Here is a 70,658-nt window from a genome sequence, read left to right as displayed (position 1 = left end):
GTGCGCCGTCATTTTGAGGGGACGGAGCATCCGAAAAACGTCACCGCCCTTGATTTCGCTGATAAAACGTTTTTTTCCGGCCAATCGCCGAATGCGTTTTCCGCGTCGGCAATCGGAAGATCCCGCTCATAGTCTCCCAAAGGGAGAACCTTGCCAGTTGTTTCCACTGCTCAAGGAATCAAAAATATTGGGGTGAAGTGGAGAGGGTGGGATGGGAGTGTATGTACCTCCTGGGTTGCCTCAATGCCGAATGATCACGCGTAATGCCTGCTCGTCACTTGCTAAGACAGAGGGTCGCTTCCCCGAACTGAACAAGCGGGCTACAGTGCTCAACCATCTGCGATCAGTAGTCAGTCCTAATGAGGCCATTCGATGTCAGGAGTGCTGATGGGCGTGCAAGCTTCGATAAACGGCGGGTCAATGGTACATCCCTCGGGTCGGGGCAGTGGCAGGATCAGCAGGAGAAACATTTCAGGCTCTGAAATTCATTTAGCTAAAGACTTGTGAATCTTTGGATTTCTCTACCGAGGGGGTTGCAGCCGCTCCATCGCTGAATGCATTTCAGAGCGAGATAAGAGTGATCCACCCGGGGATGAAGGGCTGTGGGGAGTGGATGAGACTCCCCCGCCCCCCCCCCCCCCCGTCACTCTACGACTCTCTCCCTCTCCCCCATGACCCTCCATCTCCCCCTCGCCCCCACGACTCTCCATCTCCCCCCGCCCCCACTACTCTCCCCCCTTTGCCCCCACGACTGTTTCCCCCACGACTCTCCCCCCTTTGCCCCCACTACTCTCCCCCCTTCGCCCCCACTACTCTCCCCCTTTTCCCCTCCTACTCTTTCCTCCCTCACCCGCACTACTCTCTTCCCCCTCGCCCCCACTCTCTCCCCCTCACCCCCACTCTTCTCCCCTCGCCCCCACTCTTTCTCTTTCTCCCCCTTGTTCCATTTCAACTCTCTACGCTGTGACGCTGACAGCCAGCCTGTGGCCGAGCAGAAATTTCCCCCAATCCCAAATCTGAGGGAGCCCATAGAATCCCTACAGTGCAGAAGGCAGACTGACGCCGTCGTCTTCGGGGTCCACACAAACCACCTCACTCTGTTCCCTAGTTCGTGACTCCAATCCTCTTCCATGTGACCCCCTCCGAGTCCGCAGGAGACTGTTCGCGACCTTGGAACGTTACGATCTGGTTTAGCACACGGGGCTAAATTGCTGGCTTTTAAAGCAGACCAAGGAAGGCCAGCAGCATGGTTCAATTCCCGTACCAGCCTCCCCGAACAGGCGCCGGAATGTGGCGACTAGGGGCTTTTCACAGTAACTTAATTTGAAGCCTACTTGTGACAATAAGCGATTTTCATTTCATTTCATCTGGTTCGGGACCAGCAATCGTTCGTTTAATACAGACAAAGTCTGAGACTCGCTAAGAAAGCCAACAAGATTCCACAGCTTTAAACAAAACAAAATCAACTTTATTTCACAAAGTCAGAAAAGTGAAAGCAGATACAATATTTAGCTTAGACTTATGAAAAACATATGAATTAACAGGGAAAGTGTGGTTGAACCCACGATACTGTACTGCACTATGTTGCCAGGGAGGCAGTGGCATAATGTAATTGTTACTAGTCTAGTAATCCAGGGACCCTCTGGGGTTCCGGGTTCCAATCCCACCACAACAGATTATGAACATTTGAATTGAATAAAAGTCTGGAATTAAATGTCTAATGGTGACCATGTCGTAAAAAACCACCTTTAGGGAAAGAAATCTGTCGTCCTTACCCGGCCTGGCCTACAAGTGACTCTTAAATGCCCCCTCAAAGGGCAATCAATGCCGACCCACACCCAATGAAAGGATTAAAATAAAAAGATGTCATCAAAATAGATCCGACCCAGACATCAGTGCTCACGGTGAGTCACAAAAAAATCTTTAAAAACTCCCCCCATATGGGATTTTGGCTCTTCTTATTCAAAGATCTTTACAGAACTGTCAGCCAACAGAGGAGGGAAGCCCATGAAGACCTAGCCAGGGTGGTAGAGCCACTTTAAGTGGGGATTGACTGTGTGGAGCAGAGGCTGGAGTCCCAGGGCCAGGCGATCCAGAAGGTGGAGGAGACAGTGGGGGAGCAATAGGTGGCCGAGATGGTGGTGATGCGGGAGACCCAAAAGTGGCTGAAGGAGAAGTTGGAGGATCTGGCGAATTGCTCCAGAAGACAAAATCTGCAGATCGTGGGGATGCCCGAAGGCATTGAAGGAGCGGAGGCCGCCGCATATGTGGCCAATATTTTGGAAAGGTTGATTGGGGGGGGGGGGGTCTTCGACCGGCCCATGAAGGTCGACCGAGCTGACAGGGTGCTGATGAGGAGGCTGAGAGGCAAGCAGCCGAGGGTGATGGTGGTGCGGTTGCACCGTTTCCTGGACAAGAAGAAGATTCTGTGATGGGCGAGGCAGACGAGGAGGTGTACCTGGGGAAGGGAACGAGCTGCGGGTGTACCAGGACCTGGGCGCAGAACTGGCAAAGAGGGGGGCCAGGTTTAATCCGGTCAAGGCTGACCTCTTTAAGAAGGGAGTGATGTTTGGGGTGCTGTACCCAGCCTGCCTCTGGGTGAGTTTGCAGAATCGGGAATATTATTTTTGTATGCCAGTGGAGGCGGCAGAATTTTTGAGAGATTGGCAGGAGAAGGGGGACATTGAACTTCTGAGGAGGTGCGAGGTGGTGGTTTCGTTTGATGATTGTTGGAGAGCTTTTCTCCTTTGAAATGTTTCTTTGGGCGTAGTGGCAGGGTGCATCAAGGGTGAGCACACCATTTTCTGTTTCCGTGTTTCTTGAGAGAGTGCGAATGGGGAGGAGGGGTATTGGGGGGGGTGGGGGAAGGAGGGTTGGAGGCGTTGGGTTGGGGGTGCCAGGTTACTTGGCGGGCTAGTTAACCGGAGTGGGAAAGGGAGTGATGGCATTGAACATCTGAGGGTGGGGCTGGAGGGTCACGTGACATGGGCCAGGGGCTGGCTCAAAAAGGGATATGGTTGATTGGCAGGGGACGGGGGGGGGGGGGGGGGGGGCGGGGACGGGGGGGGGGGACGACACACCATCCCCACCCCTGATCAAGCGGGTCACACGGAATGTGAGGAGACTGAATGGGCCGGTCAAATGGTCACTTGAGGAGCCTGAAGACGGACGTGGCTTTTTTTTTTACAAGAGATGCATTTGAAGATCGGGAACCAGGCAAGGCTGAGGAAAGGATTGCTAGGGCAGGTATTTCACTCGGGGCTGGACATGAAGGCGAGGGGGCTGGCGGTGTTGGTGAACAAGTGGGTGGCGTTCGAGGTGAGGTACATTGTGGCAGATTAGGGGTGGGGGGAGGTTTGTGATGGTTAGTGGGAAGCTGGAAGGGTTGGTGAATGTTTATGCCCCAAACTGGGACAACGTGGAGTTTATGAGATGGGCGCTGGGGAAGATCCCTGACCTGGACTCTCACCGGTTGATCATGGGGGTCATTGAGCCTAGTTTGGACCAGTCGAGCCAGAGATCGGGGAAGGTGTTGGCGGTGGCTAAGGAGCTGAAGGAATTCGTAGAAGGGCAGTACTGGACCCAGTGGGGTGAATGGGGTGTTCGAGGATGTTTACAGGAAGCTGCCGGGGCGGATGCGGGGGGGGGGGGGGGGCGGGGGGAGATGACGCAGCAGTTTCCAGACAGGCTGAAGTTTCCCAAAGTGGATGAGGAACTGATATAGAGGGGCTGGAGGCCCCATTGGTTTGAGGGAGGTGATGGAGAGTATGGGGGCAATGTAAGCAGGGAAGGCCCTGGGACCGGATGGGTTCCCGGTAGAGTTTTCTAAAACATTTTGGGTGGGACCTGCAGCTGCTGCTGGTGAGGGCATTTCATGAGGCTAGGGAGACGGGAGAACCCCCCTCCCTCACACTCTCGCAGGCGGCCATCTCTCTGATACTGAAGAAGATAAGGATCGGAAGCAGTGTAGGTCCGACCGTCCGATATTGTTGTTAAATGTGAATGCCCAGTTGCTGGCGAAAGTGTTGGCTTCGCGAATTGAGGACTGTGTCCCAGAGGTGATGGGTGAGAATCAAACGGGGTTTGTGAAGGGGAGGCAGTTGTCGGCAAATGTGAGGAGGTTACTTAACGTGATTGTTATGCCCCCAGAGGGGCAGGAAGTGCAGTGGCAATGGATGCAGGCATAGCTTCCGACCGGGTGGAGTGGGAAAAACTGTGGGAGGTGTTGGGACGGTTTGGGTTTGGGCAGGGGTTTGTGGATTGTGTCCGGGTGCTGAATAAGGCGCCGGTATAAGTGTGTGGACCAACCGGGTGAGCTTGGGATATTTTGGTTTGCACCGTGGGACAAGGCAGGGGTGCCCGCATTCCCCGTTGCTTTTTGCCTTGGTGCTAAAGCCATTTGCAATGGAGCTTAGAGCGTTGAGGAGTTGGAAAGGGATTGTGCCGAGGTGGGGGAGGGGGGGGTGGGTTAATGGTCGAGCACAGGGTTTCGCTGTATGCGGATGGCCTGTTGCGATATATTTTGGACCCACTGGGGGCATTGGTAGAATTATGGGACTTTTGGAGGACTTTAGTCAGTTCTCCAGATACAAGCTGGACATGGGAAAGAGCGAGGTGTCCTCGATTGAGACCAGAGGGCAGGAGAGGAGGTTGGGGGAACTGCCGTTCAAGGTGGTGGGGGCAGGTTTCAGGTACCTGGGCGTCCAGATGGGGTTGGGCCCAGCGGCACAAGTTGAATTTGGCTCAGTTAGTGAAGCAGATGAAGGGGGATTTTAAGAGGTGGGATGTGCTGCCATTGTTGGCGGGACGGGTGCAGGCAGTGAAGATGATGGTGCTGACAAGGTTCCTGTTTATATTTCAGAATCTCCCGATCTTCATTCCGAAGTAATGAAAAAAAAAAGTCAATGCATTGATCTCGGGGTTTGTGTGGGCGGGAAAGGCCCCGAGGGTCAAGAGGGCGTTTTTGGAACGGGGACAAGAAGGGGGTAGGCTGGTGTTGCCGAATATATTGAATTATTACTGGGTGGCTAACATCGCCATGGTTAGGAAATGGGCAGTGGGGCAGGGGTCGTTATGGAGGGTGAATGGAGGTGGTTTCTTACAGGGGAGCGAGTTTAGGGTCATTGCTTTTTTAAAAAAATCTTTTTATTGGCATTTTCAAAATTGTATACATTGCCATTCGTTTTCATTTATGGTACAGTCACAAAGTTTTCTTCTTAGGTTTCTCTATTTACAGTCTGTCGCCGCCTGGCTCAGCATACAATCCTTCCCCCCCCCCCCTCCAGCTCCTCTCTCTTTGACCACCCCCTGACCTCCCCCCCCTCCCTTCCCCCTTTTTCACTGCTGCCCCCCATTCTTTCTTGCTGGGTTTTGCTACCTCGCCTTGCTCACCCCCCCCCCCCCCTTTCCAGGTCCTCCCTCGCTTTCCTCTTTCTGTCTTGTCCTGGCTATTTATCCCTGGCTATTGGTTATTTATTTATTGGCCACAAACAGGTCCCGGAACAGTTGGGTGAATGGCTCCCATGTTTTGTGGAAGCCCTCTTCCCACCAATGGATGGCAAATTTGATTTTCTCCATTTGGAGTGATTCCGAGAGGTCGGACAGCCAGTCTGCAGCTTTGGGTGGTGCTGCTGACTGCCAGCCGAGCAGGATTCTACGACGGGCGATCAGGGAGGCAAAGGCAAGGCCGCCCACCCTCCTCCCCATGAAGAGATCTGGCTGGTCTGATACCCCAAAGACCGCCACTTTCGGGCATGGCTCCACCCTCATCCCCACCACTTTGGACAATGCCTCGAAGAAGGCTGTCCAGTATCCAGCAAGTCTGGGGCAAGACCAGAATCTGTGGATGTGATTGGCCGGGCCTCCTTGGAACCGTTCACATCTATCCTCCACCTCCGGGAAGAACCTGCTCATTCGGGTTCTGGTCAAGTGGGCTCTATGTACCACTTTTAGTTGCGTTAGGTTAAGCCTTGCGTAAGTGGAGGTAGAATTGACCCTGTGCAGTGCTTCCCTCCAGAATCCCCACCCGATTTCGAACTCCAAGTCTTCCTCCCATTTCCTCCTTGTCGTGTCCAGTTTGGTGTCGGCCCTCTCGAGCGGTCGTTCGTGCATGTCACTGCAGTTCAGACTGCCTCGGATGTCTGCATCCAGTAGCTCTTCTAATAGTGTCTGTCGTGGCGGTCGCGGATACGTCCTTGTCTCCTTCCGTAGGATGTTTTTAAGCTGCAGGTATCTGGGTTTAGCTAGTTGGAACCTCTGCATCAGTTAACATTGCTTTTTAAAATAAATTTAAGAGTATCTAATTAATTTTTTCCAATTACGGGGCGATTTAATGTTGCCAATCCACCTACCCTGGACATCTTTGGGTTGTGGGGGTGAAACCCATGCAAACAAGGCGAGAATGTGCAAACTCCACACAGACAGTGACCCAGGGCCGGGATCGAACATGGGACCTCAGCGCCATGAGACAGCAGTGCTAACCACTGCGCCACCGTGCTGCCCGTTTAGGGACATTGCTGACGGGGCCTATACCGTTGTTGCCTGCCAAGTACTCCGTGAGCCCAGTGCCTTGAGGGCACTGGAGGCAGCACTTGAGACTGGAGGGTGCCTTGGTGTGGACACCGATTTGCGAGAACCATAGGTTTGCACCGGGGGGGGGGGGGGGGGGGGGGGTGTGCTGGATGCAAGATTCTGGGGTGGCGGCAGGCGAAGATTGAGCGATTTGGGGATCTGTTTGTAGGGGGCAGCTTTGCGAGTTTAGAGGACCTGGAGAATATGAGCTGCCGAGGGGGAATGGGTTGACATAGTTACAGGTCAATGATTCTGTGAGAAGGCAGGTGCCATCCTTTCCCGGGTTGCCGCCCTCGCGGTGTTGCAGGATAAGAAGTTGTCCAGGGAAGGGGTAGGGGAGGGGAAGGTGTCCGAGGTTTATAAGGAGCTGATGGACTGGGAGGGAGCCCTGATAGGAGATGTTAAACGGAAGTAGGAGGAGCTGGGGGAGGGAGTGGGGTGCGCGGGATATGGGAAGAGGCCCTGCAGAGGGTGAATGCATCCTTGTCGTGTGCAAGGCTCAGCCTTATCCAGTTTAAAGTAGTTCACAGGGCGCATATGACAGTGGCGAGGACGAGTAGGTTCTTTGAGGGAGTAGAAGGTGGTGTGGACGGTGCGCAGGGAGGCCTGCGAATCATGTCCACATGTTTGGGGAATGTCTGAAACTGAAGGGGTTCTGGCAGGGGTTTGCGGACCGAATGGCCAAGTTGTTGGGGGTAAAGGTGGCCCCAAGCCCACAGTTAACGATATTTGGGAAGTCGGAAGGCCCGGGAGTACAGGGGGCGAGAGAGAGGCCGTTGTCCTAGTCTTTGCCTCTCTGATAGCCCGGCGGCGGATTGTGAATGGGTGGAGGGTCACAGAGCTGCCGAAAGTGGGGGATTATGGGTGAGTGACCTGGCAGAATTCCAGAGGTTGGAAAAGATCAAGTTCGTCTTGAGAGGATTGGTTCGCCCAGAGGTGGAAGCCGTTTATTGACTCTTTTTTTTAAGGAGGATTGAGGTGTCAGTAAAGGGGGTGGGGGCGGGTGGGGAGGAGGAGGAGCGATAATGGAGTTAAAATGGGGAAAGCCGCACAGGAGGAGGGGAAGGGCAGGGGTGTGTGAGTGTTGGTTATTTATTATGTTGTACTATTTTGCTTCTGCTCTTATTTGTAAAGGTAATTAAGCAGTTTTAGACTTCAGGTTGCGGCGTGTAGGTGGAGCTCGCACATTTGGACTCTCCTGCCCGGGTTACCCTTTTTAGGCCCTTATTTGAGAAAATTCTTTTGTGAGAAGCTGTGGGAAGGTCTGAAGCATTTATAGAATGTCAAAAACTGGAAGAAAGAACCGAGGGAAAAAAGGAGCGAGCGAACGTCCGCCGCCAAGCATGGTGAGGAGTGTAGCCGGGGTAAAGATGGTGGAGAGAGTCCATCAGGGGAGGGCCGTGCCCATCACAGTGGAAAAGATGGCTGAAGTGATGGCTGGGGAATTTGAGCGATTGTTCGAAACATTTTGAAAAGCATCAGACCGAGATGATGACCTGGTCGAAGGAGTGGGTGGGCGAGACTCTTGTCTCGATAAGGCAGGAGTTGGTGAAGACTTCGGCAGCAGTGCAGGAGCAAGGAGAGAATCATGGAGGGGGTGGAGGAAGCATTGCGGTGGCATAGCGACCAGTTGACCTCGATGGGCAAGGAGCTGTGGAAGGACGCAGAGATCACCAAAGGGCTGAGAGGCAAAGCAGAGGACCTGGAGAACAGGTCACGAGGGCAGAATCTGAGCATCGTGGAAGTGCCTGAGGGGCCAGAGGCCTACAGTACTTTGCCAACATGCTGGCGAAGCTAATGGGGAGGATTCCTCCCAGTACGAATTGGACAGGCCCCACCAGTCGTTCCAACCGCAACCAATAACGAATGAACCGCCGAGAGTTGCGATTGTCTGTTTTCACAATTTTTAAGTGAAGTGGAAAGTGATCAGGTGGGCGAAGCAGAAGGTGGAGTGGGACGGTAATGGCATACGTATATACCAGGACTTGACAACGGAGCTGGCAAGGAGGCGGGTGGCCTTCGGTCAAGCTAAGGCGGTATAAACGCAGCCTGCGGTTTGATGTGGTCTACTTGGGGGAGAACGAAGATGTTGGCCGGATTCATGAAGGAGGTGAGAGGGGCGGACCCGTGGTGGTTTTTACATTCTTGGGAAAGGGAGTATTTGTTCTTTTCGCCGGTGCATAAGGTGTATTCAAAGATCAACTATTTTGTGGAGGGGACGGCGCTGTTAGCCGGGCTAAAAAAGGCAGAGCACCCGTTGATCGTGATGTTGGACCATGCTCAGCATTGGGTGGATGTGGTCTTGGAGAAGGGTCCAGCCCAGAGGCTGGCATGGAGGCTAGATGCGGGTTTGTTGGCAGACCCGAATTTTTGCATTGAGATGGGGAAGGTGATCGAGGAGCATGTGAGGTTTGACCGGAATGCGGTGGCTTTGCTGTTGGTGGTTTGGGAGGTGTTGAAGGCAGTAGTGAGGTGGGAGGTCATTTAATTCAAGGCGAAGGTGGATAGGGAGGCACGGGAGGTGTGGCAGCGGTGGATAGAGGAGATTTTGGAGGTTGATGGAAGATATGCTGAGGACCCGGAGCCGAAACCTTTGGTGAGGAGGAAGGAGTTGCAGGCGAAGGTTGATCTTCTATCCACGGAGAGGGCGGTTCAGCAGTTGTGGTGAGCGACGAGGGCTGTTGATGAGAATGGTGAGAAGGCCAGTCGATTGCTGGCGGACCAGCTCCGTCGGCAGGCAGCAGCAAGAGAGGTCATACGGATTAGGGATGGAACGGGTGGGTTGCTGGTGGCGCTGGAGCAGGTGAATAAGGTGTTTGAAGATCTTTATAGGTGCTTGTGTAAGTCGGAGCCACACGGAGTCGGAGATGAGGGAGTTTCTGGAGCGACTGGAGTGTCCAGAGGTGGGAGATGGTCATGTCAGCGAACTACGGTAGGAATATAGAGGAAAACGGGGAGTCCATGGAAAGGTTTAAGGCCCAGTGGGAAGAAGAGTTGGGGATGATCTTGGAGGAAGGATTATGGTGCGAAGTGCTGCGAAGGGTTAACGCCTCGACCTCGTGCACGAGGCTTGGGCGCACGTAACGAAGGCGAGGATGAGCCAGCTGTTTGAGGGGGTGGGGGATAGCTGCAAGCAATGTGGAAGGGACTCAGGCGATCATGTCCACACGTTTTGGCCCTGCCCAAAGTTGGGAGAGGTTCTGGGTCGTTATTCAGCACTATGTCTTAGTGTCCTACACATGGATTGGGAGCCGGATCCCCTGGAGGCCATATTTGGGGTGTCGGACCTGCCGGAGCTGCAGTTGGGAACGGGGGCAGATGTTTTAGCCTTCACCTTGTTGATTGCTCTCAGGTGGGTTCTGTTGGGGTGCAGGTCAGCTTCTCCCCCCACCCCCTCCCCGCGCCCGTGCCTCGGCATGTCTAGGGGATGTATTGGAGTCCAGTATTTGGGGGAAGTAGAAATTTGATCTTAATAACAATCTTTATTTATTGTCACAAGTAGGCTTACATTAACACTGCAATGAAGTTACTGTGAAAAGCCCCTAATCACCACACTGCGGTACCTGTTCGGGTACACGGAGGGAAAATTCAGAATGTCCAATTCACCTAACAAGCACGTCTTTCGGGACTTGTGGGAGGAAACCGGAGGAAACCCAAGCAGACACAGGGAGAATGTGTAGACTCCGCACAGACAGTGACCCAAGCGGGAATCAAACCTGGAACCCTGGTGTTGTGAAGCAACAGTGCTAACCACTGTGCTACCATGCCACCCAACTTGGAGGAGCTGATGAGGGGTTCCACCAGAGATGGGGCTTGTTCGTCTTACATTTTGGGGATCTGGGTGCCGTCAAAGGTGGGGCGGGGGTTGGAGTTGGGTTTACGTGTTGTCAAAACTTTGAAAACTTATTTTTCAAAAAATAAATGAAGCAGTTGGAAATCTCTCAACCCTGGTGAACTACGTACAAAGGGGGAGTCACATGGCTCTGGAAAGAAACAAAAAGATGCGTTTAAAAGTTGGTTTCTGTTTGGCTTTGGAGAAGAGGGAGCTTGTGAAAAGACCACGGCAGCCTTTGAGGTGGAAGTGAATCTCAGCTGCCGCCAAGTTGCTCTACCTGCTGGAATGGAGTCTTCCTGAAAAGCAGTGCAAGATTTGTTGATTTGTTTGACAGCAACAGCAGCGAGAGAGCAATTGTATAACCCGCACGCCATTTCAAGCACTCCTCAATTAAGTCATCTCTCATCCTCCTTCGCTCCAATGAGAAAAGCCCAAGCTCCCTCAACCTTTCCTCATAAGACCTACCCTCCAATCCAGGCAGCATCCTGGTAAATCTCCTTTGCACCCTTTCCAATGCTTCCACATCCTTCCTATAATGAGGTGACCAGAACTGCACACAATACGGAATACTGTGCACTTCTGGTCTCCCCACATCATAAAAGAATTGCAGAGAGAGAGGTCTGCAAGGAGGATACTAGAAGCAGGAGGTCAGGATGATCAGTGAAGGATTTGATCGAGTAGACACAGAGAGGTTGTTTCCACTGGTCAAGGAATCTAAAATATTGGGGCAGGGTTTTATAATGGTCATCACCTCTGCCTCACTCTTAATCTGATCTTCTCTCCCCTCCACAACGTGAAGCTGGGGCGGTGGTCATCGTGGTCAGACAAAGTAAAGGAAGGAGGGAAGGCTTGATGCGGGAAGATGAATGGAAAGCCACTCCCACGTCCCACATAAGAGATTAGCATTTAAAATTAACGCACATGGGATTAGGAGGAGTGTACCGAGATGGATAGAAAACTGGTTGACAGACAGGAAACAAAGAGTAGGAATTAACAGATCTTTTTCCAAATGGTAGGCAGTGTCTTGTGGAGTACTGCAGGGATCAGCGCTGGAACCTCAGCTATTCACAATATATATCAATGATTTAGATGAGGGGACTCGAAATTTGCAGATGACAGAAAGGGTGGGTGGGGTGAGTTGTAAGGAGGATGCAGAAATCCTTCAGCATGAAGTGGACAAGCTGAGTGAGTGGGCCAATCAATGGCAGATCAAGTATCATGTGGTTATCCACTTTGGCAGCAAAAACAGAAAGGTAGATTATAATCTGAATGGCTGCAGACTAAGAGAGGGGAATGTGCAACGAGACTTGGGTGTCCTCATACACCAGTCGCTCAAGGTAAGCATGCAGGTACAGCAGGCGGTAAAGAAGGTAGATGGTATGTTTGCCCTCATTGCGAGAGGATTCAAGGAGCAGGGATGTTTCGCTGCAATTATACAGGGCCTTGGTGAGGCCACACCTGGAGTATTGTGTGCAGTTTTGGTCTCTTTATCTGAGGAAGGATGTTCTTGCTATAGAAGGAGTGTAGCAAATGTTTACCAGACTGATTCCTGGGATGGTGCTGTTGGGGAGGGTTTAAACTAATGTGGCAGGGGGATGGGAACCGATGCAGGAAGTGGGAGGGAAGTAAAACAGGGCTAGAAATAAAAAGCAGTAAGGGGAATGTGTAAGGCAGAGAAGCCATAGTCAAAAATCAAAAAGGGCCACAGTACAGGGTACAGTGACTGAGGAGAGTGTGAAAAGGGAGCTGGCCAATGCGCCATTGAGGGTGTTGTACCGTTGCGCGCAGTACACGGAACAATGTAAATGATCTTGTTGCGCACATTGAAATTGGCCGGTACGATGTTGTGGGCATCACAGAGACGTGGCTGCAAGGGGATCAGGGCTAGGATCTAAACATCCAAGGATATGTGTCCTCTCGAAAGAACAAGCAGTTGGGCAAAGGGGACGGGGTTGCATTGTTAGTAAGGAATGAAGTTATATCGATAGCTGACGAATGTGATATAAAATAGTTAGTTTAAATATATTAGTTACAATAATGTAGATGTAGGCCGGTCTAATTCTAGTGAGTTCACAGACAAAGGATTTCAGAAAGCATGGCAAGGAAGGGGGAGGGGTGTCTGGTAGAGGAGGAGAAAAGGATGCTGGGTAACAAGTGGCCAGGTTTAAGGAATGAGAAGTGAGCCAATTAGGATGTATGGCCAGGTCAGGAGGAGTATAGGATGACCTATGCGAATCGTGTATGTGAAACTTGATGTCATTTGAATGTATTTGCAGAGATCCCATTGTCTCCTTCCTCATTCGTTTCCAAGGGGTGCAGGAGACTGGTGCTGTGTTCTGTGTCCCTGAGAAGCGAGTCAGACTTGCAAGTTGGTTAAAAATAAATAATACTATGCCTACAAATCCATCTCGAGTTTTATTGAGGCCAGATTGATGGGTAAAGAATTCAACATTTGTCATTTGGTGCCGGAAACCCGGGATTTCTCCAGACGGTTATCAACCAACTGCAAAATCAGATTTAGACTGATGGACAAGGAAAGTGGAAACGGGCCCACAATTTGTGTAGCTGGAAAATGACACACATTGGTTTTCCCCTCTTCTTATGGTCTGATTGGTCTAGTCACTCGCGGTTGGTACGGAAAGATTGTCTCACGAAATCAAAGGTCAGTGGGGATTAGAAAATTTAACTGATAGGATATCATAATTGATAGTTCGGTTTTGGGTTAGTTTTGGAATTGATGGGACATCGAAATTGATGGTTTAATTCCATGTGTGAGTGTTTTGATGAACTGATGGGACCTCAGAGAGGAGGGTTCAGTTCCAAGAGTGTTTTTAAATCTATAGTTGATTAATCTAAAATTGTATCCTTGGACTGTAGTGGCAAGAAACGCAGTCTTGAGGACTAGTTAGAGATTATGGGGAAATGTTTGGATAAATTTCAAAACAAAAGAACATCCATAGAACTGGATGCTGCATGTTAGTTAAAGCAGAAGTCTCTCAAAGGGTTAACAGCAGCAGCCAAAGTTAAAGACTACAGACAGTGCTTCTCACACGGGCCTTGAGATAACAGGCAGCTTGTGGTGTAATTGGATACCTTTCTTTCGAGTCAGTGAAACTCCAGCACAGTTACGTTTTGAATTAATTAAAGGAAACCAGTGGATTTCTCCACCTCTTTGATAAAAGTTAATTATTTTAGCAAGCAATTGATTGAAATTGCCATAATCTTAAATTTGAATTACTTGAAATAATGTTTATCTCATTTATTTGTGAATTAATAGAAACCTAAAGAAACTCACTGACACCATTTTAAAAAGTGTAAATCTGGAGATGACAGTTGACTTTGCTCCGGTATAAATCACCACAGCTAACTGCTCCCTCATTGATAGCAGCCAACATTTTTGTGAATGTAAGAAAAACTTGTTAAAAGAAAAATTGTTAAGATAAAGAATTAATTAAGTTGTAAAAGTTATACAAGTTTGTGTTAAGCAAATCGTAAATTCAGTTCTGTGTTGAGATGAGGGCTAAGCTTGCAAGTTGCAGTAACTCAATTTGAATTTTCAAACATTTTAAGTTTTAAAAGAACACTTTTAAAACCTTTTAAATAATTTTGCCAAGTAGCAAAAATTGCCATTGGTTATAAATACGCAAATAAAAAATAAAATAAGAAAAGAGAGCCAAAGTATGAAAGCTAAAGAGTTAATTAGATTATGGAGACAACATTGTCAATATGAGAGGGATAAGATCATGTTATTAAGTTGCCAAGAAAATGCCCTTAAAATAGGGATTCCAATTAGTGAAAGGGGGAACCAGAAAACTCTGGAGATCTTGAAAAAGGAGTGTGCATTCAAAAAAACACGCAAGTAAAGAGAGGGTGGACTCAAGTAAAAAAAAATGGGCTACGTAGTTCAATGGCTGGCCTTGCATCGACAGAAGCAGATGAGGACCTAGAAAATTGGACCATGTCGGCTAGAGTCCCGACTGCACCAGTAGCATTGTCTGCACTAATTCCGGAACCACCAGGGTATCATAATTTAGATTCAAATCATGCCAGCCTCTCCAGCCCCTTCGGTTGATAGCTTGGGTCCTATTTCAGCATCTTCACTGTCTGTTAGAGAAGGGGAGCTCTGTTCAACAAGCCCAGTTAGCTCTAGGACCCGATCTCGGACAATGAGAGAGGGGCCTGATCCTATCCAGAAACAATCACGCATACCACCTAGATCCTTTCAGACCGATATGGTAGGACAGAAAAGTATGAGAACAAAGAAAGAGGATGGGAATGGTTCTGAGGAGCTGGAGCTCCTACTAGTGGAAGGGAAGGACGTTGAAGTCTTTGAAGAGCCAGAGGAATCCGCTAGAGCGCCCCCTAGTGAGACTCTGAGACAGTTGCCGATTAGGAAAATACCAAACCCTGATGCTGTAACATCAGTTTGTGGTGACTACTGGATTGGACTGTAACTTGTTGGCCCGAGATTTACTGTGTATCTTCCAGCTACAGCTAGAGTGCGGAGACGAAGGAGTAACGGCTCAATCATGGAGGATGAGACAACACGAGCACTAGCACCAGCCTCCCTGAACAGGTGCTTGAATGTGGCGACTAGGGGCTTTTCACAGTAACTTCATTTGAAGCCTACTTGTGACAATAAGCGATTTTCATTTCATTCAACAGTGCTATATTTCTATCACTCCCCAGTGGTGGACGTTAGACATTGAATATTCACTGCATCACGTTACCCTGGCCTATGACAGAACCGGACAAAACAGGGAGTTGGAGGACAAATACCGTCCATTAATTGGGCCCGAATGGCCAGTCAAGGTTACAGCCACAGTCACGGGAAAAGAAGGTACAGCCGATTTTGTTACAATATCACCACATTTATGGCCACAGTCAGCTTCTGTAGGCCCTCATATTACACGTCAGGTCCACGACCAATACCATGCCAAGGATCTGGGGCCTATGGTAAGGAGGGCAGTGGATCATTCAGATCCAACAGAGTACGCACTTCAAGTCACGTCAGACGGCACTTCCATAAAATATTTTGAGGTCCCTGAAACTGTTGAATCCCAGGTTTCTTTACCCGTCAGTCTGGCCTCAATAAAAGTCGAGATGGATTTGCAGGTATAACATTAGTTATTTTATTTAGCTTGCAAGCTATACTTAGTTCACAGCGATACAGATAACATCCTGCTCTCTGCACCTCCGGGACCAAGTGAGTATATGAGACAAAGGGCTCTGTACTGATACATTCAAATGGCATCAAGTTTCACATACTCGACGCCCATAGGTCATCCTATATCCCTCCTGACCTGTTTGATCTATTCTGATTGGCTCACTTCCAATCCCTTCCTCCGGCCCCTATTATCCAGCATCACTCTCGTAGACACACCTCTTCCTGCTGTTTCCATGCGGTCTGAAATCCTTTGTCTATGAACTAACCAGAATCAAAGTGGCCTATTTCTACATTACATTAACTAATATCTCTAAAGTAACTATTTTATATCACATTCGTCAAAACGATTAACACTCGACTTCAGCATCACCGGGGACGTGACGTTTTGGAATATGTCAATCCACAGGTCTGGGCGGAATACCCATCACAAGTGGGAAAGACAAATGTTACACCCATTAAGGTAACGATTAAGGACCATGTAAAGCTGCCTTCCATTCGGCAATACCCCCTGAAACCCCAAGCTGCCCCGTCTATAGACAAAGTAATCCAAGAGCTGTTGCAACAGGGTATTTTGGTCCCTTGTCAATCAGAATGTAACACCCCCATACTTGCTGTGCCTAAACCAGCCAAACCAGACCAGTACCGATTAGTACAGGATTCACGTTCAATCAATGCCATCGCACAGCCGTTACATGCTCTCATCTCTAATCCTGCCCACATACTGGCTCAAAGTCCAGCTTGAGCCCAGGTCTTCACCATAATTGACCTTCAGCACGCTTTCTTTGCCCTCCCACTCGCATCTGAAAGCCAATATTTGTTTGCCTTCACTTACAATGGACAGCAGTATACCTGGACCCGACTGCCTCAGGGGTTCGTCAACTCACCTACGCTCTTCTCCAGATGTCTGCAGACCCAACTCCAGGCCTTGACATTGGAGCATGGTTCCACTCTAGTGCAGTATGTAGATTACATATTGGTAGCGATACCTTTGATATTGGTATCAAAGGTCCTGGTGGCTCAGACAAAGGTCAAGTTCTTAGGAATTTTACTTACAGCCACAGAAAGAAGTCTCGAACCCAGTAGGATTGAACCAATATGCCAATTCCCCGCCCCTACCATAGCCAAGGAGGTCCGTCATTGGCTGGGTATGGTGAATTATTGTCGGCAGTGGATACCAAACATCGCTGTCTATACAAAGCTGCTGACGCCTTACACTAGTGAAGGGGGGAATTTTACTCTCACCACCGAGGCACTCGAAGCCTTCCGTTGCCTGAAGCAGGCCTTGTTACAAGCACCAGCCCTCGGTAGGACCTTGTACGACTGACCGTTCCAGATATACTGTACTGTTCTGGAAGGATGTTCAACAGCGGTACTCACCCAGCAACATGGGGACAAGCACCGGCCCGTAGCATATATCTTTTCCAAACTTGATCCAGTGGCGTTGGGCCATCCTGTTTGGACCCAGATCTTGGCAGCGATATACAATAGTTTGCAGGCTGCTGCCAATATAACTCTCCAACAGGACATTACAGGATACCACTCGGTCATCGCACTACTGGGGCAACTGCAGACTCAGCATCTTACCGCAGCTCGTCAGAATAGGTATGAAATATACCTTTTGAACAATCCACGTCTGACATTTAAATACTGTACCACTATCAATCCAGCCTGTTTTCTTAGCCGTCCCCCTGTCCATGAAGACGCACCTGGCCACGACCATTTAGCCTTGATTCAGGAAACTACCAGAAAAAGGGACGATCTGAGTGATATTCCGTTAGAACAACCTGACATGATTATGTATGTTGATGGCAGTGCATTAATAAGCCCCACTGGCCGGAGACTGTCCGGTTACACAATCGTAGATCAGGATGGTCTGATCCTAGAAGCGGCCGCTTTTCAGACTCCTTATTCAGCCCAACAAGCCGAACTTTTTGCCCTTACCCGTGCATGTTTACTTGGTGTAGATTGTCGGGTAAATATTTACACTGACTCCCGATACGATACTTCGGACAGCTCTGGCAGAATAGGGATTCCATACCTCGGCCGGTACGGAAATATCCCACCAGGGTTTAGTTAATGAGTTACTGCAGGCCCTCCTTATGCCCGCACAGATTTCCGTCATTAAATGCGCTGCCCATACAAACGGTAAGACCCCAGTTGACGTTGGTAATGAACAAGCAGATTGTGCAGCGCGGACAGCCGCGCAAATTCAGCAAGAGATGGTGCCTAAAATGTTAAGTCAGACTAAACGATCTGCTATAAATAGGTCTGCTTCTGACAAGCCAATGCCAACCATCCAAGACGTCATAAGGTTACAGGAGGACACTCCTGAGAGTGATAATCAAATGTGGAAACGGTTAGGTTGTACATATGATTCTGTTTCCTCTTTATGGACCATGCCAGCACATCAGACTTGTATGTCTGATGTACTGGCTTTATGGGCCATCGAATGTGTACACTTTGCAACTCATTGTGGGGCTCGGGGGACTAGTGATTTGTTGCTGGACACTTGGTGGCACCCTTAAATGCAGGGTTTGGCCCAGAGTATCAGTAATCGGTGTTTGAATTGTCAGCAAAATAACACCGGCAAAGGTATCCCTTGTGGTATGAGGCAAACCCCGTTGCCCAGTGATCCCTTTGAGACGCTCCAAATGGATTACATTGAGTTGGAAAGATGTCAATGTTGTCAATGTTATAAATATGTTCTGGTCATTGTGGATGGGTTCAGCAGATGGGTTGAGGCGTATCCGACTATCGATAATAAAGCTGCTACTGTGGTTAAAGCTCTGATGCGGGAAATCATTCCCCGGTACGGTATACCAGCTCAGTTAAGTTCTGATAACGGGCCTCATTTTATTGGACAGATTAGCAAGGAGTTATGCTCCCAGTTGGGCATACGCCAGCAGTTACACTGTGCGTACAGACCGCAGGCGGCCGGGTTGGTTGAGAGACACAATCAGACCCTCAAAACTAAATTAGCTAAATTAAGAGCAGACACGGGACTGACATGGCTTACGTTGCTCCCCGTTGCCCTCTTCCAGCTGCGGGTTACACCTGCGGGACAGGCCCGGCTCTCTCCTGCCGAGATCCTTTATGGCAGGCCTCTTAGAACTCCCTGGAGCCTGCATGTTCCCAGACTGGTTCAGTTTCACCATATGACTGACAAGATGTCCACCTATGTTCTAGCCCAGTAAGAAGTTTTACAACACCAGGTTAAAGTCCAACAGGTTTGTTTCGATGTCACTAGCTTTCAGAGCGCTGCTCCTTCCTCAGGTGAATGAAGAGGAATGTTCCAGAAACATATATATCGACAAATTCAAAGATGCCAGACAATGCTTGGAATGCGAGCATCAGCAGGTGATTAAGTCTTTACAGATCCAGAGATGGGGTAACCCCAGGTTAAAGAGGTGTGAATTGTGTCAAGCTTGACACAATTGTCACAAGCATGGTCTGGCATCTTTGAATTTGTCTATGTATATGTTTCTGGAACATACCTCTTCATTCACCTGAGGAAGGAGCAGCGCTCCGAAAGCTAGTGACATCGAAACAAACCTGTTGGACTTTAACCTGGTGTTGTAAAACTTCTTACTGTGCTCACCCCAGTCCAACGCCGGCATCTCCACCTATGTTCTAGCCCTCACTAAGGTCCTCAAGGAGCTCCATGGCCAGGTCCGCGCGGCTCAGCCACCGCCCCCATTACCTAGCTCACTTTCAGTGCTGCCCGGTAGTTATGTCATGGTCAAAAAATTGGACTAGGAAAGGGTCAGAGCCGCGATGGGAGGGGCCCTTCCAAGTTCTCCTTACCACCCCCACTGCAGTTAAAGTGGAGGGGCGGAGTGCTTGGGTCCACCTCTACCACTGTAAAATGGTCGGTTACTAACCTGCCTCCCTTCCCCAGTGCTGTTTTACAGGTGTGAAGCATGATGGGGTGGCTGCGCACTGCTGTGTAATCTTCGGCCTCGCCTCGCTTGGAGTGACATCGGCGACGGACATGGAAAAGGGAAATATCATCTACATCTGTAACCCCAACCAAACTACAAGGACATTTTGTTTATGCAGAGGTGATGTTCTTCGCGGCCCCCATATACGAGGACGTGGTATCGACTCATGGAAGGTCATCAGGTTAACGGACAATGCAGGAGTCATGAAGCAATTGCACCGGTCCCGGCGATGGGAAGGGAACATTACATGGACATTGCCTTGTTTTTGCAGTACATGTAAATTTGATTTCGGATGTGTTAAGATTGGTGCCATAAAGGTAAAATCAGACAGTCAGGAGAGGGTAGGAAGAGGTTGTGAGAGAGAGAGGGGGACTAGAGAGAGGACGGGGCGTGTAAGGAGGGGAGTACAACTAGAACGTAGGTTATCAGGAGATACACTTAATTCATTTCGGGCCCAGACTGAGGAAAACCCAGGTAGTATGAATCTCTTCTACCAGATTTACCACCGCTTGTATGGCCAGGGACGGGTTGTCTGCTACCCGAACCCTGCAGCGGTGTCTAGGTTATTTTCTGTTTCACCGCTTTGGGGCACTCCTCAAACAGTGGTTCATTGTCAGCGTTCCGAGTCACCGCCCGAGCAAGTCACTCTTCCTTCCGATCCGGGTTCAGCACCACCGGCTATTTACCTTCCCCGGGATAATTCCCACTCACAGTATGATAGGCTGCAACGGTGGAGGGCGTACATACCTAGCCACTTCACTCCCAATAGGGACTCCCGGTCGTACGAGAATTGTTTCGGCAGTGACGGGTACGGCTGTTTGCTGGTAGAGGTGGAAACGAATATAACTTTTAATGGCACAGCGACCAATGTTTTGTCACCCCCATTTCCCCGCCATATTGTTTACCCAGGCCTCCAGTCCGGGGGGTTTCGCCTCCTTCCACATGAGTAGGATCCTGCGCCGGGCTACGAGGGACGCAAAGGCCACGACATCGGCCTCTTTCGCCCCCTGCACTCCCGGCTCTTCCGCAACTCCAAATAGAGCTAACCCCCAGCCTGGTTAGACCCGGGCCTTCACCACCTTCGAAATCACTCCCGTCACTCCCTTCCAATGCCGGGCACGCCCAAAACATATGTGCGTGGTTTGCCGGGCTCCCGCCACACCTCCCACATTTGTCCTCCACTCCAAAGAACCTGCTCAATCTTGCCCCCGTTATGTGTGCTCTATGTAGCACCTTAAATTGAATCAGGCTAAGCCTGGCGCATGAGGAAGAGGAATTTACCCTGCTTAGGGCATCAGCCCACATACCCTCCTCTATCTCCTCCCCTAATTCTTCTTCCCACTTTCTTTTTAGTTTGCCCACCGACTCCTCCCCCTCTTCCCTCATCTCTCTATAAATCTCTGACACCTTGCCCTCTCCGACCCACACCCCTGAAAGCACCCTGTCCTGTATCCCCTGTGTCGGGAGCCTCGGAAATTCCCTCACCTGTTGTCTAGTAAACGCCCTCACCTGCATATATCTCAAGAAATTCCCCCGGGGTAACTTATACTTTTCCTCCAGTGCTCCCAAAAGTCCCATCTATGAATAAATCTCCCACCTTCCTAATTCCCAACTGGTACCAGCTCTGAAATCCTCCATCCATTCTTCCTGGGGCGAACCTATGGTTGTTCCTGATAGGGGACCCCACCAGGGCTCCCCGCACCCCTCTCTGTCGCCTCCACTGTCCCCATATGTTCAGTGTTGCCGCCACCACCGGGTTCGTGGTGTCACCAGCGCCTCTAGACTCGTCCCTTTACAGGACCTTCTCTCCAGCCTTTTCCACGCCGCTCCCTCACCCTCCATCATCCATCTACGTATCATTGCCACATTGGCGGCCCAATAATAATCTCCCAAATTCGGTAGTGCCAGTCCTCCTCTGTCCCTACTGCGCTGCAGGAATCCCCTCCTTACTCTCGGAACTTTCCCTGCCCACACAAAGCTCGTAATGCTCCTATCTATTTTATTAAAAAAGGTCCTGGTGATTAAAATAGGGAGACATTGAAATACAAATAAGAACCTCGGGAGGACCATCATCTTAATTGCCTGCACCCTGCCCGCCAGCGATAAAGGCTGCATGTCCCACCTCTTAAAGTCCTCCTCCATTTGTTCTACCAGCCGTGTCAGATTAAGTCTGTGCAAGGTTCCCCAGCTCCTAGCGATCTGAATCCCCAAGTATCGGAAGTTTCTTTCCACTTTCCTTAGCGGTAAGCCTTCTATCTCTCTACTCTGGTCCCCTGGATGTATCACATATAATTCACTCTTCCCCATGTTTAACCTATACCCCGAAAATTCCCCGAACCTCCTCAAGATTCGCATAACCTCTATCATCCCCCCGCTGGGTCCGACACGTATAGCAATAGGTCATCCGCGTATAACGAGACTCGATGTTCTTCTCCCCCTCTAGTCACCCCTCTCCATTTACTGGAGTCTCTCAGCGCCATGGCCAGAGGTTCAATTGCCAGCGCAAACAACAATGGAGACAGCGGGCATCCCTGTCTTGTTCCCCTATATAATCGGAAATACTCCGATCTATGTCGACCTGTAACTACGCTTGCCGTTGGTGCCCCATAAAGTAGTCTAACCCAGCGAATAAATCCGTTCCCAAACCCAAACCTCCTTAACACTTCCCATAAATACTCCCACTCCACCCTGTCAAATGCCTTCTCTGCGTCCATTGCCGCCACTATCTCTGCCTCCCCCTCCACTGAGGGCATCATTATCACCCCTAATAGCCGTCGCACGTTAACATTCAATTGTCTCCCTTTTACGAACCCGGTCTGGTCTTCGTGCACCACCCCTGGGACACAGTCCTCTATCCTCGATGTCAGCACCTTTGCTAGCAGTTTGGCGTCCACGTTCAATAGTGAAATAGGTCTATAGGACCCACACTGCATCGGATCTTTGTCCCTCTTCAAAATTAGCGATATCGTCGCCTCCGACATTGTCGGGGGTAGTGTCCCCCCTTCCCTGGCCTCATTGAACGTCCTTGCCAACAACGGGGCCAACAAGTCCACATATTTTCTGTAGAATTCCACCGGGAAACCGTCTGGCCCCGGGGCCTTCCCTGCTTCCCAGTCCCTTAATAACCTCGTCCACCTCAATCGGCGCCCCCAGGCCTGCCACCGCCTGCTCCTCCACTTTCGGGAACCTCAACTGGTCCAGGAACTGCCGCATCCCCTCCTCTCCCTCTGGGGGCTGAGACCTATACAGTTCTTCATAAAAGGTCTTAAACACCTCATTTATCTTTCCTGCCCTTCGCACCGTGTCTCCCTTTTCATCCCTAATTCCTCCTATCTCCCTCGCTGCTGCCCTCTTTCGCAGTTGGTGCGCCAACAGGGATTCTGTGAGTAGGTTATCAAGAGTACATATACTCTTGATAGCCCGGTAGCAGGCGGCGATTGGATCTTATCTCAGTGGGATAGTTCTCACGAGACCTGAAGGTTTCAGATTGACCCTGGACACAAAGACAAGACTTGTTTTTTCTCCCTCTCCAGAAAGGTTGCGAGTGGTGTATTCCTGAAACTAGAGGCCTGAATGAATCTACAGTAAAAACCTTGACGGAAAGAAAAGTCTGAAAAGGATTAAAGTGCTGTAAACCCCTGAGAAACAAAGACTCTTTCTTTTACGTATTTTTCTTTACCCTAATTTCTTCCTGTATGCGTATGCGTGCATATATAGAGGATGGGGCAAGGTAAAGTGGGGAATTAGATAATAGTTAACCAGTTGTATTTGCTGAATATTTCATTATCGTTCTTGTTATTGATAAAAAGTAATTGTGTTTACATTTACAAACTTTGTGACTGTAATTATTGGACAACCAAGGGCAAAAGACTGGGATTTTTTAAATAAGATTTACTGATTAATTCACTTTTGTTGTGACTCCGGGTCTAGTGGGGTTGGAATTGACGGTGCACTTTCCCAGGGTGTCGTAACACCGTCTCCTTTTTAATCAGGTCACCCCCTCACCTCTCTTCTGAACTCCAAAGGAAACAAGCCTCGGTTATGCACTGTGATTGATATTTATTGTCACATGTACCGAAGTACAGTGAAATGTATTTTTCTGTGGCCAAGGGGAATGTACACAGTACATACATAACTAGACAAAAGAATAATTGACAGAGTACATTGACAGTGGTGCATCAACAAATAGTGATTGGTTACAGTGCGGAACAAGGCCAAACAAGAGCAGCATAGGGTGTCGTGAATAGTGTTCTTACAGGGAACAGATCAGTCCAAGGGAGAGTCATTGAGGAGTCTGATAGCTGTGGGGAAGAAGCTGTTCATATGTCTGGATATGCGGGTCTTCAGACTTCTGCCTGATGGGAGGGCCTGGAAGAGGGCAAAGCCTGGGTGGGAGGGATCTCTGACAATGCTGTCTGCCTTTCCGAGGCAGCGGGAGAAGTATACAGAATCAATGGGAGGATGGCAAGCTGGTGTGATGCGTTGGGCAGTTTAGATGGCGGGAGATCACAGAACTCCCACCTGCCGCCTTGGGCAGCACGGTTGCATAGTGCCAGGATCTCCGGTTCGATTCCCGTTTGGGTCACTATCTGTGCAGAGTCTGCTCATTCTCCCAGTGTCTGCGTGGGTTTCCTCCGGGTGCTCCGGTCTCCTCCCACAGTCCAAAAAATGTGCAGGTTAGGTGGATTGGCCATGATAAATTGCCCTTAGGTTAGGCGGGGTTGCTGGTTTACAGGTACAGGGCAAAAGTCTGGCCCTAAGTGGTGTGCTCTTTCCAAGGGTCGGTGCAGACTCAAGATGGGCCGAATGGCCTCCTTCTGCACTGTACATTCTATGATTCTATAATTTATGAACTCTTGCGGTACAGAGAAGCCATGACGCGCAGCAAAAAGTTAGTGGGCAGGTCGAAAGAGGAAGGGAAATGGAACAACGTTGTGTATTTCAAGGGGAACAGAATAGTCGGGCTGTCTTGCTGCAGCTGTGCAGAGCATGGCGGGCGGTGGGGCCGAGTGAGCCGGGACAATGGGGCCGAGTGGGCCGGGACAATGGGGACAAGTGGGCCGGGACAATGGGGCCGAGGGGGCCGGGACAATGGGGCCGAGGGGGCCGGGACAATGGGGCCGAGGGGGCCGGGACAATGGGGCCGAGACAATGGGGCCGAGTGAGCCGGGACAATGGGGCCGAGTGGGCCGGGACAATGGGGCCGAGGGGGCCGGGACAATGGGGCCGAGGGGGCCGGGACAATGGGGCCGAGGGGGCCGGGACAATGGGGCCGAGGGGGCCGGGACAATGGGGCCGGGACAATGGGGCCGAGTGGGCCGGGACAATGGGGCCGAGTGGGCCGGGACAATGGGGCCGAGTGGGCCGGGACAATGGGGCCGAGTGGGCCGGGACAATGGGGCCGAGTGGGCCGGGACAATGGGGCCGAGTGGGCCGGGACAATGGGGCCGGGACAATGGGGCCGAGGGGGCCGAGGGGGCCGGGACAATGGGGCCGGGACAATGGGGCCGAGTGGGCCGGGACAATGGGGCCGAGTGAGCCGGGACAATGGGGCCGAGTGGGCCGGGACAATGGGGCCGAGTGGGCCGGGACAATGGGGCCGAGTGGGCCGGGACAATGGGGCCGAGTGAGCCGGGACAATGGGGCCGAGTGGGCCGGGACAATGGGGCCGAGTGGGCCGGGACAATGGGGCCGAGTGGGCCGGGACAATGGGGCCGAGTGGGCCGGGACAATGGGGCCGAGTGGGCCGGGACAATGGGGCCGAGTGGGCCGGGACAATGGGGCCGAGTGGGCCGGGACAATGGGGCCGAGTGGGCCGGGACAATGGGGCCGAGTGGGCCGGGACAATGGGGCCGAGTGAGCCGGGACAATGGGGCCGAGTGGGCCGGGACAATGGGGCCGAGTGGGCCGGGACAATGGGGCCGAGTGAGCCGGGACAATGGGGCCGAGTGAGCCGGGACAATGGGGCCGAGTGAGCCGGGACAATGGGGCCGAGGGGGCCGAGTGAGCCGGGACAATGGGGCCGAGTGAGCCGGGACAATGGGGCCGAGTGGGCCGGGACAATGGGGCCGAGTGGGCCGGGACAATGGGGCCGAGTGGGCCGGGACAATGGGGCCGAGTGAGCCGGGACAATGGGGCCGGGACGAGGGGGCCGAGACAATGGGGCCGAGACAATGGGGCCGAGTGAGCCGGGACAATGGGGCCGAGTGGGCCGGGACAATGGGGCCGAGTGGGCCGGGACAATGGGGCCGGGACGAGGGGGCCGGGACAATGGGGCCGAGACAATGGGGCCGAGTGGGCCGGGACAATGGGGCCGAGTGGGCCGGGACAATGGGGCCGAGTGGGCCGGGACAATGGGGCCGAGTGGGCCGGGACAATGGGGCCGAGTGGGCCGGGACAATGGGGCCGAGACAATGGGGCCGAGTGAGCCGGGACAATGGGGCCGGGTAGGATGGGACAATGGGGCTGGGTGGGAGGGGACAATGGGGCCAAGACAATGGGGCCGAGGGGGCCGGGACAATGGGGCCGAGACAATGGGGCCGAGTGAGCCGGGACAATGGGCCTGGGTGGGAGGGGACAATGGGGCCGAGACAATGGGGCCGAGTGGGCCGGGACAATGGGGCTGGGTGGGAGGGGACAATGGGGCCGAGGGGGCCGGGACAATGGGGCCGAGACAATGGGGCTGGGTGGGAGGGGACAATGGGGCCGAGACAATGGGGCCGGGTAGGACGGGACAATGGGGCTGGGTGGGAGGGGACAATGGGGCCGGGACAATGGGGCTGGGTGGGAGGGGTTGAAGCGAGGGGAGAGTGGTCGGGTCAATGGGGCCGAGCGGCCGCCATTCTGTGGTCGGGCTCCACGAGTGCGCATGCGTGGCGCCAGTCTCAACGGCTGCCACTAAAATGGCGGCAGGTTGCCATGGTAACCCCGTGCAGAGAAAGTGGCGTCTGCCGTATTTCCTACTCCCTTCATAGGGCGCCGAGCATGAGAGTATTATGAATCCGCCGCGGACACTCCCCGGACTCCTCTACCTGCTCTCCGACCAAAGGCCCCATGCCTCCATTTTGCGGGCGGCAGCAACAATTCCCCCTCCTCCTCTTCTGAAAATGCGTCGAGGAACCTCGGGTCCCGCGCATGCGCGCTAGCTGCCCAGATCTGGACCTGCGCACTCGGACCATCCTGCTCCGTGCATGCGCCGTTAACCCTGTTGGTCACAGAAAGGACGAGGCCGCTTTCCACCCGTTGCTGGGGAGGGGGCTGGGCTGAGCCGAGCGCTACCCACCGGCTCCTCCTCCCCGCTCACCGTCGCTGCAGAGTGAGTCCTTGGGAATTCCCTGTACGGAAGGCGGGGGGGGGGGGGGAGAAATCGATCGGCCCCCGGGGGAGGAGGCAGGAGATGGGTCGGTTTCAGCCTCGCGGGGCACGCCGGGAGGGTGGCGCCGCCATTGCCCCCGGGGACCCGATTTCCGGCCGCGGCCGGAAGACTAAGCGACGTCGTGGCCCCGCCCAGCGACGTAATGTGCGTCCGTTCGAACTCGTCAAACGCCACCTGGCCCCTCCCACTCCAACCCGCGATGGGCCGTGAGCGACTGACGTTTCCGGCCATTGTCTTCTGCGGCACAATCGTAATTGCGTGCGAGGGTGCTGGTCTCTGGTTCCAGCGTGCTCGGTTATCCTGGTCAGGTCCCGAGAACAATGGGAACCCCAAACTCCTCCCCTTCCTCCGCCCGCTCAGCGGGCCAACAGGAAAGACGAGGACCCTTAACCAATGGGTAAAGGGACTTCAGCTCCGTTTCGGCCAATGGGTGGAGCAGGCCGGCTCCGAGCCCGCTCGGCGAACCAATCGGAGAAGGGCCCGGTCCCACAGAACACTGGGCGACTGTCCTCGGCAGCCAATGGGTGGAGAGGCACGGCTCCGAGCCCGCTCGGCGTGCCAGTAGGAAAGGGGATACCCGAGCGCCCGAGCACCTCCCGGCCAATGGGGAGAGGAAGCCGAAACCCGGCCATTGTCCTCGCCAGCCAATGGCGAAGGAAGGGGGCGGGGTCCTGGCGCCGCCGGAGCCGCTTGGCTTTGAGGCCAGTGTGTCTTTGTCTGGATCCCCAGCAAGGAGCTGATAGCCCCCCCTCCCCCCTCCCTATATCCAGGGCCCAGGCTGGGCCTGGCCACGCCACACAAGGGCCTCTCGCTTTGCAAGCTGCATCCACCTCCCCCTGATTTTTTTTGCATTGCAGTTTAAAAAAAAATCTTTTTGCAAAAAAAAAAGAAGGAAAGAAGAAAAGGGAGAGAGAAAGGTCGAGAAGTTTTATTTTCAATCCCTGAAGGAATCTACAGCCTGTGGTTGGTTTGTGCAGGGTCTTTTCGTTTTGTTTAAACAACGTCACATTCCTTCCTCTTAAATGTCCCTTGGGTTTCAAACGTTTGGGTTTGGGGGGAGAGATCTGAAAAAGGTGCAAGATTTTTGTTTAAGACAAAAGGCACAAACTTTTGCATTTTTGCAGATTTTGCATTTGAATGCAAAAAAAAAGAGTGGAGAAGATCTGCCATCTTTTCTCCCTTGGTGCATATTTGTGCTACTTTAAAGGTACAGTTTAGCTTGCCTGATTTTCAACCCCCACCACTCTTCCCCCCCCCCCTCCCCCCAGCTGTGGGGAGACGTTTCAAAGGACCCGCGGTGGTTCCTTATCTCGTGAAGCCGCCTCTGTTCCTCTCTGTCGTATGTGGGGGAAGAGATTGAGAAGGATCGTGCTTTACCCCCAACCGCACTGCGCTGGCTGGGACCTTCGAAGAGTGAGAGTGGCCATCATTTGTAAAGACCGACCGACGTCCCCTCCCTACGGCGTGACCCCTTCCGCGATTCCTGTCGTAACCGAGCCACATTCTTAGCAGGGCGTGCAACAGAGCGGGTGCAGGGGAGGATGTGGAAGACGGGGATTGTGGAGGAGTTTCTTCACTCTGGAATGACGGTAGCATAGTGGTTAGCACAACTGCTTCACAGCTCCAGGATCCCAGGTTCAATTCCCGGCTTGGGTCACTGTCTGTGCGGAGTCTGCACGTTCTCCCCGTGTGCGTGGGTTTCCTTCGGGTGCTCCGGTTTCCTCCCACAGTCCAAAGATGTGCAGATTAGGTGGATTGGCCATGATAAATTGCCCTTATTGTTCAAAATTGCACTTAGCGTTGGGTGGGGTTATGGGGATTGGGTGGAGGTGTGTACTTGGGTAGGGTGCTCTTTCCAAGAGCCGGTGCAGACTCGATGGGCCGAATGGCCTCCTTCTGCGCTGTAAATTCTATGATGAATCTTTGCAATTCTCTACACCCGATCAGAGGGAGCTCGGTCACTGAGCGTGTAATGGATAGAAACCGCTAAGATTTCTGGAGATGAATGTCATCGAGAAGGGGGGGGGGGGGAGGGGGTGGTATAGAGAGATTGCGGGGACATGGTGCGAAGGATCAGGATCAGCCAGGATCAAATCAAATGGCGGAGCAGGCCCGAGGTGCCAAAACCTTTCGCCTCCCCCTGCATAAGAAGACGATTGAAATCTGGAATCATCTTCTTTAGTAGGGGGGGGGGGGGGAGGTGGAGGAATTGGCATGTTTTGGGGACAGAAATCAGGTCCAGGACATGGAGCAAAGGCAGATATGGTAAACGAGAATCTAATTCCATATCCGTCGGGATCTTATTGAAGGCTAGGGGTAGGAGGTGAGGGGGGTAGTGGGCTGAATGGCCTACTTCCTCCTCAAACCGTTTTCGATATGACCTGATTCTCGGGAAACAGTTCTTGACTGGCTGGTTTTGTTACGTACTTTATAGGTCTTGTTGGGATGGGGGAAGGGCCAATGTTTTAAAGGATTTTCTCCACCTGATTAGATTCTGAGAGGTTGTTTCCCTTGTGAACAAGAGCCTTGAATTTGGGGTGGGGGGGGATGCAGTTAGAAATCGGGGCGTCTCCCATCCAAACGGAAATGAGAATTGTGTTCTCCCAGTGGCTGGCCAGTCTTCCCCTGAAGTACGCGGAGGAATATGTAGTCGAGGCCGAGATATACCGATTCTCGATTGTCAAAGGGGGGGGGTGAAAGGCGGAAATGTGGGGTGGTGGTGACAGTCGAGGTCAGCGGCGATCTTATTGCTTGGCGGAGGAGGCTCGAGGGGACGACCTATTTGGATTTCCCATGTTGGGTATTCAATCCCGTTTTCCGGGGGGGGGGGGGCTTTGTCGGTGCATGCACTTCCTCTTCAGTAAACGTGGCGGATGACCTTTGGGGGATGTGTTTCACTCAAAAGGCATTGGGTTGTTACCCGAAAAGGAAGAATGTGCAGGGTTATGGGGAGAACACCCGGGCGGTGATGCAGAATGGCATGAGGTACATTGTTCATTCGAAGAGCCAATGGGGATGCCAATGGGTTGAATGGCCTGTAAATGTGCAGCGAGTGTCGAGTAAATCTGCAGCGTTCTCAGTTCCCTGGGGTACAGAATTCTGATGGTTCCGGTGGGATTATGTGGACTTTCTTGAGAGGGATAGAAAGCTGGTTAGAAGATAGGAAGCAAAAAGTTGGAATAAACTGGTATTTTTCTGATTGGTAGGCAGTGACGAGTGGGGTACCGCAGAGATCTGTGCTTGGACCCCAACTGTTCACATTATATATTAATGATTTGGACGAGGGAACTAAATGTATTATCTCCAAATTTGCAGATGATACAAAGTTGGGTTGGAGGGTGAACTGTGCGATGCAGAGATGCTTCAGCGTGATCTGGACAGGCTGAGTGAGTGGGCATATACATGGCAGTATAATGTGGATAAATGCGAGGTTATCTGCATCAGTTGCAAGAATAGGAAGGCAGATTATTGTTTGAATGGGTGTAAATTGAGAGAGGTGGATACTCAGAGAGACCTTGGTGTCCTCGTGCATCAGTGGCTGAAAGTAAGTGACGGTACAGTAGGCAGTAAAGAAGACAAATGGTATGTTGGCCTTCATGGCAAGAGGACTTGAGTACAGGAATAGGGATGTTCTACTGCAATTGTATCGGGCGTTAGTGAGGCTACATCTGAAGTATTTTGTGCAGTTTTGGTGGCTTATCTGAGGAAGGATCTTGCTGTGGAGGGAGTGTAGCTAAGGTTTCCCAAGCTGATTCCTGGGATGGTGGGACTGTCATGTGAGGAGAGACTAAATCAGTTCGGATTATATTGATTGGCGTTTAGAACAGTGAGGGTGGATCTGATAGAAACTTACGAAATTGCAACAGGATTAGTAGGTCCCGATGGTGGGGGAGTCCAGAGCTAGGAGTCATAGTTTGAGGATAAGGGGTAAACCTTTTAGGACTGAGGTGAGGAGAAATGTCTTCACCCAGAGAGTGGTGTATCTGGAATCCGCTAGCACAGAAAGTAGCTGAGGCCAAAACATTGTGTAATTTAATAAAGGATCTAAATCTGGCTCTCGGGGCTAAAAGGATCAAGGGATTTGTGTGTGTGGGGGGGGCGGGATCAGGGCATCGAACTTGATCACAATGAATGGCGGAGCAGGCTCGAAGGGCCAAATGTCGTCTTCCTGCGTCTATTTTCTATGTTTCTAAGTCTTCGAACGAAGATGTTTCTCCTTCATTTAATTTCCGTCTGTGAACACCACCCCTCCCCCTCGTCACCTGAACCCCATCTCATTCGAGAATCCCTCCCCTCCCCCAACAACCAGCCAGCGACAGGAGTTTTTTTTTTTTAAAAAAGCATCTTAACATGTGAAGCCCCTTGATCATTTTGTATGTCTCAATGGGATCACCTCTTGTTCCTCTGAACTCCCAATGGAGTGTTGGCTCGGCCTACCCTGGATCGAGACCAGCCTGGCGAACCTGTGTTGTCATTCTTGCCCCAACCCCCCCTTGGTCTGGCAGCAAATGTCTCCTCCCTTTGCGTGGGGGGAGGGGAGGGTAAGAGATCAGGGCCACCTCCGAGTCCTCACAGGCGATGGTCTCAACCAGGCCCTCTCGGAGTTCATGTCCATAGATCTCTGAAAGTTGCCACCCAAGTGGTAGAGCCGTGAAGAAAGCCGATAGTGTATTCGCATTTATTAACAGGGCGATTGAGTTTAAGAGCTGTGGGGTTATGCTGCAACTGTACAAGACCTTGGTTAGACCACATTTGGAGTATTGTGTGCAGTTCTGGTCACCTCATTGTAGGAAGGATGAGGAAGCATTGGAAAGGGTGCAAAGGAGATTTACCAGGATGCTGCCTGGATTGGAGGGTAGGTCTTATGAGGAGAGGTTGAGGGAGCTTGGGCTTTTCTCATTGGAGCGAAGGAGGATGAGAGGTGACTTTAATTGAGGTGTATAAGATGATGAGTGGGATAGATAGAGTGGACGTTCGGTGACGTTTTCCTCGGGTGGATGTAGCTGTTACAAGGCGGCATAACTATAAGGTTCATGGTGGAAGATATAGGAGGGATGTCCGAGGTAGGTTCTTTACTCAGAGAGTGGTTGGGGCGTGGAACGCACTCCCCGCTGTGGTAGTGGAGTCGGACACTTTAGGAACTTTCAAGCGGTTATTGGATAGGCATATGGAGTGCACAAGAATGATTGGGAGTAGGTTGATTTGATCTTAGTTTCAGACTAGTTCGGCACATCGGGGGCCGAAGGGCCTGTGCTGTGCTGTACAGTTCTAGGTTCTATTCAACTGCACGTCGGCAGGTCCAACGAAAGGTTTGATCACTGCCGCCCGATTTCACGGAGCGAGGATTGGGGAGGAGAGAGAGTGAAGCGGGTGGAGGCTGACAGCTTTTGTGGAGAGTGGGGTTGCGAGAGAGGGAAGAATGACCCATCGGGGCCGGAATTGTCTGCTGTGAATTTCTATCCTGGACCGGCACTGATGGATTTTGGAAACTCCTTATTCAGGCATTAGAAGGGGAGGGTTTGCTCCCACAAAGCTCAGACCAAGATAACTGGGTGTATCTGCTGAATTTCTATCCTGGGGCAGACAGTAATGGCTTTCTTTTTCTGTGAATTCCTTTTACAGGGGCTAAGAAGGAGAGGATTTGCAGACGGAAATCTCAAACCGAACCTCGCGTGGAGGGAGGGAGACCTGATCCCCAGTCCCCATCCCCGATCTGCCAGCAGCTGAATATCGGCAGGCACCGAACATGGAAGGAGAGAACGGCAAACCGGACAAGAAGGCCCAGCCGAGCCCCGAGCGCGGCCCAGGACACAAACCGGCGGCGAGAGACCGGGGCGGCGAGCGGGCGCACAAGTGCGGGGATTGTGGGAAGGGCTACCACACCCACTCGGAGCTGGAGACCCACCGGCGCAGCCACACGGGAGAACGCCCCTTCTCCTGCCCGGTCTGCGAGAAGGGCTTCACCCGCTCGTCCGACCTGCGGGTGCACCAGCGGGTCCACACGGGCGAGCGCCCCTTCTCCTGTCCCGTCTGCGAGAAGAGCTTCACCCGCTCGTCCCACCTCCTCACCCACCAGCGGGTCCACACCGGCGAGCGGCCTTACAGCTGTTCCGTCTGCGGCAAGGGCTTCACCCAGCTCTCTAACCGGCTGCGGCACCAGCGGCTCCACACGGGCGAGCGCCCCTTCAACTGCCCCGTCTGCCGTAAGGGCTTCACTGACTCCTCCACCCTGCTGCGTCACCAGCGACTCCACACTGAGGAGCGGCCCTTCACCTGCTCGGTCTGCGGCAAGGGCTTCACCCGCTCGCCTCACCTCCTCACCCACCAGCGGGTTCACACCGGCGAGCGCCCCTTCTCCTGCTCGGTGTGCGGCCGCCGCTTCACCCAGTCCTCCCACCTGCTGACCCACCAGCACAGCCACACGGGGGAGCGCCCCTTCCGCTGCTCGGTGTGTGGCCGGGGCTTCACCCAGCTCTCCCTCCTCCTGGCCCACCAGCACCTGCACGCTGAGAACAACCCTGTCAAGTTCCCCGAGGGGGAGGCCCCGCTGATGGAGGAGGAGGAGGGGGGCGGTGGCGATGCGCCCCCGGAGGGTGAGGCGGCGGCTGCCGGCCCCCTGCCCCTCTTGCACCCCCGGCCTGCCCAGCCTGGCGAGCGGCCCTTCAAGTGCTCGGTCTGCGCCAAGGCCTTCACCTGCCTCTCCCACCTGCTGCGCCACCTGCGGGTGCACAGTGGCGAACGCCCCTTCCAGTGCTCGGTCTGCGAGAAGGGCTTCACCCAGTCCTCCAGCCTGCTGACACACCAGCGCATCCACACCGGCGAGAGGCCCTTTTCCTGCTCCCAGTGCGGCAAGGGCTTCTCACGCTCCTCCCACCTTCTGCGGCACCAGCGCATCCATGTTTGACCGGGGACCAAGGAGGAGGGTGGAGGGCTCTTTGACCCAACGGGAACTGCAAGCCCGTATGTCCTGACCCATTTCAGGAGTAGTGGGGAGATTGGGGGGGCGGGGGTGGGGTGGGGGGTGGGGGGTGGGAAGGGGGGGGTCGTCAATGGAAGTCGACCGGGCATTTCGGATGTCTGGACACTCTGCACCAGCGTCGTATCAATGGCCTTGTGACTTTATTCTCCCTCTAACGTTGCACTTGGCCAGAACATTCAAAACATACGACATGGGGTGGAGGGAGGGGTGGGGGACACGCATGTCAAGCCCAGGCCACGCCCCCTCCCAACCCCTCCAGCCAACACCGCCGGCTCATCGGCCAGCATTCTTGAGCGCGCCCCCGATGTCGACGCGGTGCGGCGGGATATTCCTGGATGCCGAGGCGTCGGGCTGCTTGGGGTTGCAGTGCAGAGGGGGGTGGGAGGGGAGGGCTGGGTTTATCTGTAGTCTTAGTCAAAATTTGGTGGGTGGATCATTGCATTCCATTTAATAAGCTATTTTAAAGCTCCCTGTGTCAGTCTCCGTGCGTGTGAGTGTGTGTGCGTGTGTGCACGTGTGGTGTGTGTGCGTGTGTGCACGTGTGGTGTTTCATTTTGCAGCGGGCTCCCTGCAAACTGACGGAGGGGGGACTGGGCGACGGTGCGGAGAGAGAGAGAGAGACGTGACACGGTTTTGTCTGGAAATGAACCCACTCGTCTTGCCCCCTTGGTCATGGGAGTGAAACTGAAGTGGCATTTTCACTTTAAACTGACCTGTGGATAAGATCGCTTAACCCCAGTGAACGATTCATCCACAGTGACTAGCACCCACCCCAGTTTTTATCAAGACAGGAGATTGGTGTCAGTGACTGGGGTTTATATCAGACAGGAGGAGATTGGTGTCAGTGACTGTGGGGTTTATATCAGACAGGAGGAGATTGGTGTCAGTGACTGTGGGGTTTATATCAGACAGGAGATTGGTGTCAGTGACGGGTTTATATCAGAAAGGAGGAGATTGGTGTCAGTGACTGGGGTTTATATCAGACAGGAGATTGGTGTCAGTGACTGGGGTTTATATCAGACAGGAGATTGGTGTCAGTGACTGTGGGGTTTATATCAGACAGGAGATTGGTGTCAGTGACGGGTTTATATCAGAAAGGAGGAGATTGGTGTCAGTGACTGGGGTTTATATCAGACAGGAGATTGGTGTCAGTGACTGTGGGGTTTATATCATTCAGGAGATTGGTGTCAGTGACTGGGGTTTATATCAGACAGGAGATTGGTGTCAGTGACTGGGGTTTATATCAGACAGGAGATTGGTGTCAGTGACTGTGGGGTTTATATCAGACAGGAGATTGGTGTCAGTGACTGTGGGGTTTATATCAGACAGGATATTGGTGTCAGTGACTGGGGTTTATATTAGACAGGAGATTGGTGTCAGTGACTGTGGGGTTTATATCAGACAGGAGATTGGTGTCAGTGACTGGGGTTTATATCAGACAGGAGATTGGTGTCAGTGACTGGGGTTTATATCAGACAGGAGATTGGTGTCAGTGACTGGGGTTTATATCAGACAGGAGATTGGTGTCAGTGACTGGGGTTTATATCAGACAGGAGGAGATTGGTGTCAGTGACTGTGGGGTTTATATCAGACAGGAGATTGGTGTCAGTGACTGGGGTTTATATCAGACAGGAGATTGGTGTCAGTGACTGGGGTTTATATCAGACAGGAGATTGGTGTCAGTGACTGGGGTTTTTATCTGACAGGAGATTGGTGTCAGTGACTGTGGGGTTTTTATCAGACAGGAGATTGGTGTCAGTGACTGGGGTTTTTATCAGACAGGAGATTGGTGTCAGTGACTGGGGTTTATATCTGACAGGAGATTGGTGTCAGTGACTGTGGGGTTTTTATCAGACAGGAGATTGGTGTCAGTGACTGGGGTTTTTATCAGACAGGAGATTGGTGTCAGTGACTGGGGTTTATATCAGACAGGAGATTGGTGTCAGTGACTGTGGGGTTTTTATCAGACAGGAGATTGGTGTCAGTGACTGGGGTTTTTATCAGACAGGAGATTGGTGTCAGTGACTGGGGTTTATATCAGACAGGAGATTGGTGTCAGTGACTGGGGTTTATATCAGACAGGAGATTGGTGTCAGTGACTGTGGGGTTTATAGCAGACAGGAGATTGGTGTCAGTGACTGGGGTTTATATCAGACAGGAGATTGGTGTCAGTGACTGGGGTTTATATCAGACAGGAGATTGGTGTCAGTGACTGGGGTTTATATCAGGAGATTGGTGTCAGTGACTGTGGGGTTTATATCAGACAGGAGATTGGTGTCAGTGACTGGGGTTTATATCAGACAGGAGATTGGTGTCAGTGACTGGGGTTTATATCAGACAGGAGATTGGTGTCAGTGACTGGGGTTTATATCTGACAGGAGATTGGTGTCAGTGACTGTGGGGTTTTTATCAGACAGGAGATTGGTGTCAGTGACTGGGGTTTTTATCAGACAGGAGATTGGTGTCAGTGACTGGGGTTTATATCAGACAGGAGATTGGTGTCAGTGACTGGGGTTTATATCAGACAGGAGATTGGTGTCAGTGACTGTGGGGTTTATAGCAGACAGGAGATTGGTGTCAGTGACTGGGGTTTATATCAGACAGGAGGAGATTGGTGTCAGTGACTGGGGTTTATATCAGACAGGAGATTGGTGTCAGTGACTGTGGGGTTTATATCAGACGGGAGATTGGTGTCAGTGACTGGGGTTTATATCAGACAGGAGATTGGTGTCAGTGACTGGGGTTTATATCAGACAGGAGATTGGTGTCAGTGACTGGGGTTTATATCAGACAGGAGATTGGTGTCAGTGACTGGGGTTTATATCAGACAGGAGATTGGTGTCAGTGACTGTGGGGTTTATATCAGTCAGGAGATTGGTGTCAGTGACTGTGGGGTTTATATCAGACAGGAGGAGATTGGTGTCAGTGACTGGGGTTTATATCAGTCAGGAGATTGGTGTCAGTGACTGTGGGGTTTATAGCAGACAGGAGATTGGTGTCAGTGACTGGGGTTTATATCAGACAGGAGATTGGTGTCAGTGACTGGGGTTTATATCAGACAGGAGATTGGTGTCAGTGACTGGGGTTTATATCAGACAGGAGATTGGTGTCAGTGACTGGGGTTTATATCAGACAGGAGATTGGTGTCAGTGACTGGGGTTTATATCAGACAGGAGATTGGTGTCAGTGACTGTGGGGTTTATATCAGACAGGAGATTGGTGTCAGTGACTGTGGGGTTTATATCAGACAGGAGATTGGTGTCAGTGACTGGGGTTTATATCAGACAGGAGATTGGTGTCAGTGACTGTGGGGTTTATATCAGACAGGAGATTGGTGTCAGTGACTGGGGTTTATATCAGACAGGAGATTGGTGTCAGTGACTGGGGTTTATATCAGACAGGAGATTGGTGTCAGTGACTGGGGTTTATATCAGACAGGAGATTGGTGTCAGTGACTGTGGGGTTTATATCAGACAGGAGATTGGTGTCAGTGACTGTGGGGTTTATATCAGACAGGAGATTGGTGTCAGTGACTGGGGTTTATATCAGACAGGAGATTGGTGTCAGTGACTGTGGGGTTTATATCAGACAGGAGATTGGTGTCAGTGACTGGGGTTTATATCAGACAGGAGATTGGTGTCAGTGACTGGGGTTTATATCAGACAGGAGATTGGTGTCAGTTACTGTGGGGTTTATATCAGACAGGAGGAGATTGGTGTCAGTGACTGGGGTTTATATCAGACAGGAGATTGGTGTCAGTGACTGTGGGGTTTATATCAGACAGGAGATTGGTGTCAGTGACTGTGGGGTTTATATCAGACAGGAGATTGGTGTCAGTGACTGGGGTTTATATCAGACAGGAGATTGGTGTCAGTGACTGTGGGGTTTATATCAGACAGGAGGAGATTGGTGTCAGTGACTGGGGTTTATATCAGACAGGAGATTGGTGTCAGTGACTGTGGGGTTTATATCAGACAGGAGATTGGTGTCAGTGACTGTGGGGTTTATATCAGACAGGAGATTGGTGTCAGTGACTGGGGTTTATATCAGTCAGGAGATTGGTGTCAGTGACTGTGGGGTTTATATCAGTCAGGAGATTGGTGTCAGTGACTGTGGGGTTTATATCAGACAGGAGGAGATTGGTGTCAGTGACTGTGGGGTTTATATCAGTCAGGAGATTGGTGTCAGTGACTGGGGTTTATATCAGACAGGAGGAGATTGGTGTCAGTGACTGGGGTTTATATCAGACAGGAGATTGGTGTCAGTGACTGTGGGGTTTTTATCAGACGGGAGGAGATTGGTGTCAGTGACTGTGGGGTTTATATCAGTCAGGAGATTGGTGTCAGTGACTGGGGTTTATATCAGACAGGAGGAGATTGGTGTCAGTGACTGTGTGGTTTATATCAGACAGGAGATTGGTGTCAGTGACTGGGGTTTTTATCAGACAGGAGATTGGTGTCAGTGACTGTGGTTTATATCAGACAGGAGATTGGTGTCAGTGACTGGGGTTTATATCTGACAGGAGATTGGTGTCAGTGACTGGGGTTTTTATCAGACGGGAGGAGATTGGTGTCAGTGACTGTGGGGTTTTTATCAGACGGGAGGAGATTGGTGTCAGTGACTGGGGTTTATATCTGACAGGAGATTGGTGTCAGTGACTGTGGGGTTTATATCAGACAGGAGATTGGTGTCAGTGACTGTGGGGTTTATATCAGACAGGATATTGGTGTCAGTGACTGGGGGGTTTATATCAGACAGGAGATTGGTGTCAGTGACTGGGGTTTTTATCAGACAGGAGATTGGTGTCAGTGACTGGGGTTTATATCAGACAGGAGATTGGTGTCAGTGACTGGGGTTTATATCAGACAGAAGGAGATTGGTGTCAGTGACTGGGGTTTTTATCAGACAGGAGATTGGTGTCAGTGACTGTGGGGTTTTATCAGACGGGAGGAGATTGGTGTCAGTGAATGTGGTTTATATCTGACAGGAGATTGGTGTCAGTGACTGGGGTTTATATCAGACAGAAGGAGATTGGTGTCAGTGACTGGGGTTTTTATCAGACAGGAGATTGGTGTCAGTGACTGGGGTTTATATCAGACAGGAGATTGGAGTCAGTGACTGTGGGGTTTATATCAGACAGAAGGAGATTGGTGTCAGTGACTGGGGTTTTTATCAGACAGGAGATTAGTGTCAGTGACTGGGGTTTATATCAGACAGGAGATTGGAGTCAGTGACTGTGGGGTTTATATCAGACAGGAGATTGGTGTCAGTGACTGGGGTTTATATCAGACAGGAGGAGATTGGTGTCAGTGACTGGGGTTTATATCAGTCAGGAGATTGGTGTCAGTGACTGGGGTTTATATCAGACAGGAGATTGGAGTCAGTGACTGTGGGGTTTATATCAGACAGGAGGAGATTGGTGTCAGTGACTGGGGTTTATATCAGACAGGAGGAGATTGGTGTCAGTGACTGTGGGGTTTTTATCAGACAGGAGATTGGTGTCAGTGACTGGGGTTTATATCTGACAGGAGATTGGTGTCAGTGACTGGGGTTTATATCAGACAGAAGGAGATTGGTGTCAGTGACTGGGGTTTTTATCAGACAGGAGATTGGTGTCAGTGACTGGGGTTTATATCAGACCGGAGATTGGTGTCAGTGACTGTGGGTTTTTTATCAGGCAGGAGGAGATTGGTGTCAGTGACTGGGGTTTATATCAGACAGGAGATTGGTGTCAGTGACTGGGGTTTATATCAGACAGGAGGAGATTGGTGTCAGTGACTGGAGTTTATATCTGACAGGAGATTGGTGTCAGTGACTGGGGTTTATATCAGACAGGAGGAGATTGGTGTCAGTGACTGGGGTTTATATCAGACAGAAGGAGATTGGTGTCAGTGACGGGTTTATATCTGACAGGAGATTGGTGTCAGTGACTGGGGTTTATAGCAGACAGGAGATTGGTGTCAGTGACTGGGGTTTATATCAGACAGGAGATTGGTGTCAGTGACTGGGGTTTATATCAGACAGAAGGAGATTGGTGTCAGTGACTGGGGTTTATATCAGACAGGAGATTGGTGTCAGTGACTGGTGTTTTTATCACACAGGAGATTGGTGTCAGTGACTGGGGTTTATATCAGACAGGAGGAGATTGGTGTCAGTGACTGGGGTTTTTATCAGACAGGAGATTGGTGTCAGTGACTGGGGTTTATAGCAGACAGGAGATTGGTGTCAGTGACTGGGGTTTATATCAGACAGGAGGAGATTGGTGTCAGTGACTGGGGTTTATATCAGACAGGAGATTGGTGTCAGTGACTGGGGTTTATATCAGACAGGAGATTGGTGTCAGTGACTGGGGTTTATATCAGACAGGAGATTGGTGTCAGTGACTGGGGTTTATATCAGACAGGAGATTGGTGTCAGTGACTGGGGTATATATCAGACAGGAGATTGGTGTCAGTGACTGGGGTTTATATCAGACAGGAGATTGGTGTCAGTGACTGGTGTTTTTATCACACAGGAGATTGGTGTCAGTGACTGGGGTTTATATCAGACAGGAGGAGATTGGTGTCAGTGACTGGGGTTTTTATCAGACAGGAGATTGGTGTCAGTGACTGGGGTTTATATCAGACAGAAGGAGATTGGTGTCAGTGACTGGGGTTTATGTCAGACAGGAGATTGGTGTCAGTGACTGGGGTTTATATCAGACAGGAGGAGATTGGTGTCAGTGACTGGGGTTTATATCAGTCAGGAGATTGGTGTCAGTGACTGTGTGGTTTATATCAGACAGGAGATTGGTGTCAGTGACTGTGGGGTTTATATCAGGAGATTGGTGTCAGTGACTGGGGTTTATATCAGACAGGAGGAGATTGGTGTCAGTGACTGGGGTTTATATCAGACAGGAGGAGATTGGTGTCAGTGACTGGGGTTTATATCAGACAGGAGGAGATTGGTGTCAGTGACGGGTTTATATCAGTCAGGAGATTGGTGTCAGTGACTGGGGTTTATATCAGACCGGAGATTGGTGTCAGTTACTGGGGTTTATATCAGTCAGGAGCTTGGTGTCAGTTACTGGGGTTTATATCAGTCAGGAGATTGGTGTCAGTGACTGGGGTTTATATCAGACCGGAGATTGGTGTCAGTTACTGGGGTTTATATCAGTCAGGAGATTGGTGTCAGTGACTGTGGGGTTTATATCAGACAGGAGGAGATTGGTGTCAGTGACTGGGGTTTATATCAGACAGGAGATTGGTGTCAGTGACTGGGGTTTATAGCAGACAGGAGATTGGTGTCAGTGACTGGGGTTTATATCAGACAGGAGATTGGTGTCAGTGACTGTGGGGTTTATATCAGACAGGAGGTGATTGGTGTCAGTGACTGGGGTTTATATCAGTCAGGAGATTGGTGTCAGTGACTGTGGGGTTTTTATCAGACAGGAGATTGGTGTCAGTGACTGGGGTTTTTATCAGACAGGAGATTGGTGTCAGTGACTGGGGTTTATATCAGACCGGAGATTGGTGTCAGTGACTGTGGGTTTTTTATCAGACAGGAGGAGATTGGTGTCAGTGACTGGGGTTTATATCAGACAGGAGGAGATTGGTGTCAGTGACTGTGGGGTTTATATCGGACAGGAGGAGATTGGTGTCAGTGACTGGGGTTTATATCAGTCAGGAGATTGGTGTCAGTGACTGGGGTTTATATCAGACCGGAGATTGGTGTCAGTGACTGTGGGTTTTTTATCAGACAGGAGGAGATTGGTGTCAGTGACTGGGGTTTATATCAGACAGGAGATTGGTGTCAGTGACTGGGGTTTATATCAGACAGGAGGAGATTGGTGTCAGTGACTGGGGTTTATATCAGACAGGCGATTGGTGTCAGTGACTGTGGGGTTTATATCAACAAAGAACAAAGAAATGTACAGCACAGGAACAGGCCCTTCGGCCCCGGAAGCCCGTGCCGACCATGCTGCCCGACTAAACTACAATCTTCTTCACTTCCTTGGTCCGTATCCCTCTATTCCCATCCTATTCATGTATTTGTCAAGATGCCCCTTAAATGTCACTATCGTCCCTGCTTCCACCACCTCCTCCAGTAGCGAGTTCCAGGCACCCACTACCCTCTGTAAAACAACTTGCCTCGTACATCTACTCTAAACCTTGCCCCTCGCACCTTAAACCTATGCCCCCTAGTAATTGACCCCTCTACCCTGGAGAAAAGCCTCTGACTATCCACTCTGTCTATGCCCCTCATAATTTTGTAGACCTCTATCAGGTCGCCCCTCAACCTCCGTCGTTCCAGTGAGAACAAACCGAGTTTATTCAACCGCTCCTCATAACTAATGCCCTCCATAACCAGGCAACATTCTGCTAAATCTCTTCTGCACCCTCTGTAAAGCCTCCACATCCTTCTGGTAGTGTGGCGACCAGAATTGAACCCTATACTTCAAGTGTGGTCTAACTAAGGTTCTATACAGCTGCAACATGACTTATACTCAATGCCCCGTCCAATGAAGGCAAGTATGCCCTATGCCTTCTTGACTACCTTCTCCACCTGTGTTGCCCCTTTCAGTGACCTGTGGACCTGTACACCTAGATCTCTTTGACTTTCAATACTCTTGAGGGTTCTACCATTCACTGTATATTCCCTACCTGCATTAGACCTTCCAAAATGCATTACCTCACATTTGTCCGGATTAAACTCCATCTGCCATCTCTCCGCCCAAGTCTCCAAGCAATCTAAATCCTGCTGTATCCTCTGACAGTCCTTTATCGCTATCCGCAATTCCACCAACCTTTGTGTCGTCTGCAAACTTACTAATCAGACCAGTTACATTTTCCTCCAAATCATTTATATATACTACAAACAGCAAAGGTCCCAGCACTGATCCCTGCGGAACACCACTGGTCACAGCCCTCCAATTAGAAAAGTATCCTTCCATTGCTACTCTCTGCCTTCTATGACCAAGCCAGTTCTGTATCCACCTTGCCAGCTCACCCCTGATCCCTTGTGACTTCACCTTTTGAACTAGTCTACCATGAAGGACCTTGTCAAAGGCCTTACTGAAGTCCATATAGACAACATCCACTGCCCTACCTGCATCAATCATCTTTGTGACCTCCTCGAAAAACTCTATCAAGTTAGTGAGACACGACTTCCCCTTCACAAAACCATGCTGCCTCTCACTAATACATCCATTTGCTTCCAAATGGGAGTAGATCCTGTCTCGAAGAATTCTCTCCAGTAATTTCCCTACCACTGACGTAAGGCTCACCGGCCTGTAGTTCCCTGGAGTATCCTTGCTACCCTTCTTAAACAGAGGAACAACATTGGCTATTCTCCAGTTCTCCAGGACATCACTTGAAGACAGTGAGGATCCAAAGATTTCTGTCAAGGCCTCAGCAATTTCCTCTCTAGCCTCCTTCAGTATTCTGGGGTAGATCCCATCAGGCCCTGGGGACTGACCTACCTTAATATTTTTCAAGACGCCCAACACCTCGTCTTTTTGGATCTCAATGTGACCCAGGCTATCTACACCTTCTCCACGCTCAACATCCACCAATTCCTTCTCTTTGGTGAATACTGATGAAAAGTATTCATTTAGTACCTCGCCAATTTCCTCTGGCTCCACACATAGATTCCCTTGCCTGTCCTTCAGTGGGCCAACCCTTTCCCTGGCTACCCTGTTGCTTTTTATGTACGTGTAAAAAGCCTTGGGATTTTCCTTAACTCTATTTGCCAATGACTTTTCGTGACCCCTTCTAGCCCTCCTGACTCTTTGCTTAAGTTCCTTCCTACTTTCCTTATATTCCACACAGGCTTCGTCTGTTACCAGCCTTTTAGCCCTGACAAATGCCTCCTTTTTTTTGACGAGGCCTACAATATCTCTCGTTATCCAAGGTTCCTGAAAATTGCCGTATTTATCGTTCTTCCTCACAGGAACATGCCGGTCCTGAATTCCTTTCAACTGACACTTGAAAGCCTCCCACATGTCAGATGTTGATTTGCCCTCAAACATCCGCCCCCAATCTAGGTTCTTCAGTTCCCACCTAATTTTGTTATAATTAGCCTTCCCCCAATTTAGCACATTCACCCTAGGACCACTCTTATCCTTGTCCACCAGCACTTTAAAACTTACTGAATTGTGGTCACTGTTCCTGAAATGCTCCCCTACTGAAACTTCTACCACCTGGCCGGGCTCATTCCCCAATACCAGGTCCAGTACCGCCCCTTCCCTAGTTGGACTGTCTACATATTGTTTTAAGAAGCCCTCCTGGATGCTCCTTACAAACTCTGCCCCATCTAAGCCCCTGGCACTAAGTGAGTCCCAGTCAATATTGGGGAAGTTGAAGTCTCCCATCATCACAACCCTGTTGTTTTTACTCTTTTCCAAAATCTGTCTACCTATCTGCTCCTCTATCTCCCGCTGGCTGTTGGGAGGCCTGTAGTAAACCCCAACATTGTGACTGCACCCTTCTTATTCCTGATCTCTACCCATATAGCCTCACTGCCCTCTGAGGTGTCCTCCCGTAGTACAGCTGTGATATCCTCCCTAACCAGTAGTGCAACTCCACCACCCCTTTTACATCCCCCTCTATCCCGCCTGAAACATCTAAATCCTGGAACGTTTGCCTGCCAATACTGCCCTTCCCTCAACCAGGTCTCTGTAATGGCAACAACATCATAGTTCCAAGTACTAATCCAAGCTCTAAGTTCATCTGCCTTACCCGTAATACTTCTTGCATTAAAACATGTGCACTTCAGGCCACCAGACCCGCTGTGTTCAGCAACTTATCCCTGTCTGCTCTGCCTCAGAGCCACACTGTCCCTATTCCCTAGTTCTCCCTCAATGCTCTCACTTTCTGACCTATTGCACCCTGCCATACTAGTTTAAACCCTCCCGTGTGACACTAGCAAACCTCGCGGCCAGGATATTTATGCCTCTCCAGTTTAGATGCAACCCGTCCTTATATAGGTCACACCTGCCCCGGAAGAGCTCCCAGTGGTCCAGATAACGGAAACCCTCCCTCCTACACCAGCTGTTTAGCCACGTGTTTAGCTGCTCTATCTTCCTATTTCTAGCCTCACTGGCACGTGGCACAGGGAGTAATCCCGAGATTACGACCCTAGAGGTCCTGTCTTTTAACTTTCTGCCTAGCTCCCTGAACTCCTGCTGCAGGACCTCATGTCCCTTCCTGCCTATGTCGTTAGTACCAATATGTACAACGACCTCTGCCTGTTTGCCCTCCCCCTTCAGGATGCCCTCTACCCGTTCGGAGACATCCTGGACCCTGGCACCAGGGAGGCAACATACCATCCTGGAGTCTCTTTCACGTCCACAGAAGCGCCTATCTATGCTCCTGACTATAGAGTCCCCTATTACTATTGCTCTTCTGCGCTTTGACCCTCCCTTCTGAACATCAGAGCCAGCCGTGGTGCCACTGCTCTGGCTGCTGCTGTTTTCCCCTGATAGGCTATCCCCCCCGACAGTATCCAAAGGGGTATACCTGTTCGAGAGGGGGACAACCACAGGGGATTCCTGCTCTGACTGCCTGCCCTTTCTGGTGGTCACCCATTTCTCTGCCTGCACCTTGGGTGTGACCACATTTATATAACTGCGATCTCTGACGCTTTCCGCCACCTGCATGCTCCTCAGTGCATCCAATTGCTGCTCCAACTGAACCATGCGGTCTGTGAGGAGCTCCAGTTGGGTGCACTTTCTACAGATGAAGCCATCCGGGACGCTGAAAGCCTCCCGGACCTGCCACTTCTCCCAGTCAGAGCACTGCCCCCCTCTAACTGACATTGCGTCAATTAATTAGTAAATTAAAGTTAAAAGTTAAAATTTTTAAAAAATGTTACTGTTAACTATCTGTTTCCGAGCACTAGATTTCTAATATAAATGCGAAAGCTAAATATAGTACTCTCCGATCTCTGGCTTAGATACCCCTCGAAATTATAATTAAGTAATTATGTTTAATTAGTTGCCAATGCTTAATTTTTTTTAATTTAGTGACAGGAGGAGATTGGTGTCAGTGACTGTGGGGTTTATATCAGACAGGAGATTGGTGTCAGTGACGGGTTTATATCAGACAGGAGGAGATTGGTGTCAGTGACTGGGGTTTATATCAGACAGGAGATTGGTGTCAGTGACTGTGGTTTATATCAGACAGGAGATTGGTGTCAGTGACTGTGGGGTTTATATCAGACAGGAGATTGGTGTCAGTGACGGGTTTATATCAGACAGGAGGAGATTGGTGTCAGTGACTGGGGTTTATATCAGACAGGATATTGGTGTCAGTGACGGGTTTATATCAGACAGGAGATTCGTGTCAGTGACTGTGGGGTTTATATCAGACAGGAGGAGATTGGTGTCAGTGACTGGGGTTTATATCAGAAAGGAGGAGATTGGTGTCAGTGACTGGGGTTTATATCAGACAGGAGATTGGTGTCAGTTACTGTGGGGTTTATATCAGACAGGAGATTGGTGTCAGTGACTCGGGTTTATATCAGACAGGAGGAGATTGGTGTCAGTGACTGTGGGGTTTATATCAGACAGGAGATTGGTGTCAGTGACTGTGGTTTATATCAGACAGGAGATTGGTGACAGTGACTGTGGGGTTTATATCAGACAGGAGATTGGTGTCAGTGACGGGTTTATATCAGACAGGAGGAGATTGGTGTCAGTGACTGGGGTTTATATCAGACAGGATATTGGTGTCAGTGACGGGTTTATATCAGACAGGAGATTGGTGTCAGTGACTGTGGGGTTTATATCAGACAGGAGGAGATTGGTGTCAGTGACTGGGGTTTATATCAGAAAGGAGGAGATTGGTGTCAGTGACTGGGGTTTATATCAGACAGGAGATTGGTGTCAGTTACTGTGGGGTTTATATCAGACAGGAGATTGGTGTCAGTGACTCGGGTTTATATCAGACAGGAGGAGATTGGTGTCAGTGACTGGGGTTTATATTAGACAGGAGATTGGTGTCAGTGACTGTGGGGTTTATATCAGACAGGATATTGGTGTCAGTGACTGGGGTTTTTATCAGACAGGAGATTGGTGTCAGTGACTGTGGGGTTTATATCAGACAGGAGATTGGTGTCAGTGACTGGGGTTTATATCAGACAGGAGATTGGTGTCAGTGACTGGGGGTTTTATCAGACAGGAGGAGATTGGTGTCAGTGACTGGGGTTTATATCAGACAGGAGATTGGTGACAGTGACTGTGGGGTTTATATCAGACAGGAGATTGGTGTCAGTGACTGGGGTTTATATCAGACGGGAGATTCGTGTCAGTGACTGGGGTTTATATCAGACAGGAGGAGATTGGTGTCAGTGACGGGTTTATATCAGACAGGAGATTGTTGTCAGTGACTGGCATTTATATCAGACAGGAGATTGGTGTCAGTGACTGTGGGGTTTATATCAGAGAGGAGGAGATTGGTGTCAGTGACTGTGGGGTTTATATCAGACAGGAGATTGGTGTCAGTGACTGGGGTTGATATCAGATGGGAGGAGATTGGTGTCAGTGACGGGTTTATATCAGACAGGAGGAGATTGGTGTCAGTGACTGGGGTTTATATCAGACAGGAGATTGGTGTCAGTGACTGGGGTTTATATCAGACAGGAGATTGGTGTCAGTGACTGGGGGTTTTATCAGACAGGAGGAGATTGGTGTCAGTGACTGGGGTTTATATCAGACAGGAGATTGGTGTCAGTGACTGGGGTTTATATCAGACGGGAGATTCGTGTCAGTGACTGGGGTTTATATCAGACAGGAGGAGATTGGTGTCAGTGACGGGTTTATATCAGACAGGAGATTGTTGTCAGTGACTGGGATTTATATCAGACAGGAGATTGGTGTCAGTGACTGTGGGGTTTATATCAGAGAGGAGGAGATTGGTGTCAGTGACTGTGGGGTTTATATCAGACAGGAGATTGGTGTCAGTGACTGGGGTTGATATCAGATGGGAGGAGATTGGTGTCAGTGACGGGTTTATATCAGACAGGAGGAGATTGGTGTCAGTGACTGGGGTTTATATCAGACAGGAGATTGGTGTCAGTGACTGGGGTTTATATCAGACAGGAGGAGATTGGTGTCAGTGACTGGGGTTTATATCAGACAGGAGGAGATTGGTGTCAGTGACTGAGGTTTATATCAGACAGGAGATTGGTGTCAGTGACTGGGGTTTATATCAGAGAGGAGGAGATTGGTGTCAGTGACTGAGGTTTATATCAGACAGGAGATTGGTGTCAGTGACTGGGGTTTATATCAGACAGGAGGAGATTGGTGTCAGTGACTGGGGTTTATAATCAGACAGGAGGAGATTGGTGTCAGTGACTGTGGGGTTTATAGCAGACAGGAGATTGGTGTCAGTGACTGGGGTTTATATCAGACAGGAGATTGGTGTCAGTGACTGTGTGGTTTATATCAGACAGGAGATTGGTGTCAGTGACTGGGGTTTATATCTGACAGGAGATTGGTGTCAGTGACTGGGGTTTATATCAGACAGGAGATTGGTGTCAGTGACTGGGGTATATATCAGACAGGAGATTGGTGTCAGTGACTGGTGTTTATATCAGACAGAAGGAGATTGGTGTCAGTGACTGTGGGGTTGATATCAGACAGGAGATTGGTGTCAGTGACGGGTTTATATCAGACAGGAGGAGATTGGTGACAGTGACTGTGGGGTTTATATCAGACAGGAGATTGGTGTCAGTGACTGGGGTTTATATCAGACAGGAGATTGGTGTCAGTGACTGGGGTTTATATCAGACAGGAGATTGGTGTCAGTGACTGGGGTTTATATCAGACAGGAGATTAGTGTCAGTGACTGTGGGGTTTATATTAGACAGGAGGAGATTGGTGTCAGAGACTGGGGTTTTTATCAGACAGGAGATTGGTGTCAGTGACTGTGGGGTTTATATCAGACAGGAGGAGATTGGTGTCAGAGACTGGGGCTTTTATCAGACAGGAGATTGGTGTCAGTGACTGGGGTCTATATCAGACAGGAGATTGGTGTCAGTGACTGGGGTTTATATCAGACAGGAGGAGATTGGTGTCAGAGTCTGGGGTTTATATCAGACAGGAGATTGGTGTCAGTGACTGGGGTTTATATCAGTCAGGAGATTGGTGTCAGTGACTGTGGGGTTTATATCAGACAGGAGATTGGTGTCAGTGACTGTGGGGTTTATATCAGACAGGAGGAGATTGGTGTCAGAGACTGGGGTTTTTATCAGACAGGAGATTGGTGTCAGTGACTGTGGGGTTTATATCAGACAGGAGGAGATTGGTGTCAGAGACTGGGGTTTTTATCAGACAGGAGATTGGTGTCAGTGACTGGGGTTTATATCAGACAGGAGATTGGTGTCAGTGACTGGGGTTTATATCTGACAGGAGATTGGTGTCAGTGACTGGGGTTTATATCAGACAGGAGATTGGTGTCAGTGACTGGGGTTTATATCAGACAGGAGATTGGTGTCAGTGACTGGGGTTTATATCAGACAGGAGGAGATTGGTGTCAGTGACTGTGGGGTTTATATCAGACAGGAGGAGATTGGTGTCAGTGACTGGGGTTTATATCAGACAGGAGATTGGTGTCAGTGACTGGGGTTTATATCAGACAGGAGATTGGTGTCAGTGACTGGGGGGTTTATATCAGACAGGAGATTGGTGTCAGTGACTGTGGGGTTTATATCAGACAGGAGGAGTATGGTGTCAGAGACTGGGGTTTATATCAGACAGGAGGAGATTTGTGTCAGTGACTGGGGTTTATATCAGACAGGAGGAGATTGGTGTCAGTGACTGGGGTTTATTTCAGACAGAAGATTGGTGGTAGTGACTGTGGGGTTTATGACAGACAGGAGATTGGTGTCAGTGACTGTGGGGTTTATATCAGACAGGAGATTGGTGTCAGTGACTGGGGTTTATATCAGACAGGAGATTGGTGTCAGTGACTGTGGGGTTTATATCAGACAGGAGATTGGTGTCAGTGACTGGGGTTTATATCAGACAGAAGGAGATTGGTGTCAGTGACTGTGGGGTTTATGACAGACAGGAGATTGGTGTCAGTGACTGGGGTTTTTATCAGACAGGAAATTGGTGTCAGTGACTGGGGTTTATATCAGACAGGAGGAGATTGGTGTCAGTGACTGTGGGGTTTATATCAGACAGGAGATTGGTGTCAGTGACTGTGGGGTTTATATCAGAGAGGAGGAGATTGGTGTCAGTGACTGGGGTTTATATCAGACAGGAGATTGGTGTCAGTGACTGGGGTTTATATCAGACAGGAGATTGGTGTCAGTGACTGGGGTTTATATCAGACAGGAGATTGGTGTCAGTGACTGTGGGGTTTATATCAGACAGGAGATTGGTGTCAGTGACTGGGGTTTATATCAGACAGGAGATTGGTGTCAGAGACTGGGGTTTATATCAGACAGGAGATTGGTGTCAGTGACTGGGGTTTATATCTGACAGTAGATTGGTGTCAGTGACTGGGGTTTATATCAGACAGGAGGAGATTGGTGTCAGTGACTGGGGTTTATATCAGACAGGTGATTGGTGTCAGTGACTGTGGTTTATATCAGACAGGAGATTGGTGTCAGTGACTGTGGGGTTTATATCAGACAGGAGATTGGTGTCAGTGACTGTGGGGTTTATATCAGACAGGAGATTGGTGTCAGTGACTGGGGTTTATATCAGACAGGAGATTGGTGTCAGTGACTGGGGTTTATATCAGACAGGAGGAGATTGGTGTCAGTGACTGGGGTTTATATCAGACAGGAGATTGGTGTCAGTGACTGGGGTTTATATCAGACAGGAGGAGATTGGTGTCAGTGACTGGGGTTTATATCAGACAGGAGGAGATTGGTGTCAGTGACTGGGGTTTATATCAGACAGGAGATTGGTGTCAGTGACTGGGGTTTTTATCAGACAGGAGATTGGTGTCAGTGACTGTGGGGTTTATATCAGACAGGAGGAGATTGGTGTCAGTGACTGGGGTTTATATCAGACAGGAGGAGATTGGTGTCAGTGACTGGGGTTTATATCAGACAGGAGATTGGTGTCAGTGACTGGGGTTTATATCAGACAGGAGGAGATTGGTGTCAGTGACTGGGGTTTATATCAGACAGGAGATTGGTGTCAGTGACTGGGGTTTATATCAGACAGGAGGAGATTGGTGTCAGTGACTGGGGTTTATATCAGACAGGAGATTGGTGTCAATGACTGGGGTTTATATCAGACAGGAGATTGGTGTCAGTGACTGTGGGGTTTATATCAGACAGGAGATTGGTGTCAGTGACTGGGGTTTATATCAGACAGGAGGAGATTGGTGTCAATGACTGGGGTTTATATCAGACAGGAGATTGGTGTCAGTGACTGGGGTTTATATCAGACAGGAGATTGGTGTCAGTGACTGTGGGGTTTATATCGGACAGGAGATTGGTGTCAGTGACTGGGGTTTATATCAGACTGGAGGAGATTCATAGAGTTTTTACATCATAGAATTTACAGTGCAGAAGGAGGCCATTCGGCCCATCGAGTCTGCACCGGCTCTTGGAAAGAGCACCCTACCCAAGGTCAACATCTCCACCCATTCTCCATAACCCAGTAACCCCATCCAACACCAAGGCCAATTTTGGACACTAAGGGCAATTTATCATGGCCAATCCACCTAACCTGCACATCTTTGGACTGTGGGAGGAAACCGGAGCAACCGGTGGAAACCCATGCACACATGGGGAGGATGTGCAGACTCCGCACAGACAGTGACCCAAGCCTGAATCGATCCTAGGACCCTGGAGCTGTGAAGCAATTGTGCTATCCACAAGGCTACCGTGCTGCCCCAGATTTAATCAGTGACTGTGGGGTTTATATCAGACAGGAGGAGATTGGTGTCAATGACTGGGGTTTACATCAGACAGGAGATTGGTGTCAGTGACTGGGGTTTATATCAGACAGGAGATTGGTGTCAGTGACTGGGGTTTATATCAGACAGGAGATTGGTGTCAGTGACTGGGGTTTATATCAGACAGGAGGAGATTGGTGTCAGTGACTGTGGGGTTTATATCAGACAGGAGGAGATTGGTGTCAGTGACTGGGGTTTATATCAGACAGGAGATTGGTGTCAGTGACTGGGGTTTATATCAGACAGGAGGAGATTGGTGTCAGTGACTGGGGTTTATATCAGACAGGAGGAGATTGGTGTCAGTGACTGTGGGGTTTATATCAGACAGGAGGAGATTGTTGTCAGTGACTGGGGTTTTTATCAGACAGGAGATTGGTGTCAGTGACTGGGATTTATATCAGACAGGAGATTGGTGTCAGTGACTGGGGTTTATATCAGACAGGAGGAGATTGGTGTCAGTGACTGGGGTTTTTATCAGACAGGAGATTGGTGTCAGTGACTGGGGTTTATATCAGACAGGAGATTGGTGTCAGTGACTGTGGGGTTTATATCAGACAGGAGATTGGTGACAGTGACTGTGGTTTATATCAGACAGGAGATTGGTGTCAGTGACTGTGTGGTTTATATCAGACAGGAGATTGGTGTCAGTGACTGTGGGGTTTATATCAGACAGGAGATTGGTGTCAGTGACTGGGATTTATATCAGACAGGAGATTGGTGTCAGTGACTGGGGTTTATATCAGACAGGAGGAGATTGGTGTCAGTGACTGGGGTTTTTATCAGACAGGAGATTGGTGTCAGTGACTGGGGTTTATATCAGACAGGAGATTGGTGTCAGTGACTGGGATTTATATCAGTCAGGAGATTGGTGTCAGTGACTGTGGGGTTTATATCAGACAGGAGGAGATTGGTGTCAGTGACTGGGGTTTATATCAGACAGGAGGAGATTGGTGTCAGTGACTGGGGTTTATATCAGACAGGAGGAGATTGGTGTCAGTGACTGGGGTTTATATCAGACAGGAGGAGATTGGTGTCAGTGACTGTGGGGTTTATATCAGACAGGAGATTGGTGTCAGTGACTGTGGGGTTTATATCAGACAGGAGATTGGTGTCAGTGACTGGGGTTTATATCAGACAGGAGATTGGTGTCAGTGACTGGGGTTTATATCAGACAGGAAATTGGTGTCAGTGACTGAGGTTTATATCAGACAGGAGATTGGTGTCAGTGACCTGGGTTTTTATCAGACAGGAGATTGGTGTCAGTGACTGGGGTTTATATCAGACAGGAGATTGGTGTCAGTGACTGTGGGGTTTATATCAGACAGGAGATTGGTGTCAGTGACTGGGGTTTATATCAGACAGGAGATTGGTGTCAGTGACTGGGGTTTATATCAGACAGGAGATTGGTGTCAGTGACTGTGGGGTTTATATCATTCAGGAGATTGGTGTCAGTGACTGGGGTTTATATCAGACAGGAGATTGGTGTCAGTGACTGGGGTTTATATCAGACAGGAGATTGGTGTCAGTGACTGTGGGGTTTATATCATTCAGGAGATTGGTGTCAGTGACTGGGGTTTATATCAGACAGGAGATTGGTGTCAGTGACTGTGGGGTTTATATCAGACAGGAGATTGGTGTCAGTGACTGGGGTTTATATCAGACAGGAGATTGGTGTCAGTGACTGGGGTTTATATCAGACAGGATATTGGTGTCAGTGACTGGGGGGTTTATATCAGACAGGAGATTGGTGTCAGTGACTGGGGTTTATATCAGACAGGAGATTGGTGTCAGTGACTGGGGTTTATATCAGACAGGAGGAGATTGGTGTCAGTGACTGTGGTGTTTATATCAGACAGGAGATTGGTGTCAGTGACTGGGGTTTATATCAGTCAGGAGATTGGTGTCAGTGACTGGGGTTTATATCAGACAGGATATTGGTGTCAGTGACTGGGGGGTTTATATCAGACAGGAGATTGGTGTCAGTGACTGGGGTTTATATCAGACAGGAGATTGGTGTCAGTGACTGGGGTTTATATCAGACAGGAGGAGATTGGTGTCAGTGACTGGGGTTTATATCAGACAGGAGATTGGTGTCAGTGACTGTGGGGTTTATATCATTCAGGAGATTGGTGTCAGTGACTGGGGTTTATATCAGACAGGAGATTGGTGTCAGTGACTGGGGTTTATATCAGACAGGAGATTGGTGTCAGTGACTGTGGGGTTTATATCATTCAGGAGATTGGTGTCAGTGACTGGGGTTTATATCAGACAGGAGATTGGTGTCAGTGACTGGGGTTTATATCAGACAGGAGATTGGTGTCAGTGACTGTGGGGTTTATATCATTCAGGAGATTGGTGTCAGTGACTGGGGTTTATATCAGACAGGAGATTGGTGTCAGTGACTGTGGGGTTTATATCAGACAGGAGATTGGTGTCAGTGACTGGGGTTTATATCAGTCAGGAGATTGGTGTCAGTGACTGGGGTTTATATCAGACAGGATATTGGTGTCAGTGACTGTGGGGTTTATATCAGTCAGGAGATTGGTGTCAGTGACTGGGGTTTATATCAGACAGGATATTGGTGTCAGTGACTGGGGTTTATATCAGACGGGAGATTGGTGTCAGTGACTGGGGTTTATATCAGACAGGATATTGGTGTCAGTGACGGGTTTATATCAGACAGGAGATTGGTGTCAGTGACTGGGGTTTATATCAGACAGGAGATTGGTGTCAGTGACTGGGGTTTATATCAGACAGGAGGAGATTGGTGTCAGTGACTGGGGTTTATATCAGACAGGAGATTGGTGTCAGTGACTGGGGTTTATATCATTCAGGAGATTGGTGTCAGTGACTGGGGTTTATATCAGACAGGAGATTGGTGTCAGTGACTGGGGTTTATATCAGACAGGAGATTGGTGTCAGTGACTGTGGGGTTTATATCATTCAGGAGATTGGTGTCAGTGACTGGGGTTTATATCAGACAGGAGATTGGTGTCAGTGACTGGGGTTTATATCAGACAGGAGGAGATTGGTGTCAGTGACTGTGGGGTTGGTTTTAAATGAAGCCTTTAATGAATAACACCAAAAAGTTCTATTTGCATAATTTTATTGTCGAATTTGAATCCTGGATATGCCAGTGCTTTGGGTTGTTTGATTTTATGGCACTCCTTGCTAAGTATTAGAAATGATTTCATAATGTGGTCCGATGCCTGGGTAACGGTGAGATTGCTGTTGCGAAGCTGGCCACGCCGTCAGTCCCCGCTTGCATAGTGCAGACATCCAAGCTCATTCCCCGAACCGTAGCTTGGTCTCAGCTCTTTCAAAATGGGAGCTCTCAACAGAGCCAATCATGGGCAACTGGGTGGTTGTGTGTCTCCATGCATGTGGGTGGGTGTTTGCACATGCACTTGAGTGGGTGTGAGTGCATGCGTGTTGGTAGGTGTGAGACTCCATGCATGCAAAGATGTGAGCGCATGCACGTGGGTTGGTGTGTGCATGTGGGTGGGTGTGAGCCTCCACATGTGTGGTTGTGAGCGGATGTACGTGGTTGGGTGTGTGCGTGCACATGGGTGGATGTGAGCCTCCATGCACGTGGGTAGATGTGTGCAAGTGGTTTGGTGTGAGCCTCCACATGGGTGGTTGTGAGTGCATGCACATGTGTGTGTGTGCATGCATGTGGGTGGGTGTGAACCTCCATGCATGTGGGTGGTCCTGAGAGCGTGCATGGATGTTGTTCGTGGGTGTGCATGTCCTCGAGTGGATGTGTGTGTGTGAGTGCGTGCGTGTGTGCTGAACGTGGTTGGGAGTCGACCATTCCACTTGGTGTGGCCTTGCACACTGAGACGTCAGCGCCTGCCGGGGTACAAAATGTAAATTGGGGGCCTCTCTGAAAGGCAGGTCCCGGGCCTCTGGAGTCCGTGCGCTGGAGGGCCGGGGGCGGGGGGGGGGGGGGAATGAGGCAGTTTGTATTTGTAACCAATGCGGAGGGACATCCTCTTTCTCCCTCGGTAAGAAGAGGTCCTGTCGCTCTCTCTCGGAGACGTGCCCAGTGCATGGCTCAAGCTGACGTGGCCATCGCAATGTTCAGCGTCTCTCTTTCCTGCCTGGGTGAACTGATTCACTGGGGTTTGGAGGGGGGCAGGGGGGCTGCGCATGTTTTGACTTCAATCACTGGACCCTGGGGGAAGTTTTAAACAGGAAACCCACCTGGGGTTTTCTCTCTGGTTGTCTGGGAGTCGGTGCTGTGAGCTACACCATGTATTGTAATCTAGCTTTGCCTGTTGGTTTACACGTTGCTTCTGTTGTTCATGCATTACTGACGAATAAACTCCTTTGTAGTTTTCCTCTGGTCTGTCATTGCTGCTATCTGGGGGAGCGTGACTGGGCGGGCAGGGGCGGGGGTGAGGGGCTTTGAGGAGGTGGTGGCCACCCAGATGGGCCTCACTGGGAAGCCGGGTCAGTACCTGTGGGAGCAGATGTGCTCGCGGGGATGGGGGAGATTTGCAAAGAGCACAGACCCAACCGGTTGTGGGTATGTTGTGACAACTGCCCTCATAACTCGGCACAACATCGAGGGCCGAAGGGCCTGTTCTGTGCTGTACTGTTCTCTGTTATAACGCTTAGATCCCTCTCGCACCATCTCTCTCTCACCCGCTTCCCCTCTGTCACCACCCCCCCCATCTGTCACCCCCCCTCTGTCTCACCCTCCTCCCCTCTGTCTATCCCTCCTCCCCTCTGTCTCACCCCCCTCCCCTCTGTCTCACCCCCCTCCCCTCTGTCTCACCCCCCTCCCCTCTGTCTCACCCCCCTCCCCTCTGTCTCACCCCCCTCCCCTCTGTCTCACCCCCCTCCCCTCTGTCTCACCCCCCTCCCCTCTGTCTCACCCCCCTCCCCTCTGTCTCACCCCCCCTCCCCTCTGTCTCACCCCCCTCCCCTCTGTCTCACCCCCCTCCCCTCTGTCTCACCCCCCCTCCCCTCTGTCTCACCCCCCTCCCCTCTGTCTCACCCCCCTCCCCTCTGTCTCACCCCCCTCCCCTCTGTCTCACCCCCCTCCCCTCTGTCTCACCCCCCTCCCCTCTGTCTCACCCCCCCTCCCCTCTGTCTCACCCCCCCTCCCCTCTGTCTCACCCCCCTCCCCTCTGTCTCACCCCCCTCCCCTCTGTCGCACCCCCCTCCCCTCTGTCGCACCCCCCTCCCCTCTGTCGCACCCCCCTCCCCTCTCTCACCCCCCTCCCCTCTGTCTCACCCCCTCCCCTCTGTCACCCCCCTCCCCTCTGTCACGCCCCTCCCCTCTGTCACCCCCCCCCTCCCCTCTGTCACCCCCCCCTCCCCTCTGTCACCCCCCCTCCCCTCTTGTCACCCCCCCTCCCCTCTTGTCACCCCCCCTCCCCTCGGTCACCCCCCCTCCCCTCGGTCACCCCCCCTCCCCTCGGTCACCCCCCCCTCCCCTCGGTCACCCCCCCTCCCCTCGGTCACCCCCCTCCCCTCGGTCGCCCCCCCTTCCCCTCGGTCGCCCCCCCTCCCCTCGGTCACCCCCCCTCCCCTCGGTCACCCCACCTCCCCTCTGTCAACCCCTCCCTCTGTCAACCCCCTCCCCTCTGTCACCCCCCCTCCCCTCTGTCACCCCCCCTCCCCTCTGTCACCCCCCCCTCCCCTCTGTCACCCCCCCTCCCCTCTGTCAGCTCCCCCTCCCCTCTGTCAGCTCCCCCTCCCCTCTGTCAGCTCCCCCTCCCCTCTGTCAGCTCCCCCTCCCCTCTGTCAGCTCCCCCTCCCCTCGGTCAGCTCCCCCTCCCCTCGGTCAGCTCCCCCTCCCCTCGGTCAGCTCCCCCTCCCCTCGGTCAGCTCCCCCTACCCTCGGTCACCCCCCCTCCCCTCTGTCTCACCCTCCCCTCTGTCTCACGCCCCCCTCCCCTCTGTCACCCCCTCCCCTCTGACACCCCCCCTCCCCTCTGTCATGCCTCCTCCACTCTGTCACCCCCCTCCCCTCTGTCACCCCCCTCCCCTCTGTCACCCCGCTCCCCTCTGTCACCCCGCTCCCCTCTGTCACCCCCCTCCCCTCTGTCACCCCCCCTCCCCTCTGTCACCCCCCCTCCCCTCTGTCACCCCCCCTCCCCTCTGTCTTCCCCCCTCCCCTCTGTCTTCCCCCCTCCCCTCTGTCTTCCCCCTCCCCTCTGTCTTCCCCCCTCCCCTCTGTCTTCCCCCCTCCCCTCTGTCTTTCCCCCCTCCCCTCTGTCTTCCCCCCTCCCCTCTGTCACCCCCCCCTGTCTGGCCACCCTCCCCCCTATCTCACCCCCCTATCCCACCCCCCTCCCCCTATCCCATCCCCTCCTCCCTGTCTCACCCCCCTCCCCCCTGTCTCACCCCCCTCCCCCCTGTCTCACCCCCCTCCCCCCTGTCTCACCCCCCTCCCCCCTGTCTCACCCCCCTCCCCCCTGTCTCACCCCCCTCCCCCCTGTCTCACCCCCCTCCCCCCTGTCTCACCCCCCTCCCCCCTGTCTCACCCCCTCCCCCCTGTCTCACCCCCCTCCCCCCTGTCTCACCCCCCTCCCCCTGTCTCACCCCCTCCCCCCTGTCTCACCCCCCTTCCCTCTGTCACCCCCTTCCCTCTGTCACCCCCTTCCCTCTGTCACCCCCCCTCCCCTCTGTCACCCCCCCCCCCTGTTGGGCCCCCCTCCCCCTATCTCACCCCCCTCCCCCTATCTCCCCCCCTATCTCCCCCCTCCCCCCCTATCTCACCCCCTCCCCCTATCTCACCCCCTCCCCCTATCTCACCCCCCTCCCCCCTATCTCACCCCCCTCCCCACTATCCCACCCCCCTATCCCACCCCCCTCCCCCCTATCCCACCCCGCTCCCCCTATCCCACCCCGCTCACCCCCCCTCCCCTCGGTCACCCCCCCTCCCCTCGGTCACCCCCCCTCCCCTCGGTCACCCCCCTCCCCTCGGTCACCCCCCCTTCCCTCGGTCACCCCCCCTCCCCTCGGTCACCCCCCCTCCCTCGGTCACCCCCCCTCCCCTCGGTCACCCCCCCTCCCCTCTGTCAACCCCTCCCCTCTGTCACCCCCCCTCCCCTCTGTCACCCCCCCCTCCCCTCTGTCACCCCCCCTCCCCTCTGTCAGCTCCCCCTCCCCTCTGTCAGCTCCCCCTCCCCTCTGTCAGCTCCCCCTCCCCTCTGTCAGCTCCCCCTCCCCTCGGTCAGCTCCCCCTCCCCTCGGTCAGCTCCCCCTCCCCTCGGTCAGCTCCCCCTCCCCTCGGTCAGCTCCCCCTCCCCTCGGTCAGCTCCCCCTACCCTCGGTCACCCCCCCTCCCCTCGGTCAGCTCCCCCTCCCCTCGGTCAGCTCCCCCTCCCCTCGGTCAGCTCCCCCTACCCTCGGTCACCCCCCCCTCCCCTCTGTCTCAGCCTCCCCTCTGTCTCACGCCCCTCCCCTCTGTCACCCCCCCTCCCCTCTGTCACGCCTCCTCCACTCTGTCACCCCCCTCCCCTCTGTCACCCCCCTCCCCTCTGTCACCCCCCTCCCCTCTGTCACCCCCCCTGCCCTCTGTCACCCCCCCTGCCCTCTGTCACCCCCCCTGCCCTCTGTCACCCCCCCTGCCCTCTGTCACCCCCCCTCCCCTCTGTCTTCCCCCCTCCCCTCTGTCTTCCCCCCTCCCCTCTGTCTTCCCCCCTCCCCTCTGTCTTCCCCCCTCCCCTCTGTCTTCCCCCCTCCCCTCTGTCTTCCCCCCTCCCCTCTGTCTTCCCCCCTCCCCTCTGTCTTCCCCCCTCCCCTCTGTCTTCCCCCCTCCCCTCTGTCTTTCCCCCCCTCCCCTCTGTCTTCCCCCCTCCCCTCTGTCACCCCCCCCCTGTCTGGCCACCCTCCCCCCTATCTCACCCCCCTATCCCACCCCCCTCCCCCTATCCCATCCCCTCCCCCCTGTCTCACCCCCCTCCCCCCTGTCTCACCCCCCTCCCCCTGTCTCACCCCCCTCCCCCTGTCTCACCCCCCTCCCCCCTGTCTCACCCCCCTCCCCCTGTCTCACCCCCTCCCCCCTGTCTCACCCCCCCTTCCCTCTGTCACCCCCCCTTCCCTCTGTCACCCCCCCCCCCTCTGTCACCCCCCCTCCCCTCTGTCACCCCCCCCCCCCTGTTGGGCCCCCCTCCCCCTATCTCACCCCCCTCCCCCTATCTCCCCCTCCCCCCCTATCTCCCCCCCTCCCCCCTATCTCCCCCCCTCCCCCCCCTATCTCCCCCCCTCCCCCCCTATCTCACCCCCCTCCCCCCTATCTCACCCCCCTCCCCACTATCCCACCCCCCTCCCCCCTATCCCACCCCGCTCCCCCTATCCCACCCCGCTCCCCCCTATCCCACCCCGCTCCCCCCTATCCCACCCCCGCTCACCCCCCCTCCCCTCTGTCACCCCCCCCCTGTGTGGCCCCCTCCCCCCTATCTCACCCCCCTCCACTCGGTCAGCTCCCCCTCCCCTCGGTCAGCTCCCCCTCCCCTCGGTCAGCTCCCCCTCCCCTCGGTCACGCCCCCTCCCCTCTGTCTCACCCCCCCTCCCCTCTGTCTCACCCCCCCTCCCCTCTGTCTCACCCCCCACCCCTCTGTCTCACCCCCCCTCCCCTCTGTCTCACCCTCCCTTCCCTCTGTCTCACCCTCCCCTCCCCTCTGTCTCACCCCCCTCCCCTCTGTCTCACCCCCCCTCCCCTCTGACACCCCCCCTCCCCTCTGACACCCCCCCTCCCCTCTGACACCCCCCCCTCCCCTCTGACACCCCCCCTCCCCTCTGACACCCCCCCTCCCCTCTGACACCCCCCCTCCCCTCTGACACCCCCCCTCCCCTCTGACACCCCCCCTCCCCTCTGACACCCCCCCTCCCCTCTGACACCCCCCCTCCCCTCTGACACCCCCCTCCCCTCTGACACCCCCCCTCCCCTCTGACACCCCCCTCCCCGCTGTCACCCCCCTCCCGCTGTCACCCCCCTCCCCGCTGTCACCCCCCTCCCCGCTGTCACCCCCTCCCCGCTGTCACCCCCCCTCCCCGCTGTCACCCCCCTCCCCGCTGTCACCCCCCTCCCCGCTGTCACCCCCCTCCCCGCTGTCACCCCCCTCCCCGCTGTCACCCCCCTCCCCGCTGTCACCCCCCTCCCCGCTGTCACCCCCCGCCCCCCTGTCTCACCCCCCCTCCATCTGTCACCCCCCTCCCCTCTGTCACCCCCCTGACCTCTGTCTGGCCCCCCTCCCCCTGTCTGGCCCCCCTCCCCCTGTCTGGCCCCCCTCCCCCCTCCCCACTGTCACCCCCCCTCCCCACTGTCACCCCCCTCCCCACTGTCACCCCCCTCCCCACTGTCACCCCCCCTCCCCACTGTCACCCCCCTCCCCTCTGTCTCCCCCTTCCCCTCTGTCTCACCCCCCTCCCCTCTGTCTCACCCCCCTCCCCTCTGTCTCACCCCCCTCCCCTCTGTCTCACCCCCCTCCCCTCTGTCTCTCCCCCCTCCCCTCTGTCTCTCCCTCCTCCCCTCTGTCTCACCCCACTCCCCTCTGTCTCACCCCCCTCCCCTCTGTCTCACCCCCTCCCCTCTGTCGCACCCCCCTCCCCTCTGTCTCACCCCCCTCCCCTCTGTCTCACCCCCCCTCCCCTCTGTCTCACCCCCCTCCCCTCTGTCTCACCCCCTCCCCTCTGTCTCACCCCCCTCCCCTCTGTCTCACCCCCCTCCCCTCTGTCTCACCCCCCTCCCCTCTGTTTCACCCCTCTCCCCTCTGTTTCACCCCCCTCCCCTCTGTCACCCCCCTCCCCTCTGTCACCCCCCCCGCCCCTCTGTCACCCCCCCTCCCCTCTGTCACCCCCCCTCCCCTCTGTCACCCCCCCTCCCCTCTGTCACCCCCCCTCCCCTCTGTCACCCCCCCTCCCCTCTGTCACCCCCCCTCCCCTCTGTCACCCCCCCTCCCCTCTGTCACCCCCCTCCCCTCTGTCACCCCCCCTCCCCTCTGTCACCCCCCCTCCCCTCTGTCACCCCCCCTCCCCTCTGTCACCCCCCTCACCTCTGTCACCCCCCCTCCCCTCTGTCACCCCCCCTCCCCTCTGTCACCCCCCCCTCCCCTCTGTCACCCCCCCTCCCCTCTGTCACCCCCCCCTCCCCTCTGTCACCCCCCCTCCCCTCTGTCACCCCCCTCACCTCTGTCACCCCCCCTCCCCTCTGTCACCCCCCCCCTCCACTCTGTCACCCCCCCTCCCCTCTGTCACCCCCCCTCCCCTCTGTCACCCCCCTCCCCTCTGTCACAACCCTCCCCTCTGTCACCCCCCCCTGTCTGGCCCCCCTCCTCCCTATCTCACCCCCCCTATCCCACCCACCGCCCCCCTATCCCACCCCCCTCCCCTCTGTCTGCCCCCCTCCCCTCTGTCACCCCCCCCCCTCTGTCACCCCCCCCCCCCTCTGTCACCCCCCCCCCCTCTGTCACCCCCCCTCCCCTCTGTCACCCCCCCTCCCCTCTGTCACCCCCCCTCCCCTCTGTCACCCCCCCTCCCCTCTGTCACCCCCCCTCCCCTCTGTCACCCCCCCCTCCCCTCTGTCACCCCCCTCCCCTCTGTCACCCCCCTCCCCTCTGTCACCCCCCTCCCCTCTGTCACCCCCCTCCCCTCTGTCACCCCCCCTCCTCTCTGTCACCCCCCCCTCCCCTCTGTCACCCCCCTCCCCCTCTGTCACCCCCCCTCCCCTCTGTCACCCCCCTCCCCTCTGTCACCCCCCCTCCCCTCTGTCACCCCCCCTCCCCTCTGTCACCCCCCCTCCCCTCTGTCACCCCCCCTCCCCTCTGTCACCCCCCCTCCCCTCTGTCACCCCCCTCCCCTCTGTCACCCCCCCACCCCTCTGTCACCCCCCCACCCCTCTGTCACCCCCCCTCCCCTCTGTCACCCCCCCTCCCCTCTGTCACCCCCCCTCCCCTCTGTCACCCCCCCCCTCCCCTCTGTCACCCCCCCTCCCCTCTGTCACCCCCCTCCCCTCTGTCACCCCCCTCCTGGTCTGGCCCCCCTCCCCCTATCTCACCCCCCTCCCCCTATCTCACACCCCTCCCCCTATCTCACCCCCCTCCTCCCTATCTCACCCCCCTCCTCCCTATCCCACCCCCCTCCCCCCAACCACCCCCCCGCCCCCCTGTCTCACCCCCCCTCCCCCCTGTCTCCCCCCCCCCCCCTGCCTCACCCCCCTCCCATCTGTCACCCCCCCCTCCCCTCTGTCACCCCCCCCACCTCTCTGGCCCCCCTCCCCCCTGTCTGGCCCCCCTCCCCCTCCCCACTGTCACCCCCCTCCCCACTGTCACCCCCCTCCCCGCTGTCACCCCCCCTCCCCGCTGTCACCCCCCTCCCCGCTGTCACCCCCCTCCCCTCTGTCTCACCCCCTCCCCTCTGTCTCACCCCCTCCCCTCTGTCTCACCCCCTCCCCTCTGTCACCCCCCCCCTCCACTCTGTCACCCCCCCTCCCCTCTGTCACCCCCCTCCCCTCTGTCACAACCCTCCCCTCTGTCACCCCCCCCTGTCTGGCCCCCCTCCTCCCTATCTCACCCCCCCTATCCCACCCACCGCCCCCCTATCCCACCCCCCTCCCCTCTGTCAGCCCCCCTCCCCTCTGTCACCCCCCCCCCCTCTGTCACCCCCCCTCCCCTCTGTCACCCCCCCTCCCCTCTGTCACCCCCCCTCCCCTCTGTCACCCCCCCCTCCCCTCTGTCACCCCCCCTCCCCTCTGTCACCCCCCTCCCCTCTGTCACCCCCCTCCCCTCTGTCACCCCCCTCCCCTCTGTCACCCCCCTCCCCTCTGTCACCCCCCTCCCCTCTGTCACCCCCCCTCCCCTCTGTCACCCCCCCTCCCCTCTGTCACCCCCCTCCCCTCTGTCACCCCCCCTCCCCTCTGTCACCCCCCCCTCCCCTCTGTCACCCCCCCTCCCCTCTGTCACCCCCCTCCCCTCTGTCACCCCCCCTCCCCTCTGTCACCCCCCCTCCCCTCTGTCACCCCCCCTCCCCTCTGTCACCCCCCCACCCCTCTGTCACCCCCCACCCCCTCTGTCACCCCCCCACCCCTCTGTCACCCCCCCTCCCCTCTGTCACCCCCCCTCCCCTCTGTCACCCCCCCTCCCCTCTGTCACCCCCCCTCCCCTCTGTCACCCCCCCTCCCCTCTGTCACCCCCCCTCCCCTCTGTCACCCCCCCTCCCCTCTGTCACCCCCCCTCCCCTCTGTCACCCCCCCTCCCCTCTGTCACCCCCCTCCCCTCTGTCACCCCCCTCCCCTCTGTCACCCCCCCCTCCTGGTCTGGCCCCCCTCCCCCTATCTCACCCCCCTCCCCCTATCTCACACCCCTCCCCCTATCTCACCCCCCTCCTCCCTATCTCACCCCCCTCCTCCCTATCCCACCCCCCTCCCCCCAACCCACCCCCCGCCCCCCCTGTCTCACCCCCCCTCCCCCCTGTCTCCCCCCCCCCCCTGCCTCACCCCCCCCCCCCCCTGCCTCACCCCCCTCCCATCTGTCACCCCCCCCTCCCCTCTGTCACCCCCCCATCTCTCTGGCCCCCTCCCCCTGTCTGGCCCCCCTCCCCCTCCCCACTGTCACCCCCCTCCCCACTGTCACCCCCCCTCCCCACTGTCACCCCCCCTCCCCGCTGTCACCCCCCCTCCCCGCTGTCACCCCCCCTCCCCGCTGTCACCCCCCTCCCCGCTGTCACCCCCCTCCCCGCTGTCACCCCCCTCCCCTCTGTCTCACCCCCTCCCCTCTGTCTCACCCCCTCCCCTCTGTCTCACCCCCTCCCCTCTGTCTGACCCTCTCCCCTCTGTCACCCCCCCTCCCCTCAGTCTCACCCCCCTCCCCTCAGTCTCACCCACCTCCCCTCAGTCTCACCCCCCTCCCCTCAGTCTCACCCCCCCTCCCCTCAGTCTCACCCCCCTCCCCTCAGTCTCACCCCCCTCCCCTCAGTCTCACCCCCTCCCCTCAGTCTCACCCCCCTCCCCTCTGTCTCACCCGCCCACCCTCTGTCTCACCCGCCCACCCTCTGTCTCACCCCCCTCCCCTCTGTCTCACCCCCCTCCCCTCTGTCTCACCCCCCTCCCCTCAGTCTCACCCCCCTCCCCTCAGTCTCACCCCCCTCCCCTCAGTCTCACCCCCCTCCCCTCAGTCTCACCCCCCACCCCTCAGTCTCACCCCCCTCCCCTCAGTCTCACCCCCCTCCCCTCAGTCTCACCCCCCCTCCCCTCAGTCTCACCCCCCTCCCCTCAGTCTCACCCCCCTCCCCTCAGTCTCACCCCCCTCCCCTCAGTCTCACCCCCCTCCCCTCAGTCTCACCCCCCTCCCCTCAGTCTCACCCCCCTCCCCTCAGTCTCACCCCCCTCCCCTCAGTCTCACCCCCCTCCCCCTATCTCACCCCCCTCCCCCTATCTCACACCCCTCCCCCCTATCTCACCCCCCTCCTCCCTATCTCACCCCCCTCCTCCCTATCCCACCCCGCTCCCCCAACCCACCCCCGCCCCCCTGTCTCACCCCCCCCTCCCCCCTGTCTCCCCCCCCCCCCTGCCTCACCCCCCCCCCCCCCCTGCCTCACCCCCCTCCCATCTGTCACCCCCCCTCCCCTCTGTCACCCCCCCCATCTCTCTGGCCCCCCTCCCCCTGTCTGGCCCCCCTCCCCCTCCCCACTGTCACCCCCCTCCCCACTGTCACCCCCCTCCCCACTGTCACCCCCCTCCCCACTGTCACCCCCCCTCCCCGCTGTCACCCCCCCCCTCCCCGCTGTCACCCCCCTCCCCGCTGTCACCCCCCTCCCCGCTGTCACCCCCCTCCCCGCTGTCACCCCCCTCCCCTCTGTCTCACCCCCTCCCCTCTGTCTCACCCCCTCCCCTCTGTCTCACCCCCTCCCCTCTGTCTGACCCTCTCCCCTCTGTCACCCCCCTCCCCTCAGTCTCACCCCCCTCCCCTCAGTCTCACCCCCCTCCCCTCAGTCTCACCCCCCTCCCCTCAGTCTCACCCCCCTCCCCTCAGTCTCACCCCCCTCCCCTCAGTCTCACCCCCCTCCCCTCAGTCTCACCCCCCTCCCCTCAGTCTCACCCCCCTCCCCTCTGTCACCCCGCCCACCCTCTGTCTCACCCGCCCACCCTCTGTCTCACCCCCCTCCCCTCTGTCTCACCCCCCCTCCCCTCTGTCTCACCCCCCTCCCCTCAGTCTCACCCCCCTCCCCTCAGTCTCACCCCCCTCCCCTCAGTCTCACCCCCCTCCCCTCAGTCTCACCCCCCACCCCTCAGTCTCACCCCCCTCCCCTCAGTCTCACCCCCCTCCCCTCAGTCTCACCCCCCTCCCCTCAGTCTCACCCCCCTCCCCTCAGTCTCACCCCCCTCCCCTCAGTCTCACCCCCCTCCCCTCAGTCTCACCCCCCTCCCCTCAGTCTCACCCCCCTCCCCTCAGTCTCACCCCCTCCCCTCAGTCTCACCCCCCTCCCCTCAGCCTCACCCCCCTCCCCTCTGTCTCACCCCCCTCCCCTCTGTCACCCCCCCTCCCCTGTGTCTCACCCCCCCCTCCCCTGTGTCTCACCCCCCTCCCCTCTGTCACCCCCCCTCCCCTCTGTCACCCCCCCCTCCCCTCTGTCACCCCCCCTCCCCTCTGTCACCCCCCCTCCCCTCTGTCACCCCCCCCTCCCCTCTGTCTCACCCCCCTCCCCTCTGTCTCACCCCCCTCCCCTCTGTCTCACCCCCTCCCCTCTGTCTCACCCCCCTCCCCTCTGTCTCACCCCCCTCCCCTCTGTCTCACCCCCGCTCCCCTCTGTCTCACCCCGCTCCCCTCTGTCTCACCCCGCTCCCCTCTGTCTCACCCCGCTCCCCTCTGTCTCACCCCGCTCCCCTCTGTCTCACCCCGCTCCCCTCTGTCTCACCCCCGCTCCCCTCTGTCTCACCCCGCTCCCCTCTGTCTCACCCCGCTCCCCTCTGTCTCACCCCGCTCCCCTCTGTCTCACCCCCCTCCCCTCTGTCTCACCCCCCTCCCCTCTGTCTCACCCCCTCCCCTCTGTCTCACCCCCCTCTCCCCTCTGTCTCACCCCCGCTCCCCTCTGTCTCACCCTCCCCTCCCCTCTGTCTCACCCTCCCCTCCCCTCTGTCTCACCCTCCCCTCCCCTCTGTCTCACCCTCCCCTCCCCTCTGTCTCACCCTCCCCTCCCCTCTCTCACCCCCCCTCTCCTCTGACACCCCCCCTCTCCTCTGACACCCCCCCTCCCCTCTGACACCCCCCTCCCCTCTGTCACCCCCCCTCCCCTCTGTCACTCCCCTCCACTCCGTCACCCCCCCTCCCCTATGTCACCCCCTCCCCTCTGTCACAACCCCTCCCCTCTGTCACCCCCCTGTCTGGCCCCCCTCTCCCTATCTCACCCCCCTATCCCACCCACCGCCCCCCTATCCCACCCCCCTCCCCTCTGTCACCCCCCCCTCCCCTCTGTCACCCCCCCTCCCCTCTGTCACCCCCCCTCCCCTCTGTCACCCCCCCTCCCCTCTGTCACCCCCCCCTCCCCTCTGTCACCCCCCCTCCCCTCTGTCACCCCCCCTCCCCTCTGTCACCCCCCCTCCCCTCTGTCACCCCCCCTCCCCTCTGTCACCCCCCCTCCCCTCTGTCACCCCCCCCTCCCCTCTGTCACCCCCCCCTCCCCTCTGTCACCCCCCCTCCCCTCTGTCACCCCCCCCCCCCCCCCTCTGTCACCCCCCCCTCCCCTCTGTCACCCACCCCCTCCCCTATGTCACCCCCCCCTCCCCTCTGTCCCCCCCCCTCCCCTCTGTCACCCCCCCCTCCCCTCTGTCACCCCCCTCCCCTCTGTCACCCCCCCTCCCCTCTGTCACCCCCCTCCCCGCTGTCACCCCCCCTCCCCTCTGTCTCACCCCCCTCCCCTCTGTCTCACCCCCTCCCCTCTGTCTCACCCCCTCCCCTCTGTCTCACCCTCTCCCCTCTGTCACCCCCCCTCCCCTCTGTCTCCCCCTCCCCTCAGTCTCCCCCCTCCCCTCTGTCTCACCCCCTCCCCTCTGTCTCACCCCCTCCCCTCTGTCACCCCCTCTCCCCTCTGTCACCCCCCCTCCCCTCTGTCACCCCCCTCCCCTCTGTCACCCCCCTCCCCGCTGTCACCCCCCTCCCCTCTGTCTCACCCCCTCCCCTCTGTCTCACCCCCTCCCCTCTGTCTCACCCCCTCCCCTCTGTCTCACCCTCTCCCCTCTGTCACCCCCCCTCCCCTCTGTCTCCCCCTCCCCTCAGTCTCCCCCTTCCCCTCTGTCTCACCCCCCTCCCCTCTGTCTCACCCCCCTCCCCTCTGTCTCACCCCCCTCCCCTCAGTCTCACCCCCCTCCCCTCAGTCTAACCCCCCTCCCCTCAGTCTCACCCCCCTCCCCTCAGTCTCACCCCCCTCCCCTCAGTCTCACCCCCCTCCCCTCAGTCTCACCCCCCTCCCCTCAGTCTCACCCCCCTCCCCTCAGTCTCACCCCCCTCCCCACAGTCTCACCCCCCTCCCCTCAGTCTCACCCCCCTCCCCTCAGTCTCACCCCCTCCCCTCAGTCTCACCCCCCTCCCCTCTGTCTCACCCCCCCTCCCATCTGTCTCCCCCCCTCCCCTCTGTCTCCCCCCCTCCCCTGTCTCCCCCCCTCCACTCTGTCTCCCCCCCCCCCCTCTGTCTCCCCCCCCCTCTGTCTCCCCCCCTCCCCTCTGTCTCCCCCCTCCCCTCTGTCTCCCCCCCCTCCCCTCTGTCTCCCCCCCCCTCCCCATCTGTCTCACCCCTCCCCTCCCCTCTGTCTCACCCTCCCCTCCCCTCTGTCTCACCCTCCCCTCCCCTCTGTCTCACCCTCCCCTCCCCTCTCTCACCCCCCCTCTCCTCTGACACCCCCCCTCCCTCTGACACCCCCCTCCCCTCTGTCACCCCCCCCTCCCCTCTGTCACTCCCCTCCACTCCGTCACCCCCCCTCCCCTATGTCACCCCCTCCCCTCTGTCACAACCCTCCCCTCTGTCACCCCCCTGTCTGGCCCCCCTCCTCCCTATCTCACCTCCCTATCCCACCCACCGCCCCCCTATCCCACCCCCCTCCCCTCTGTCACCCCCCCTCCCCTCTGTCACCCCCCCTCCCCTCTGTCACCCCCCCTCCCCTCTGTCACCCCCCCTCCCCTCTGTCACCCCCCCTCCCCTCTGTCACCCCCCCTCCCCTCTGTCACCCCCCCTCCCCTCTGTCACCCCCCCTCCCCTCTGTCACCCCCCCCTCCCCTCTGTCACCCCCCCTCCCCTCTGTCACCCCCCCTCCCCTCTGTCACCCCCCCTCCCCTCTGTCACCCCCCCCTCCCCTCTGTCACCCCCCCTCCCCTCTGTCACCCCCCCCTCCCCTCTGTCTCACCCCGCTCCCCTCTGTCTCACCCCCGCTCCCCTCTGTCTCACCCCGCTCCCCTCTGTCTCACCCTCCCCTCCCCTCTGTCTCACCCTCCCCTCCCCTCTGTCTCACCCTCCCCTCCCCTCTGTCTCACCCTCCCCTCCCCCTCTCTCACCCCCCCTCTCCTCTGACACCCCCCCTCCCCTCTGACACCCCCTCCCCTCAGTCTCCCCCTTCCCCTCTGTCTCACCCCCCTCCCCTCTGTCTCACCCGCCCACCCTCTGTCTCACCCCCTCCCCTCTGTCTCACCCCCCTCCCCTCTGTCTCACCCCCCTCCCCTCTGTCTCACCCCCCTCCCCTCAGTCTCACCCCCCTCCCCTCAGTCCTCACCCCCCTCCCCTCAGTCTCACCCCCCTCCCCTCAGTCTCACCCCCCTCCCCTCAGTCTCACCCCCCTCCCCTCAGTCTCACCCCCCTCCCCTCAGTCTCACCCCCCTCCCCTCAGTCTCACCCCCCTCCCCTCAGTCTCACCCCCCTCCCCTCAGTCTCACCCCCTCCCCTCAGTCTCACCCCCCTCCCCTCAGTCTCACCCCCCTCCCCTCAGTCTCACCCCCCTCCCCTCAGTCTCACCCCCCTCCCCTCAGCCTCACCCCCCTCCCCTCAGCCTCACCCCCCTCCCCTCTGTCTCACGCCCCTCCCCTCTGTCACCCCCCCTCCCCTGTGTCTCACCCCCCCTCCCCTGTGTCTCACCCCCCTCCCCTCTGTCACCCCCCCTCCCCTCTGTCACCCCCCTCCCCTCTGTCACCCCCCCTCCCCTCTGTCACCCCCCTCCCCTCTGTCACCCCCCTCCCCTCTGTCACCCCCCTCCCCTCTGTCACCCCCCCTCCCCTCTGTCACCCCCCTCCCCTCTGTCACCCCCCTCCCCTCTGTCACCCCCCCCTCCCCTCTGTCACCCCCCTCCCCTCTGTCACCCCCCCTCCCCTCTGTCACCCCCCCTCCCCTCTGTCACCCCCCCTCCCCTCTGTCACCCCCCCTCCCCTCTGTCACCCCCCCTCCCCTCTGTCACCCCCCCTCCCCTCTGTCACCCCCCCTCCCCTCTGTCACCCCCCCTCCCCTCTGTCACCCCCCCTGGTCTGGCCCCCCTCCCCCTATCTCACCCCCCTCCTCCCTATCTCACCCCCCTCCTCCCTATATCACCCCCTCCTCCCTATCTCACCCCCCTCCTCCCTATCCCACCCCCCCGCCCCCTGTCTCACCCCCCCTCCCCCCTGTCTCACCCCCCCTCCCCCCTGTCTCACCCCCCCTCCCCCCTGTCTCACCCCCCTCCCCTCTCTCTCACCCGCCCACCCCTCTGTCTCACCCCCTCCCCTCTGTCTCACCCCCCTCCCCTCTGTCTCACCCCCCTCCCCTCTGTCTCACCCCCCTCCCCTCTGTCTCACCCCCCTCCCCTCTGTCTCACCCCCCTCCCCTCTGTCTCACCCCGCTCCCCTCTGTCTCACCCCGCTCCCCTCTGTCTCACCCCCGCTCCCCTCTGTCTCACCCCGCTCCCCTCTGTCTCACCCCGCT

At 54.8% G+C, this 70,658-nt stretch overlaps 1 protein-coding gene and 1 long non-coding RNA gene across 4 annotated transcripts; both read left to right on the top strand.

Annotated features, from left to right (window-relative positions):
* Positions 1–26,716: 26,716 nt before the first annotated feature.
* On the top strand, positions 26,717–33,885 carry LOC140420768 (uncharacterized). Of its 2 annotated transcripts, none has more exons than XM_072504751.1 (2): positions 26,717–26,828; positions 32,511–33,885. In XM_072504751.1, exon 2 carries the CDS (start codon positions 32,635–32,637, stop codon positions 33,790–33,792), a length of 1,158 nt encoding a protein of 385 aa, XP_072360852.1. In that variant the 5' UTR covers positions 26,717–26,828; positions 32,511–32,634; the 3' UTR covers positions 33,793–33,885. The 2 variants fall into 2 exon arrangements, with proteins under 2 accessions (XP_072360852.1, XP_072360851.1); XM_072504750.1 differs by lacking the exon at positions 26,717–26,828 and adding an exon at positions 27,607–27,851.
* A 45-nt stretch (positions 33,886–33,930) lies between these two features.
* On the top strand, positions 33,931–54,433 carry LOC140420765 (uncharacterized). Of its 2 annotated transcripts, none has more exons than XR_011946558.1 (2): positions 33,931–41,221; positions 41,457–54,433. It is a non-coding gene; the product is annotated as an uncharacterized lncRNA (long non-coding RNA). The 2 variants fall into 2 exon arrangements; XR_011946557.1 differs by having other exon boundaries at positions 41,454–54,433.
* The last annotated feature ends 16,225 nt before the right edge of the window (positions 54,434–70,658 follow it).

The sequence above is a fragment of the Scyliorhinus torazame genome, chromosome 5, assembly GCF_047496885.1.
Source record: "Scyliorhinus torazame isolate Kashiwa2021f chromosome 5, sScyTor2.1, whole genome shotgun sequence".
Taxonomy (NCBI): Eukaryota; Metazoa; Chordata; class Chondrichthyes; order Carcharhiniformes; family Scyliorhinidae; genus Scyliorhinus; species Scyliorhinus torazame.
Note: the sequence above shows the minus strand (reverse complement) of the source record. Positions and strands in the feature narration are given on the sequence as shown.

Coding starts and splice junctions, on each gene's coding strand:
- LOC140420768 (XM_072504751.1), top strand. CDS start 32,635: ATGGAAGGAGAGAACGGCAAACCGGACAAGAAGGCCCAGCCGAGCCCC.